Source organism: Mytilus galloprovincialis, chromosome 3 (assembly GCF_965363235.1).
Source record: "Mytilus galloprovincialis chromosome 3, xbMytGall1.hap1.1, whole genome shotgun sequence".
Classification (NCBI taxonomy): Eukaryota; Metazoa; Mollusca; class Bivalvia; order Mytilida; family Mytilidae; genus Mytilus; species Mytilus galloprovincialis.
In genome coordinates, this window is record NC_134840.1 from 63,672,407 (window position 1) to 63,737,814 (window position 65,408).

At 31.8% G+C, this 65,408-nt stretch overlaps 1 protein-coding gene across 1 annotated transcript; it reads left to right on the forward strand.

The window, feature by feature from the left end:
• The first annotated feature begins 1,021 nt into the window (after nucleotides 1–1,021).
• LOC143066754 (uncharacterized) lies at nucleotides 1,022–10,994 on the forward strand. The gene is made up of 11 exons (XM_076239566.1): nucleotides 1,022–1,067; nucleotides 2,588–2,749; nucleotides 3,323–3,451; nucleotides 4,250–4,405; nucleotides 5,489–5,617; nucleotides 6,193–6,309; nucleotides 7,107–7,235; nucleotides 7,838–7,972; nucleotides 8,478–8,606; nucleotides 10,286–10,355; nucleotides 10,955–10,994. The coding sequence occupies exons 1-10, from the start codon at nucleotides 1,022–1,024 to the stop codon at nucleotides 10,345–10,347; spliced, it is 1,194 nt and encodes a 397-aa protein (XP_076095681.1). The 3' UTR covers nucleotides 10,348–10,355; nucleotides 10,955–10,994.
• The last annotated feature ends 54,414 nt before the right edge of the window (nucleotides 10,995–65,408 follow it).

A 65,408-nucleotide genomic window follows, 5' to 3' on the forward strand; every position in this document is an offset into this window, starting at 1 on the left:
GAAAGCACAAACATACAAACAAATAGATAATAATTGTCATATAACTGACTTGGTACAGGCATTTTCTTATGTAAACATGGTGGATTGAACCTGGTTTTATAACTAGCTTTACCTTTCACTTGTTTGACAGTCGCATCAGTAGAGTTTGTTGTAATCTGAATCACTAACAAAAACCCAACAAAGAAGCACAAAATGGCAAAATAGACCGACCATAAGAGAAGCCATTATTTTCTACACATGGAAATGTCTGTGTCGAGTCAATACTATGACATTTGTTTTCCATTCGTTTGATTTGTTTAAGATTTTGATTTTGCCATCAACAGATTTTCTGTTTTGAATTTACCTTGGAGTTTTTTTACTTTTGCTTTTTTACTTTTTTTAATTTTATTTGATAACAAATAAGAGCAAAAACGGGTGCAAGATAATCTGTACCTAAAAGTTTACAATACATAGTTCAAGCCATAAATAGGCTACCCAATAACATCATCAATATGAATCTACTAACAAAACTATCATTTTTAATCAATCATGCGTTTTGTATATACAGAAATGTCTGTAATATGACAGTTGTTTCACATTTTTTTGATGTGTTCGAACAATTTATAAAGTTTAGCAAATAAAAGTGATAAACGAATGTATATAACAGGACAATGAGTGAAATCTTTTTAATGTTTGAATTATTTGGACGAAAATGTCGAGTGCAATGTTTGAATTTGATATCGTGGAAAATCCAATGACGCAACGTACTGAATGTGTGGTCTACCAAAAATTATTAACTGGTAAACACAGTTGTATATAGCGTTAGAAAGCATAAAGTATCCAGCATTCTAATGAAGTGGGAAACAAATCATGTTTCTTTCCATAACATCAAAGTATTAACTGCAGATTAAATACCCTAAATATGTAAGAAAAGGAAACAAAATTGTATAACATTAATTGTACATGCAATATGGCGACATATGGTCGTTTCCATTTACTATATAAAGTACCAACATAGAGTTATAATCACTTATACTTCATCATGAGTCCATTGATATGTGTGCTTTTCCTAGTGGTTGCTGCAGCAGGTAATATATTTGATAAATGCTGATTGTAATTTAAAATAATATTTTAAAATGAATGTAAATTTAACTTTTATTCATACATAGTTTATCACATTTTCTTTGTTTATTATGTCACCCGATCGACAATGTCGGGTGACATATTGCTATTCCTCTGTTTCTTTTTCCCTATTCCTATTATTATTTTTCTTCCACCTACTTTTGTCCGGCAGTTTTCTCAGAGCCAATGGAACCAATCTTAATGATAGTTCACCATAACAAGGACCACTGACTTTAGAGTTGCAGTGCAACTTTGGAACTATAAAATGGCTGCCGTTGCCATGGAAACAGCAAAAATGTGAAAAAAAAAATCAAAATTACAAATCCATTCAATCTTTCATTATAAGACCCAACTTAATGAAACTTTATGGGAATGTTGCCTGGCATGCCAAGATGTGTTGACCATATTTATAAATTCCAAAATGGCTGCCATTACCATGGAAACTGGATACACATTTACCATTAGACCCTATGGGAAATTCTTAAAAGTAGCATTTACTCACTTATAATGGTAGGTCAAATCCATTGAAACTTTTATGGTATGTTCCCTCCCATGTACCAATGTGGCATCTGTGATTAAAATTTTTGGAATAGTCTCTGTTACCATGGAAATCAGCAAAAATGTTGAAAATTTCAAAAATTTCAAAATGCTCCAAAATTGATGAAACTTGATAGGATTGTTGACTGTCAAGTCTGCATGAGACTTTTGAAGTTGGAATTTCCAAAATGGCCACCGTTGCCATGGAAACTGCTGCAAACATGTCAAATATTTTCAAAATGCTCCAAACTTAATGAAACTTGAAATTATTGTTAACTGGCAAGTGAAGATGAGACTTTTTACTTTGAAATTTTTAAAATGGCAGCCGTTGCCATGGAAACAGCAGAAATGTGAAACTTTTTAAAACGCTCTCTATCTAAAAGTTTTTGGAATGGCTGCCGCTTAGTGGCAATGGGGGGAAGGGTGACATCCGCTATTGCTTGCAATAGCAATTCTAGTTATTGTTTATTATTTGTATCTATTTTTCAAATGCTTAACATGCTTAATATTAGAATGATGAATAAAAGTATTATTTTGAAGTGTTTTTCCTTAAGATATAGATTTTATTTCTCGTTAAAGTTACAAGTAACTGAAATTTGAAAACTCATGTCTCAATGTGAGTGATAAAATAGAAACATGATTTATTTTTTTGTTTCCTGTATACCATACTTTGAAAATATTAGATAATTCATAAATATTAAGGTACAATGAAACAATTAAAAATGGAATATGATTAAATCTGTTTTTCGGCAGCCGTAATCCAGTTTTGTATTTCAGTGTCTACTGAGAATGTATTTCAATCGTCAATCAACATGTTATTTTGTAACATATTTTGTGAAATGAATGTATTGATCTGCAAGAAGAGGATTTTACTAATATAATAATGATAATAGGATTGAAAATTGTTTTTTATCAAAAGAAATGTTAACTCTTTTTCTTATATTAACAGCTTACGACTATGTCGGTAGTCCCAAGACAGTAGTTTTGAAGCATTCAGCCCTTGGTGATGTATATGGCATTGGGTCTCCGTCCGTTGTAAGTTACTTGGATTACAGCAACAAATTCCATGGATTTAAAATTAGTAACAGCAGATTTACATTTGGAGGTATAGGTGAGTAAGTTTTATATGATGATAATTATTGATTAGTTACTAAATACATACTTATTAGTAGAATTAAATGTATTTATCAAGTAATAAATTTCAGTATTTAAGTTGAAAAACATATCATGCATCATACGTTTATACATTTCTGATCTTTATATTTAATCATTTGAATTTTAATTCAATTTTCACTTATAGTGTTTACCTAAAACACTGAACCATCTTCAAAATTCAATCTAGAATTCAATAACCTTTATCATTTTAAGATACATTTTCTATAAACAAAAAGTTGTTAAACTGTCTTTCATCTTTGATTACCAACCTGTATCAAATATCTTTGAAGCTAACTGTCATCAGTCATGTTTTCAAATAATGTTTAATTCAAACATAAGAAAATAAAAGTAACCAATGCGTCTTAATTTGATTTACTTGTGAACACAACTAACCCCATATAAGAAGTTGAAATGGTTAATTCAATCTTGAATAAGCGTACCGGACTACGAAAAAAAGCGAGAGATGTTCCTATATTATTAAATTCATATTGCTAATTGTTATAATCAATATTATCAAATATATTTGTAGGATACAAACTGACATGTGACTCACAAAAATTTTACAATTTATGGGGTAATTGCTGGTCCATATATCATAGCAGAAGTGTCTGTTTTGATCGACTCAGAAAGCAACATCTCTTCAATGTTTTCCCCGGAGGTAATACACTTTGTCCTTTGTTCTTCATTTGAACTCGCATTTATTTGAACCGTACAATAAAAGGCTCTCTGCTTTTTTAAAATAGATGTTATATGACAAATGCTATAACAAAAAGTAGTTTAAGACTAGGAAATGAAGTCACCAGAGTCATTTTTTGCTATTTAAACAAAACAAAAACAACATAAGAATAATTTGCATTTGATTGTCAAATGATCATGATAACATATATAAGAAGTGATGTTTGACTATGCCAACATCTCGAACTTCTGGAAAGCAACGACGTAAAACAGGTTCTTTCTGATACAAAATAGATTTACAATGAACTATGATTTATTAGAAGGACGTGAAATGTTCATGTGTGACTTTATGTTTTAACATTTGTTTGTACGAAATCATTTAGAAAAAAATATTGTGTTGATCTGTTTCATAAAAAGAGGGAAAAGATACCAAAGAAATTTTTAAGACTCAGAACTCGAAAGAAAAGTCGCAATGCCATGACACAAACAAATTCGATCGCACAAAAAAAGGAAAAAGTATACATGAAGACTGAAAAACACGAATCCCATCAAAAAGATGAGGTCTAATGTATTTCAGAAAGAGAATCATATACAGCTCGACGTGTTGCACTTGTGGTATTGGTAATGTAAGCTTCGAAAATATCAATATTAATTTAAATCATTGTTTTTGAATACATGTTAGACTGACGAATAACGTATGATAGGAGACATTGATAGTTTTAAAGAGAGTAAAACAGTGTACTCACAAACATTACTGTAAGCTTTTATTCTTATATAAAAGGTAACGACTTTGGCAATGGTGCAGTGGTAGTGAAGAATGGAGTTTACGGTAACGATTACGATATCGGGATAGGGTCTGTAGTAAGTTATGATGATTACTTCAACAAATATCATGGATTTAAAATCAGTGATAGCAGATTTTCATACGGGGGACATGGTGAGTAAATTTTAAAACTTAATGATTATTGACAAGTTATAAACTGTATATTTATCAATAAAATGAATATAGACTTATGTATGTGGATGAGAAATGCCCCAATACTACCATGCAAATACTTCGTAACAACTAGATTCTAGCCAGGCAATACAATTTACAGCACACTCTTTACAGTAATGCATTCATGAATGTATTGAGTAAAGACCCCGTGGCAAATATTTCATGCATATTTCAAACATTGTACTAGTGATATTAATAGGTGATATTAGAAAGTTGTTATCCGAAGTTTCTTTCCTATGTCGAATAAGAAAGGAGGACTTCTACTTGTTTTTGTCCCAAACACTTCATGCAGTTGCTCATTAAAGGGGCAGTCGATTCGGGAAGACATTTTCAAATGAAATTTGTGTTGGGCAATGGTGGTGCTTTGAGTCTTGATAAAGGGTGTTAATAACGCTACCTTCAGTTTGATTTTATAACAAAGCAATATTTCGAGTTTATTCAGTAAAGAACTTTATTAATTGTTGTTATACAAAACGTATATTTAGATTTGCATGGTAAAATTCATGTTCTAAATATCTTGTTTTGTGTACATGTAGCCAACACAAGGCCTGCATTAACTATCGATTGCATGCAGACAAAACATGATTTAAACTACATGCAAACAATGAGTTTTATCATTGGGAACGTAATTGTGTTTAAGTTACATGTGAATTACACTAACGCAACACCAAGTATAGATCAAGATAATCACGGCCGTGAGTGTGATGTCTTCCAAAAAATGAGATTTAAAAGATACAAAAGGGATATTTAGAAAAAATCATCATATACCAGGATTGACATTTTCTATTTGCAATACATACTCATTACAATCATATGTCCATCCCGAATATCCCTAAATTATTTTTTCCATCGCGTTTCGCATGTGAAACAACTCTGTGAGATTATATCTTGCAGATAGTAATTGAAATGCTGTCAATCATCTTGAATCACAGTACCTGACCTGGCATTATATCAAGTGTTATCGATAAATTCTTATTTCACACTGCTGATTGTTTTTAATAATTTCATTGTATTTGTTTGTAGCATATACACTGACATGTGGACTTCAAAGATTTTACAATTTATGGGGTAATTGCTGGTCTAGTTATCATAGCAGAAGTGTCTGTTTTGGTAGACTCAGGAAGCAACATCTCTTTGATATTTACTCAGGAGGTAATTTTATTTGATATGTGTTTCATTTGAACTCATCTTGTTAAGAACCTGACGACAAACTGCTTTAAAGCATTCCGAAAAAATATCTTCATTAATATGAAAATAACTTTACTCTGTGTGCTGCAAGTATTGCTAAGAACTTTCGTAACCGGTGAAAACGTTCATGTTGACGTATAGCGTAAAAAAATTTAAAATGCGTCAAATTCTGATTCAACAAACTACAAAAGCAAGTTATTGAAGACATAAGACTTAATAATAAATTCTATCTTATCTGATCATAAGTATGTCAATGATAATCAAACGAAGAAACAAATCAAGAATTTTAGATGAACGATGAAACAAATATTGACATTGAAGTCTAACTATGATAACAATCACATCGAAGCAAGGGGGTATATTTGTCCTTTGTGACCAGCATTGCTTATTTGTTATCATCTCTATTCATTTAACAAATATGTATATCGATTTGAGTTTGAATTACTTACGCTGGAGGAACTGAAACAAATATGTGTTTCTATACCAATTAGAAGAACATTATTTATTACAAAATGTATACTTGTATACTTTAATAACAGATTACGACGTTGGCGGTTATGATCTTGGTGTAGGTTCTGTTGTAAGTTATGGAGATTACTTCAACAAATACCATGGATTCAAAATTATTGATAACAGGTTTTCATACGGAGGACACGGTGAGAAAATTTTAAAACTAAATAACCAATTATAAACTGTATCTTTATCAATACAATGACATTATCTATCAGGAAAAAGATCTATGTACTAATGATAAAAACATCTGACAAGAAAATAATATATGAAGCCACATTTGATTAAGTGGATTGGTAATTGCTAAATTTAAATTTGTCAAAATACATTGATGAATTCAATTGTCATTTCTTCTAAAACGTGAGAAAAAAAATATCTAAACTCATTACATATGTCCACTCCAAACAATAGGACATAACCGTAAACTGTTCATTGCATCGTACTGTGTCTGTTAAAAATAACAAGAACCCTGTGAGATTATATCTTGCAGATACTAGTTAAAATAGAATGTTTCATCTTGTATCAATGTAACGGACAAAACGTTTATCCCTCTGCATTTGTTTGCACTAATCCTAAGTCAGGACCCTGATGTTCAATAGTTGTCGTCTGTGGATGTGGTTCATAAATGTTTCTCTTTTCTCGTTTCTCGTTTATTAAATAGATAAGAACGTTGGTTTTTCCCTTTGGACGGTTTTACACTAGCCATTTGTTATACCCTTAATAGCTGATTGTTCGGTTTGAGCCAAGGATCCTTGTTGAAGATCGTACTTTGAACAATATTAGTTTTTCTATTATCAAAGTTTGTGACTTGGATGGAAAGTTGTCTTATACCACTCATACCACATCTTCTTATATCTATATAACAATATATCATGTGGTATCGATATATACTTAATTCACACTGCTAATTTGTTTTAACAATATCATGGAATATATTTTGTAGCATACACACTGAAATGTGGATTACAAAGGTTTTACAACTTATGGGGAAATTGCTGGTCTACTTATCATAGCAGAAGTGTCTGTTTTGGACGACTAAGAACGCAACATCTCTTTGATGTTTACTCCGGAGGTAATACACTTTGTTATGTGCTTCATATAAACGAATCTTGTCTAGAAACATACTAGAAATAGTTTATGAACCTTACGAGAATCTGTTTTTAAAGGCAAAAAAAACAATTATTTAAATATAACTTTACTCAGTCGTTTTGCTAACGTTGTTTAGAACTTTCTTAACCGGTGACAATGTTCATGTTTATGTTTAGTAAGAATTGAAAAATGGGTAAAATTCTGAAACAAAAAAATTCAAAGGTAAGCTATTGAAGACATAAGACGTAACAACGTGTTCTGTCCTATTTTATCATATATACGTCAGTATCAAGCAAATTAAGAAACAAAAAATAAACGTTAAAAATGAATGAGGTAACAAATATTGACATTGAAGTAGAACTCCGATAATTTTGACAGCAAATAAAGGATATGAAATTGTCATATATATGTGACATTAAATGGTTATTGGTGACAATATGTATTTTTATGAGTATGTTTATCGACTGTATAGGTAATTGATTAAGCTGGACGTTTCAAACAAAACATGTGTCGGTAGAAATCCATGCATATACAGGAACCTTTTGGGTATCACAAAAAATGTAAACTTTTATACTTTACTAACAGGTTACGATGTTGACGGTGGTGTCTATGGTGACGATTATGATCTCGGCGTAGGTCCTGTTGTAAGTTATGGGGATTATTTCAACAAATACCATGGATTCAAAATCAGTGACAGCAGATTTTCATACGGAGGACATGGTGAGTGAATGTATAACTTGGTGATCATCTATGTTAATAAACAGTATAATATGCATATAAAATTGCAAAACAATGTTATTGCATTTGTATTGAAAGATAAGTTTAATCATGATTCATATAGAGTGATGTTTACTGGTGACTGCATTATACAGTTAAACAAACATTTTTAAAAGCTGTAGGTGAATTCAAGAATCGCCTTTGAAGAAGTAGTGTTTACACTTTCAACTTTCAACATTAATTTGATAACTAAGACCCAATACATATGTGTAACAAGAGGAATACAATATTTACGAATTATTTTTTTCCGAATTACAGAAGTACAGAAGTAGAACCATTACTTATGTTCATCCTTATTTGAGAAGATTCAATCATGCTATAATGGATAGATTGTATTTTGCAGATTAAAAAATGTTATATTTACTTCGACTTTAAAGAATTGTTCTTAACATAAACTTAATTTTACTGCTGATCGTAATAAAAATATCATGTACATTATTTTTTTAAGCTTACACATTGAATTGTGGACTACAACGATTTTACAATTCATGGGGTAATTGCTGGTCTAGTTATCACAGCAGAAAGGTCTGTTTTGGTAGACTCAGGAAGCAACATCTATTTGATATTTACTCAGGCGGTAAGTTGTTGTTTTTTTTTGTGTATATGATACCAGAAACTGCAATTTTTGTTATAAAAAAGTTATTGTTAATTTCTGTAAATAAACAGCAATTTATGTTAATGAATCAGTTTTAAGTTACGACTATGTATGATACGAATAATTTGTGTATGGTAAAACACGAAAATATGAAATCCAAATTGGCAATTCTTGTCAATGAGATAATACGATAGTAATATATCTTATATTTAGATACAGGAATAACGTGAACGATGTTCAAAGATAAAGACAAATTGGAGATCATACGGTCACTTGCAATAATATTAAATTTTATCAGCTTCCTAAATGTTAAAAAAATAAAAAGAAAGAAATAAGTCCATTGATTTGAAAATAAATAATTAAAGTCTCTTTCATCCTGCATTGGTATATTGTCTTCCCTGTACATCGATATTCATCATTCAGAACTAATAGAACTAATAATTGATAGAATTTTGTACCATACCAAAAATTACCAAAATTGATAAAAATATCTTGTTTTTGGAAAGCATCAAACATAATTTGTAAAACCATCAGTCTAAATTCAAACAAAGATTTCTGTGAAACTGCAGTCGCCTTGCCAACTTATTATTTTATTTACATCAGGCAAATTTTAGTTGAAATGTTCTTATTTGAATATACTCTATTTTTCTTGGGAGGACGAGGGGCGGGATCAAATAGATAACATATTTTGGCATAAAAAAAGGTCAAACGTTACCAGAGGGACAGTCAAATTCTAAAATCGAAAATAACCTGACAACACCATGGCTAAAATAAAAAAAAGACTGACAAATAAAAGTACACAAGACACAACACAGAAAACTAAAGACTAAACAACACAAACCCCACCAAAAAATGGGGGTGCTCCAAAAGGATTGCATTAACGACTAAGGAACAAATCCGATATCTTTTTGAAACGGTCTAAACCATGACGATCAACCAACTCGTGATGACATCCATAAAATTAACGAATGGATGACTTTAACTTCACCATGGAACTGATGGTTTAATAGCTTCCTGTTGAGAAGTAACCCTCTATCAAGGAAATCATGATAGGAAATACAAGCGCGGGAATATCGCATCAGTTTGGGGAGATGTTTATACATTGTATGCAGGCGCTGCTGGAATGTTGGTACATAGAAATGGAAAGTTTGCAATTGGGAATTAAAATCATCTCTTTTGTCGTAAAAATTTCTTTTTAAGCGACCCTCATTTCAATTTCTAGGTGTAAATCCAGATATAAGGCAGACTTAACTGTATCTCGTAAATCCTTTTATCTTTTATCGATTAAGGATAGTTGCGTTCAATATAGTCACCAAATTTTGAATAATTTAAGGATAAAACATCCATCTATATATTATAAGGATGGCAATATCTGTGTTGCTTCAAAATTGTAAATTGTCGAGTTCTGCAAGAAATAGTCATTTATTATAAAATTATTTGATTGTTAACAACATCCGAAAACAACAAAATATAAATCATCTAAAGTATATTGTCTTTCTCAGAAAGTTCAAATTATTATTATTTGATTTGAAAGATAAAGCACAATTGACTGTTTATTATTTAATCACACCAAATTTTAGAACTGAACACATGTTAGAAGGAATTTGTAACTGAAAATGTTATACTAACTGAAAAAAATAACCAATGTTTTCTCATTACAGATATTGACTACGATGGCGGTCATGCTGTTGTCAAAAGTGCAGTATATAATGATCTCTACTAAACACGAAGGTAAGTTTATATTCATTATATATTTCTTTTGATTTTATTTGAAAAACTAGAATGACATAATTAATGCACCAATATACATTGAGATACATAACACTTTATGAGAATAAAAAATTCTACTATAACTGATATTGTATGGGGAAAAAAGTTAAAACAGCACTTTCTGAATTTCATGTATCCGGTGGACCTTTCCAGTTGAACCTTTATTAGGAACTGTCAAAGTCGAATATTTGAAATCCAGTCATGTTTAATAACCGAAACAGTTCAAGAGCTATATGAATCGACAGCATCGACAAGGAAAGCGTCATCCACTAAGCATTAAATACCCGCCATTATCGTCACAGTTGGTAATAATACATAATCGGTTAAATCAAAGATCACACAACTTTAATAGTATCTCAAGACCTAAAACCGCGAAAATATGTCACTAGTGAGTTGAGACAACAACGCATCGTATGATTCAACCGTTTCGTCATGGTGATCGTAAAGACTATTGCAGTGTCAATTTCAATCGATCTTTCTGATAATTTAGTCTGGTAACTTTGTTGCACACGTCTTTAAATGAATTAACTTGTTAACTAATCTATTTCATATTTTTGTAGATTGCGGAGGAGCAGGTATATTTAAATGACAATAAAATTTTGAAATATTTACCAGTTGTTAGTGATATCTAGACGTTCGTATGTCGTGTTTAAAGAACACACTCTGCATTTGTTGTTGGCCTGACATGCTGGGTATTTCTGGCGAAAAAATTGTGTTACATTTTTTGGGGTTCAAAAAAATAAAATAAGTGTAAAATGCACTCATTAAACGGTTCCTTACGTGGAGCATGTATATTTTATAGTTGCTGTAAAGTGTAAGGGTTGGACATTTTTGATGCTGTATTTTCCCTGTAAATTGTCTATCATAAAATAATAGTATGGATCCCAAACTATGAACTAATATATTTTATGTGGGACTTGTCAGTAAAAATAGACCTGAAAAATTCTCGTTTGTTGTAAGTTTAGTTAGCATAACCTCATAATAACAATATATACGCCAGGCTATTAATTGAAATTGACAATACGACCGAGTCGAGTTAAAAAAGACAAACAAGCAATGTTTATTCAAATTTTGGTTGAAATGTTTCACACTACAAAGGAAGTGGGGGTTCCAAATCAACCAAAGGCTACGAATGCCGATAGAAAAATGGAGACAGAAAGGCCACACCCAGCAGGCAAATTGCAGTTTGGTCTTGAAAAAAGTATTCAATATATCAGGTCATACGAACAGACATTTCGGTCAGACATGCAAACCCCAGGCCCCAAAAAATACGCCACTTTTTATTCATCATGTTCATTTAAGGCTAAAAAAAATCGTTGGAAATTTTCGTTTTTAATGCAAAAAAGTGGACAAGATTATTGTTTTTGACTGCCTCCTCAAATCAAATGGTTCGTACCTTAGACATTAAATGTATCTAGAGATTATACTGACTGGGGATCAGTGTTCAGCTATTTTATTTTAAAATAGACTGGGGCGTTTGGGGATAAACATGTTTTCGTAGGTAAGTAATATTGCCGTGGAACTTTTTTTTCATGAGAGTGTTATAGAGTATAACTGTGTTTATTGGAATTGTGAAATAGAAGTAAACACGTTCTTGCTCAATCCTGAGTCGCTTTGAAGGTGTCACGTGTGTCATCCTAAGCCTGAGCAATGTGTTACTGTAATTTGAATTTCAAAATGACTGACTTTATTTTTTTCAAGACGTCTAAGCAAAGGGATGCGCCCACTACACTCCTTCTGGATCCGCAACTGTCATGTTTTTACTGGGGTTCTTAACATAATTCAACATGGAAATCTCCAAAAGGTGATTTTTCATGGTCCTAAAATAAGAGAACCTAACACATCAATAGGAAACATAACTTCAAAATAATTATGAATTCCATAGAGGATTACACCAGATCATTGACTGTACAAGAATAAGTTGAACTTGACAATTTGTCAGAATGGGTCAAAACACTCATGTCTCTGATAAAACGTCGCATTCATAAGTTGTTAAACTATGTAAATGATCGACCAAAGTCCATTTTTTAGAGATGAAGAGGCTGTGAAATGTCTTATCATCTCTTCATGATAAGTATGGTGTTGTTCCTGCGGACAAATCTTCATATAATATTGTCTTTGTATGTAAATCGTATTACTACGAGTGTGTAGTAAAAGAATTAGGAATAAATTATCTCTCAGGTAATCTTCCATACAAAACATTTGATTTGACAAGAATGAGATTAAGGTCATATATAAGTTCTTCATGGCTTCAATGAAAATTACATTGATTGAAAAATCGGAGGAGGGTCTTCAAAAATACTATGAAACACTGTTTACTCGCGTCATTACAATTAACAATATGTGGACTCTTAAAAACTGCAAAAAAAATTAAAAAATATCTCTCGATAATGTTAAACCTAGGTATTTTTCTCAAATTAGTTCTATCAAAACTTTTGAAATTTTCAACTCTGTATACCACCATTCCCATGTTAAACTCTAAAACAATCCACATTGCAACATGAAAATGCTATAACTTTACTACTTTGGAATAACATAAGGCATATTTGTTTGGTAAAACATGATACACAGATGAAGAAATGTTCAGTATGCTGGAGGTCACTATAGACAACATAATTGTTGAATTTGGAGGCATTCCTATGGAAACGAACTGTGCACCTCTGTCGACCACGTCTTATTCTATATCATATGGAGTTCCTTCAGACTTCAAGAAGATCAAAGAAGCCAGGTCATTTAATTTCATATTCAGTAATATTGATGATGTTCTTTCCATTAACAATTTGAACATTTATGATTGGGTTCCATTAATTTATTCCTCAGCCCTAGAAATTAAAAGAGCAGACATTGTTTCCTTCGCCTCATGTTTAGACTTTAACTCGTATTTGACATACATAGTCATCTAAGTTCCAGAATCTATTACAAACGAGAAGATTGAAGTTTGAAAAAAAAAAATTTCCCCACCTTAGTAGCAATATACCAACCTATTCGCTATTCAAGAGCTTGTAGCTCCTACTCAGATTTTTAAAACGTTATTGAAAAGAAAGTTGTTGAACCAGGGGTATATCAAAAAATGTCTCGTTCTTTCTATAGAGTAGTTCATCTAAATGTACCAAGACCTTGATGTAACTATTCCGAATCAAGTTCACAGATAATACACGATGTTCTTGAAGTATAGATTATGCTTACTAACGTTGTTAAACATCCTTATAGCGTGCTAAAGTATTCTTTTATTTCTCTTTAGTAATATTATTTTTACCGTTTAATCTGTTTTTGACGATATCCATTTAACGATACTCTGTACTTATGCATCCCGTCATTGTGTATTTGTTCTATAAGTTTGTATTCTTATCTTTCATTTTTGCCAATGTGCCTTGTTTTTACGACGTTTAGTGTTTCTTTGATACATATTGCTTGGCTCTGTACATTCCGTCATTGTGTAATTATTTTATGATACTTTTTGAAATCTTCTCTATTATATTTGCTTATGGATTGTCTTTATGCCCTTTTTGTGTTACTTTGATGCATAATGACGTGGCTCCTTTTTTTTAATGAAATTCACAATAAGCATATGGACAAGGGAAACTTCTTGTTTAGATTCTGCAGACAATATGTATTAAGAACTATAAATAAAATTCTGTTCATACTTTAAACGAAAAAATATATTATTTCTACCTGATCAACTGATCAATCAAATCGGTAAAAATTAACAACTTATTAGTTGAACAAACACTTATTTAACACCAGGCCATAAAAGTAGCAAACAGAAAATATAACACTGAGTAACACGAACCCATTAAGGGTGGTCGCAGGTGATCAAGAAGGATAAGAATATGCTGCCTGTCGTGTGGAATACGTCGGGATACTAATTTCAAATAAAAATCTGGAAATACGTTGCACTCTGATATGACTAACATGTCTAAATTGAAAACACAAGTAATTAACAATGACTTTCGGAACATATCCATGGTCATCTGTAACCACAATATTTAAAAACGGTCAACCAAATCATGATGATGTATGTACTCCTTTCAAAGAGCCGACATCAACTTCATTAATAGGAACATTGGGTCAAAAGGTTCCAAACGTTCCAAATGTACCTTATAAGCAGCAACCCTCTATCACAGAAACCATGATATTATACTCAAGCTCTCAAATAAAGTATCAATTTTAAGACACTTTCATCATTTAAAGCTGCTGTTTAGATACTTCTGCACAAAGTTTTAATCTTGAAATAAACTGGTTAGCTGAGAAGTTAGTTCTAAACAGGCCATTATTGAAATTTATCAGTATACTTATTTCCAGTTTGATGAGATAACTGCGTTATACATTGTAACCAAACTTGAACAAATACCATGAGAGGTCATTATGAACAAAACGGATCACAAGGTTCATATATGATTCTTGCGTATAAAATCCTTGATGATTTTTTTTTATTCAAATAAGAGTTATTTTTAATACAGTATAATCAATTCCGAAAAAAAGATATTCGTATCTGGGCTGGCACTATTAGCTTTCAATTAAACTATACAGCCCGTAACAGAGAAGTGATCGAATTGATGTTTCTTTACCGTCAAAATTAGCTACGTTATCGACAAACTTAATTGAGTAGTGACCGAACTATTGGTACTTTAACGTTAAAAAGATTGACAATGCTGACAAACTTTCATGTGTCGATAATCAAGTTTAATACCGATAATATTGAAAATAATTCTAATAATATGAAACAAAAAAGTTTGGTATTTTCATGCACAGAAATTTTGAAGATATGAATACTTGTTAAATGTTTGAAATAATTCATTGCATTGTATATCGAGTACTACTAATTCATTTTAGACGCTGTATTTCTAAAGAAAAATGTGCTCTATAGCTGACAAAGAAGTGTGAACATTTTGCATTGATACAAAATTGTGTAAATGAAACAACTAATTAGATAGGAACCAAATTTTGATAGAATCTTGTTCGTTTCCAGTGAGTTCTTGAAAACGTTTGGTCGCCACGCTGAAATAACACACATCTGCTAAGGCACGAAACAGTTTGATTTTCAGGAGGGAAAAGTGGGGGGGGAGGATATAGTTATATCTCAAAATATTTTAATAACCGCTTCGCTGATCAGATTTTTATTCCCCCGCCTTTAGGCGACGGGGCATTAAGATTTATCCTTGTCTGTACGTCTGTACGTCCGGTCTATAAAATTTTTGTCAAATATATATCGGCTTGTGTATGTCAGATTGGTTTGATATTTGGTCTGCAGCTTTATCAAGGTGAATTGTACCGTGTCTCCCCTTTTCAGGTCTGTCATTTGTCTACTTCCTGTTTGGCTGGAGCATCTGTGTCTCATAGACACATCTTCTCTGTTTTCTATTACAGTTTATACAGGAAAATTTTGTTGACAATTTTTTTTTTTTCATATGATAAAATATTGAGGCAGCAGATTTTTTAAGTCAAAATCAGGGTAAGAATATTGTTTTCTAAAAACTACCAGGCCCCTTCCTCCATGAAAATTAAATGGTCCGTGGCAAAAATCAAAAATTCCCACATGTTCAACTTCAAAATTTGACCAGATTCTATTCTTAACTGTCGGATAATATACTAGGATAACATAGAAAATGTCCTGTATGGGACGATTCTGTACTCATTCTTCACGCGTAGTTGGGTACAAGTGTCCTCGTAGTGAACGCACCCGACTACGCATGCAGTAAAAAGTGTACTACTCTTACGTCGGATACCGGGCAGTTTCTTTGTTATATCTGTACGTTATCAAATACATGTACATGTTAATATTTTCTTAATATTAAATAGGTAAAAAATATTGCTGAAAGCCTGTTCAGGGTTTCTTTCTTGTGTATGATTATATAATTTTTCACATGCCTGAACTCATTGACGATAATGTAAGGTGCTCTATTAGAAAAAAAATGGAGATAGAAGGGGCTTTCAATTGCTACGGCGGTGTTTTTTTGTCCCTTCAAAAAAGATTGATAATAGTCGAAGTTCGAATGATATCCGGGAGTGGATATTAGTAAGATATACATATTGATGGTTATGTGTCGTATGTGAATGATTTTTAGTCTAAAAAAATGTCACAAATGTCTACTGAAAACCAAAAAGAACAATCCGTTTTAAATAATGAAGACAAGATGGCCGACCAAAAAACTCAAGAGGAAACATACTCATCTGCAGTAAAAAAAAACTTTGTTATTGAGAGCGTGCTTTCTAGTGTTAAACCTGTATTCATATTAGAAAATGATATATTTGGATCAACAAAACCAAACAAAGAGCAGTTCATAACACATATAGAACTCTATAAAACAATTGATGCCAATATATGTCCAGGTAGCCATCTTAAAGCACTCCAAAGAGTTAGAGGTCTTTGGAGAATTTATTTCGATGATGATACTGACAGAGAATACATGATTTCAAAGGGGATGTGGGTTAGAGACAAAATAATCCCAGTGTACACACGCAACCCAAGAATCATGGTAAATGAAAATCCTAATCATCTAAAAGTACGTGTGAAAAATGTACCCTGCTCAGCTGAGGATGGACAAATTGAACGTGCACTAGAATACTATGGATGCACTGTGCACAAATCCTATCGTGAACGCCTTCGGGTAGATGGTGAGTTGACTAATTGTCAAACAGGGGACAGAATAGTTATATGTGACCCTGTTAGTGAACCATTGCCAAGATCTATGTTAATAGGTAAATATGTTGCTACTGTCTTGCATGCTAATCAGAACTCTTCAGAAGGTCACAAAATCGTATGCAGAAAGTGTCTACAGACAGGACACAAGGTAATGCAATGTCCTAATGATTGGATATGCCTACACTGCAAAAAACCTGGCCACAGGCAGGCTGACTGTCCTGAAGAGTTAAACACTTCCAACTCCTCTAGTGAAGAGGAATCAGATGCTAATGATGCCGACACAGAAGACACTGAAGTCCCGCCTGCTCATGCACATGACGCACTTCAACCTTCCAACTCGGGTGACGTCCTTAGTATTATTCATGCCAAAGATAAAGCCCAATCAGTAAATAACCATTTACAAGATAAAATTCAGTGTGATCAAGAAATAGTGAACGGTGGGGAAAATGATGAGAAAAAAAAGCCGAAGCATAAAAAAAGAAGAAAAATACGGAACCCGGTGGCAATATTGAACAATATTTCAAGGGACAGACCGTTAATACCAATACCCCCGCAGCAAAAAAAAAATGGAAAAAGAAATGCCAGCACGCCAACAGAAGATAAACACAAAGAAGCTGTCCCTATTCAAAAGACTAAAACTTAGGGTCAGTTGTAAACGGAAATGTATTCATACCAATAAACCGAACACAAAATAATCAATGAAATCCAAGTGTAAATATTTGTATATATTTGTAATATTTAGCCTGTTTTTATATAACAAAAAAAATAAAAATAAAAATGAGTGTGATGTAATTAAGGATTACATACATTCACATGTGTATGAAAGTAATTCAGACAAATCTGAAACAAACAAAATGATGTATAATAAAAAACAAAAGTATGTCAATTTAAATCACTTTAATTATAATTGTACTAATCAAATACGAAACAGTTGCAGCTTGTACAATATTTTTTTCAATAGAAAAGAAAATATAATATTTATGCAGATATTTGAACATTTTACAAACATTATTCACAAGAAAAAGAGAATAGAAATCTTGGGAAAAGTAAATCTATTAATAGTACCTATTCTGTTTCAAACAGGTAAATTCTTGTTTATGTCCCAGATATTGAACTCAACAATTTATTACACAAAAAAGCTCACATCGTTTTATTCGTACAGTTGTCAATGTCCATTTTCCTTTTGTTCAGTACTATGCTATTACATCCTTCTATTTTTCATGTTCAGTACATTTCAATTCTTTATACGCACTACTCAATTTCCTTTAATAGAACACTAAGTTTTACGAAATCACTATTCCAATATTCACACGATAAGATCCAATTACTCTTGTATCTCCAACCATGCATACACCGACGTTGTCTGGTGTCTAAAAATAGAAAACAACAGGTGTTACAAAATGAAAGAAATCAACTGTTTATTATATTGTCATTGACATGTCACAGCATGATTTTTAGAGACACATATTTCTCTGATGAGGTGTATTTGATTTTGATCAAATGTTCTGTAACAAATTCATTTGTAAATCTCTGGCTTGTATTATTATTTTTAACTTGTGTATTAATGAAAAATGAATATTGTATATTTTTGAAATATGTGTATACTTTTAAAAAAATAATAACTATGAGAATGCAAGAATGTAATTGTTTAGGCTCAATAAACATTCAAGTAAATAAAATTCTAAAAACAAAAGACTTATGACAAAAACAATTCACATATGTTCTTTAAATTGTCAAGGTCTCAGAGTAAAAGATAAAAGACATAGATTATACTTGTGGATGAAATATCAAAAATGTAATATTTTGTTTGTTCAGGAAAGTCATTTCACTGAAGATTTAGAGAAAGACTTAAATTCTGAAATTAAAGGTCAACAATATCATAGCTTTGGAACCTCACAGTCCAGAGGAGTTTCAATTTTTATTAATAATGATTTAGAATGCAAATTTATAAATATATTCAAAGACCAAGAGGGCAGGCTACTCTTAATAAATGTTGAAATTGAAGACAGTATTTACACTTTAGTAAATGTCTATGCACCAAATATACCTAAAAACAGAAATATTTTTTTCAAAAAAGTTAAAGAAGTAATTACAAAAAATAGTTTAGGAATGGTTATAATTGGAGGAGATATGAATGATACTTTAACAAAAATAGATAAAAAAAATAAAGTGTCAACACAAAAATTAAAACAAACAAAACCAGTTTTTAGCCTTAAATCTTTAATCAAAACTCAAAAGCTAAGTGATATTTGGAGAGAGATTCATGGCAAGGAAATACAATTCACTTGGCGACGTAAAAATAATTTAAATGAAGCATCTAGAATAGATTTTTTCTTAACCTGTCCTGAAATAAGAACTAAAATAGAATCTACTGATATTAGGCCAGCTATTATAACTCATACAGACCAACAGGCAATTTCTATAAAAATAAAAGGTCGATCAGACCAAAAAGGTAAAGGATACTTTAAAATTAATAATAGTATTTTAGAAAATGAAGAATATCAAAACCTTATTAAAATTCTGATCAAACAATATGAAAAGAAAATTTTACTCACCAATGATATTGGGGTCAAGTGGGATCTTTTTAACCCTTTCGCCGACGAGTCCCGGTTTACCGGGATTCACGCTTCAGACAGCTGACGATGAGTCCCGTTTTACCGGGATCGGAATACCTCTTTTATGTTTCCCGCTCAAACAGTGCAAACGTGGGTTATCTTTCTTTGATGGATAACCCGGATGAAAGTGTAAACATGCCGGTTCCGTTTGTTGAAAACCGTGTCAAAATCAGAGGAAATTTACGGAATTTACGAGAATTTGAAATGAGGGAACATTTTTTTTGAAAGAATATGGAAGAATTGAAGCCAAACTAGTATACTTTTTTGACATAAAATGTCGTTTTATGTACAAAACAGTTGGAATGGACATCGATCAGTGTGAGGAATTTGTACAGCCTCATAAAATTTTTCAAAATTTTGCCGTTTTGGGTTAAAAAATTACGATTTGGGGTGAAAGAGTCGAATTTTGAGAATTTCACCTTGATAATGACGAAAATTTGAAAATTTTGATATTTTATGAAGAAAAAATTGTCAAAACATGAACAAAACTGTGAACATGGTCTTAGTGAATAAAATAAATACACAAATAACTATAAACAAGTTTTTATTGACATTTATTATGAATATTTCCAACTTGAGTAATAGTAGCCAGGGACGCCATCGTCTCAGAGTAGCTTCTGTCTGGGCAGCAATCGGTGAAAGGGTTAAAACCGAGGTAAGAGACCATACCATAGTATTCTGTAAAAGAAAAGCACAAAATAATGTTAAAGATATACATATCTTAGAAAACAAATTGAAGAAATTAAATGAGGGTATAAACAAAAAATGTAAAATAGATGATATTAACTCTCTTAAAGAGGAAATTAATATTATAGAAGAAAAACTTGGTAAATTATATGATTCAAAAACAAAAGGAGCACAAATAAGATCCAGAATTAAATGGGTAGAAGAAGGCGAAAAAAACACTAAATTCTTCTTGGGACTAGAAAAAGCTAGGCAAACAAGAAAAACCATTACAGCGCTCAGAGACAAAGAAGGGGTGATACATACACATCCTACAGAAATACTTAATATTGAAAAAGAGTTTTATGAAGAAATCTATAAAAGTTCAAATCCCGATAAAAATTCTATTAAAGATTATGTTATGAATACAGAATGTGATCATGTCCTAACAGATAAAGAAAGCGATAGTATGGAAGGTTTATTAAGCACTCAAGAATGCACAGATTCTTTATTTAAAATGAAACTTAATAAAGCCCCTGGAATTGATGGGCTAAGTGTCGAATTTTATAGAACTTTTTGGGAACATCTTAAAGAGTTTGCAGTCAAAACTTTTAATCTTTCATTTGATAAAGGGGAGTTAACAAATTCACAAAAATTAGGAGTTATTTCCCTTTTACATAAAAAAAAATGATCCTCTCAGTTTAGACAATTATAGACCTATAACATTATTGAATGTTGACACAAAATTAGTTGCTTATTCACTTGCTCAAAGGATAATTAAAGTATTACCACAAATTATTCATGGAGACCAAAATGGGTATGTTAAAAACAGATACATAGGATATAATATTAGACAAATTCAAGATGTCATAGATTATGCAGACAAATTTAATATAGAGGGTGCCTTATTATTTTTAGATTTTTCGAAAGCATTTGATTCATTAGAATGGGACTTTATGTTCTTTGCTTTACAAAAATTTGGATTTAAAAATTCTATGATGAGATGGATTAAACTTTTATACACTGACATAAAAAGTTCAGTTTTAAACAATGGGTGGATCTCTAAACCCATGAGTATATATCGTGGTATACGTCAAGGCTGCCCTTGCAGTGCGATAATTTTTGTTATTGCTGTTGAGATTCTAAAGGATTTGAAATCAAGATAGATGGAAAAACCCACACTTTAAAAATAAGTCAATTAGCAGATGACACTACTCTTTTTCTCAAATCAAAACAAGATATTTCAAAAGCTCTTAACATGATTGAAAAATTTGGATCACTTTCAGGATTAAAACTTAACAGATCTAAAACAGAAGGTATTTGGCTAGGGAAGCAAAAACATTGTAAAGAAAAATATGAAAATATTAACTTTACAGAAAAACCAATTAAGAGTCTCGGGATATATGTAGGACTCAAATCTATGGCGTGTTCCAAATCTATGGCAGATTCCTAATCTATGGCAAATGTGACGTTACAAACGCCAAACAACTCAAATCTATGGCAGATTTTTGTTTTCTCCAAATCTATGGCAGATCTTTAAATTGCGTCACAATAGAATAACGCAATATTACATGGTAGCTGCCACAAACGATTGCGAAGCTCATAGATTTGAACACGATTCCAGTTGAAGGTATTATCCTGGACAACAATTTGCGGATGATTTAAAGGAAGATGTGACCTATTATTCGAAAGAGGGTCAAAATGGGCTGTATCAGCCAAAACCCGCGTTGTACAAGCTAGGGCACCACTTTTTTCAGTACCGGATTATTAAAAAGGAGTTCTAGTAAATGTTTAACTATCTGCAGCTTTTATAAAGTGAAAGATAAAATTAACGGATATCTATTTGATTTAAATTGTCAACAAATAAAAAAGTAGTATTAACGATAAAATAAATATTAGTTGAAAATTCAAACTGTTTATTTTTATTATATTTTTTTTAAGGGACTTACTAGTTGGTCTAAGGAATGGGTAAAATATAGGTATCATGATTATATATATTTTTTTTAATTTTTACGGGGCACAACATTTCAAGCCTGAAGTCTGTTTTGAGGAATTCATCATTTACAAAACAAAATCGGTTACCATCACGATTTGGTTGACCATCATTTCACAAATGTTTATAGACATGTCGTACATTTCCACTGGTTTCAGACAAGTCATTGATCATAGTATGTACTGCATTGTTTTCCATTAGGCAGCAACCATTTGATTTTCTGGGGGGGCTATGGTTTTTTTTTCTGGACAAATTTTTTTTTCGCCTGCGGCGAAAAACAATCTATTTTTTTCGCGACAAGTCGAAAGCAATTTTTTTCTTTCAATTTTAGCATTACATATAGTGGCAGCTGAGGGTGAAACAAACAATTTTTTTTTCTCAGAATCAAAAACAAATTATTTTTTTCTCCAAAAACTGGAAACAAACTTTTTTTCCAAAAAAAACCATAGCCCCCCCAGAAAATCAAATGGTTGCTGCCTTAGCTCAAAATTTGCCATAGATTTGGAAACAACAAAAATCCGCCATAGATTAGGAAATTACAAAACTTGCCATAGATTAGGATTGTAAAAATCTGCCATAGATTTGGGATGGCATGACGTCACATTTGCCATAGATTTGGAATCTGCCATAGATTTGGAACCCACCATAGATTTGAATCCTACATATATTTTGGGCATAATAAAAAAGAGTGTCAAAAACTAAATTTTGATAAACAGCTAGAAAAGACTGTAAAAATTATATCAAACTGGAAAAAAAGAAACTTAACCATGATAGGAAGAATAACAGTTATTAAATCTTTAATTATTCCTATAATCACTTATTTGGCTACAGTGTCAACCTTAAGCAAAGAATACTTGGACAAATTTAAAAAAATCATATATGAATTTTTATGGAACAATAAGACAGAAAAAGTTAAACGCACCGTATTAAGCTATAACCAACTAGCTGGTGGATTAAAAATGGTAAATATAGATAAATATATAGAATCTATAAAGATAGGTTGGATAAAAAGATTAACTGCTGATAAATTTCTTAATTGGATGGTTATACCAAAGTTTTATCTTAATAAATTTGGTAGCAATCTACTTATCTTAAGGATGAATACTAATAATATATATTCTATACCGGGTACTAAAGAGCTACCAAAATTTTATCTTGATATGATTAAAGTATGGTTAAAAAATAAAAATAATAAAACTAAAAATCCAAATAATTACAGACTTATCCGTCAAGAAGTTATTTGGGGAAATCAATTAATTAAATTTCAAAAGAAAACACTCCTTTTTCAAAATTGGATAGACAGTAATATCATTCATATAAATGATATCATTGATGAAAATGGAGTTTTTTCAGAAAAAATTATAAGTTTAAAGTTAAAAAATAAATCAAACTGGATAGCTGAATTCTCAAGATTGAGAAAAGCAATTCCAAAAGAATGGTTAAAAATATTAAATGAAGAATGTTCAATAAAAACTAGTGTTTTAATAAATAACTCACTATATATAAGTGAAAAAAATAATTGCCAACATAAACTAGAAAAATTAGATTCAAAGAAAATTTATTCAATTTTAATAGAATATGATAAAGAAGTTCCAATAGGATATCATAAGTGGAATAGAATTTTGAAATGTGAAAACATACAAATTGAAGCTCAATATGTGCAAAAATTTATTCATAATTACTTAAAAGATAATAAACTGAAAATGTGCAGATGGAAATTATTACACTTTATTCTTCCAAACAAAGTCTTATTAAAACAATGGAAAATAAGCCATAACTCTACTTGTAATTTTTGTAACGTTACAGAAGACTATAAACATTTTTTTGTAACATGCCACTTTTTAGATGAGTTTTGGGGAGAAATATATAAGATACTTGAATTAGTTAAGATTGGTAGACACATTCTCACTGAAAAAAATTTAATCTGGGGATATAAAATTAATGATGAACATTATTATGAAATAAACTTTCTACTTACAGTTATTGTATTTACTATTCACAAAATACATTATTTGTCAGAATATAGAACACAAAATATCAACATATATAATGTTTTTAGGTCAGAATTTAAAATAGGATTATTATTACAAAAAAAATATATTAATATTGAAGGTAAAGGGATACTAGAAAAGATATATTCTTATATTTGACAGCATTATTGTCAGTATTGCAATATTTTATGTATTTTACAGAGCTCCTTGTACTTCAATTGTTTGATAGATGGTTTTTTTTTCAATGAGTTTTGAAAGTGAAAGTACAAATGTACTTTTTCCTTAAATCTATATACTGTAACTTTATATTATACATAAGATATGCAAATTATGCTTAATACATTATGAGAACAAGATTCTTATGTAAACCTACCTTCCGTTGCTAATTCATTTAAATTTGGCAAGCACGTGGTGAAAGTAATTATAATCCACACAAAAAATAACAAATGAATTTACCGTTATACCGGACAACAGAGAAATACATTAAACCACAAATCAAATTCGGAACACGCCTAAATAACCCGTGATTCTGTTTTTATCCCCAACATCTATCAGATAGTTACAATATATATATATAAAGTTCATATTCAAAGTTATAATTGTAAAATTATAGAGAATTAATGTATTTAATGATAAACAATGTATAATGACAAATAATATATAAACTAACAAAATTATAAAAATACTACCTGAAGATACCCTGGTCTTAAGGTACTAACAAACAGGGATCTTTACTGAAATAGCTGTACCAGTGAAGAAATCTGTTAACAGCATGTGATATATTGTTGTTGAATAAAAAAAAAAAAAAAAAGAAAAAAAATGGATTTCCAGTTCGGGTTTGAAAAAGAAATTTCGCCTTTTCTTGAGCCTGTTTTGTACATTTAGTTTAACAGATATGATCCAATGAAAATTTTCACATGGAACCTTCGGTAAATAGGAAAATGAAAAGATATGGGGTAATTTACAGAGAGACCACACTCCATCCATGAGAAAAACGGAAGGAATTTAAAAATCTAGAGGTCTATGCAAGGCTTTCAACAAGGGTGGAATCTCACTCCTTCTGAAAAGCTCTAAATCGCCCAAACGTGTTCATACGTTTGGTCATCAAGAGATTCTGGTTTCTCTTTTTGTGTGTCATAAACATTCAATTCGGATTTGAATTTAATTTACCGAAACATTTCCGTACATTAACTCTTAGGACGGTCAGAACATTTTAAGGACGCAACAGATCGATGTACAAGTTTAAGTAGTACATAGATGTGCAATAATTCAGCTTCCTGTACATGTTCATGAAGTTCTAAATTTTGAATGTTGATTTCTTTAAAAAAACACCATTTTTTTACAATAAAAAATCTCAAACTGTCTGTTAACAATGAAAAAGTTTGACCGTGAAAAATCACATATCTAAGAAAAGCAGTCGTTTAATTGATTATAAGAAAGTTTCAGTATATCATGTAAAATTTCTTTAATTTGAGAGTTTTCCTTTAGTTACAAATGTAGCTACATGTCTGATGGTGAAATAAAAATGAATGTCTCAGAAAGTGGTGAATTAGTTTCCATAGATGAATCGGGCCAAGCTCAGTAACTTACAGTAAACAGACTACTGAAACATTGACGCACTCGTCGAACTGTTTAAAAGATTTGTGTTTATGACCAAAAATTTATATACAACTTCATTTATAAATTAATCTGAATTTCATAGCGCGTCGTCACAATAATGAAAGTTATAAAAAAAATCTATAACCAGCAGATCTATACTTCTATAAAGAAAGTATTCTTGTACAAAATGGTATTTATTATATAATGGTCCTAACTATAAAATAGATAGTTTACAACAGAAATCTTAAACGGAAGTTTCGACAATTTTAAACAGAAGAGATTTGAAAATAAATTTAACTTTAAATAAACACTGAAATAATTTTAATACTTCAAAGGTGTGAATAAACCAACAATCGCAATCTTTCCTCGTAACAAATGATAGAAATTTCGGAGATCCCGTATTTGATCCTTTACCGTTAAAATGAAAATGCCAATGACAGAGGTTGTTTATAAAAAATGTTTTACTGTGTTAAAAAAAACTTCGACTTAAACAATGACAACTTACACGTTGGACATGAAATATTTTGTCGATGAAGAAAATTAAATTATGTCACTTCTGAAATAAGTTTGTCGATAACGTAACTTATTCTGACGGTAAAGAAACGCGAATTCAATCACTACTCTGTTACGGGCTGTATTTCAATCTTTCCTTTTGTTAGGAATAAGGAATATTAATGTTATCATTATCAAAGTCACCAGCCTAATAATATGTAACATCAAACGCACATTTGTCTGCATCAGTTCATACATCACTGGTATCAACGTGATGATCGTAACTGCAATTATGATATGGCGGACACAAATTTAGGGAAAATTTAGAAGGCTGATTTCTCCACTTTGACTGCTTATTCTAAGATTTGTTTTATATCAAGAAAAATCTTAATAAGCATAGCCATTTAATATGTATTTCTTAAATCACGCGAGTGAAACATGTGGTTTGTCTACATGAAGAACAACATAGGAATTTAGGACAGCAGTTGAGCAAATATATGTGTCTTTGAAGATACATGTAGCATGTAACATTAGTGTTCATAAACTAATTAAATGTTTAACATTCTATTTTGTATTAATAGCATAAAATCTTAAAACTACACAATTGAAGTATTTTTGTCTTCTTTTTCATGTTTAACCCTTGTTTTGCATAATCCTCGAATGAATCCGTTATTATATAAAAGCTTTGAAGAATTTATGAATGCTCACAGTGTTTTGATCCTTTGGTAAATACGTGTTCCAAAGGGGAGTTGTTGATACTGCTTTGGTCATCAGTAACAAAGTGGCAATCTAAAAAAAACAAAAACCAATAATATTGAAAAATAGAACAGGTGAAATCAGAATGTTTTAGAATTAAAGGCATCAATATTGGGAGTACTTGTTTCATTCAAAATTTACAAAAAGGTGTCTACAGATATGAGAGATAATAGTATTTGACAAAAATTTGATAAAACTGATGCTTTAAAACCTTTTTTGACGAAGAAAAAGTTTTGATGAGATCGTTTCTCTTTGTCCTCTTTTCAAATTGCAGACAGTTTGTAAAATTTATGACGGGCAATATCCAAGATAATAACAGTAAAGTTTTTTATGGTTGAGAAGTAGAACATTAACATCGGTTTCAGCAAAAAATTAAGACAAAAGATTCAAAAGGGGAAGTAAATATAGCTTCCTGTGTCTAAGACAACATGAACAGTAATAAGCAGCATGTGATTTATAATTACGACAAACATGGCCGCGTCTACATCACGTGGCAGAAGTAAATATATGCATGACATATAACGCGGTTGAAGAGTGACTAGATATACATGCAATTTAAAAAAAAACAATCAGTTTTGTTGCTCTCGACATTGGATGTCACAGTGCCCACACTACCCAATTAAAGATTGTTTATTCTGTGGGATTTTTTTTTTTCGATGATTCAAACTCGCATAAAACGGATTTGAGGATGAAACTGAGTAAAATGTTGCATAAAAGTAAAAAAAAAATAATAATAACAAACTCCAATAAAAATTCTTAACGAATAATTAATTCCCAAATGTCTAAATCAAAAGATCAAACACATCAAACAAATGGAAAAACAAATGTCTTATTTCTAACGTGGTAAAATTATTTCCTTACATCAATAATGATAGAGCAAACTTGTTTTTATAGCTAACATAACCTCTCACTTGTATGACTGAATGCCGATAATGTTTTAAAACATCTGCCTACGATTCAACAAAAACGAAACTCTAGCATACTGATAATATACCGTATGGTATATGATTGATGGCAACAGACGTATAAAGGTGTTCGAAAGACAAAACTGATTGAGAAAAAAAAACGAATCTCAGTTCCAAATTAAAACCGAGGGAAACACATCACCTTTCCAAAAACAACAAATGCATTGCGAATTGTATCTTTTAGACAACCATCATTTGACGTGGATAATGGTTATATAAAGGGTTACATTTTTTGTGTTGTTAAAATTTGCTGTATCAAAATGTTAGAAATTATTATAAATTAAGGAATGTATCTCCCTCGTGCAAAGCTCTGATTCTTTTCACGGATTTGGCTATACTTTTTGGACCTTTTGGATTATAGCTCTTCATTTTTTATATAAGCTTTAGATTTCAAATATTTTGGCCACGAGCCTCACTGAAGAGACATGTATTGTTGAAATGCGCATCTGGTGCAGGAAAATTGGTACCGTAAATGTTATTAAACAGATCAAAGGTTTTGATTGATTGATTCCATTGAAAGACCAAGGTGATTTTAAATAAAAGTTTTCGAAACTTCTTCAGATTTAAATAATTCATATATGGGTATTTTCGCTGTGATCAACAAATCAATCACGTACTTTGCGTGAAAATTATTCATATTAACAATTTTCCCTTTAGTTATATCAGTATAACGGATGCACTTTCTTTCCTTCTCCGTTCATCCCATTTATCTTCCGTATGGCAGTATGACTTAACGCCCCTCTTTTCGTCCAGTTCATCACAATTTTGTCTCAGTAGTTGTCTTGCAAAAGACGTTATTTTTACACCTGAGTATTCCGTCTGTTTTCTGGGTTTTTTCCCTGCAATATCGTGTCGGTATTTTTTTTCTCTCGATTAACATTTACAAAAATATCGCTTCTTATTTTCGTTAATACCAAAGTATTGCAGGTGTACATATTTTTGTATGATGTTTATCTGTATTATTTGCCCTTATTCCAGTTAACCCCTGATATCTACACTAAATTGAAATGTTTGAAAGTGTTCAAATTGATATAACACAATCCTCACCTGTCTAAAACGTACTTAAACTCTATAGGTGTCACACCACAAATTACTCCTCCAAATTTAGAACGTATGTGAAAGTAGGCCTACTCGGACAAAAAATAGTGCATTTGATGGCATTGTTTACTTAAACTACCCAACAAATTTGCAGAAATGAAACTTTTGGTGAAAGAGAAATATATTAAGACCATTTTGAGCCCAAATTTACTTGTCTATGAGATGACAAAATGGAGGTCAAATTTGATATTGACGATTTTCACTTTCACCGGTCAGGAGTTATGGTTCTTGTGAAATTTAGATATGCCAGGACACAAATAAATTTTAATAAATCCGGTTTGCTGACGCTGAATATGATAGTTCTTGTCCATTCGTTTTTGATGCGTTTTGTTTTGATTTTGCCATGTGATTATGACTTTCCGAATTGCTTTTCCTCTGAATTCAGTATTTTTGTGATTTTACTTTTTTCTGGCAGCTTCTTGTTATATATTAACATATGATTAAATCTAGCACCTACGTTCATTTAGTTTCAACAGTTCAAGATATCACTACGAACGAAGTGCATAAAGACAATAAAAATCAAAACCAAGGAGTAAACAAAGACTCACAAAACCAAAGGATATTTACATCAACAGTTATAAATAGTAAATAAGAAACAACACAAACTCCACTAGAAATCGAGAGTGAAATCAGGTGCTCCGGAAGGGTAAGCATTTCCTGCACCGTACATCAAAGCCGACATCTTAAAATTATAGAAACTGTTGTAGTCCCCTCGTTCATTGAGCAAGTTCACGATTTGCACTTTGTACGCAGGGTGAGATAAAGATTGTAAATCAAATTCGTGGTTATTTATTTTATTTTGTTCAAGGAACAATGTGCCAGCTGCTTGCACATCAACCATTAAAAAAATATTTACTTCAGATGAACAATTTTATCTTCATTATTATTAAACAAATATTTTACTTATGGTTTTTATATTGTGACATGACCTATCAAACATCTGACAGAACCATTACTTTGTTTAATTTTAGTTTTTATTTGTTACTGGAAATAATATTAGATAGAATAAGTGCAAGACCAGAGGTTGCTTTTGGTATCCAAAGAACATCGAGGTGAGAATAAATCATTTGAAAAAAGTAATATCTGAAAACAATAAAAAAAAAAAAGACTAGCAACGAGCATTATCACCAAATTAATGCTAAAGGTTACCCTTCTGTAAATATTGACAAGGTATTTTCCATAGGAACTCCCTTTACGGCTAAAACTGTACCACTTTTGCTGTGAAGTTTTGAAAAAATCATATCCTAGAATGGAAAGTTCATATGCATTACTATTTGTTTAAAAGGTCACAATATAGGGATGTGCGGCATATTTTCAACATTTATATGCCCCAAACTTCTAAGAGTCTAAATTAACACTAAATTTCTTAACTACCGCTACCTCGACTGTAGGGTTACCATAGATTTCAATATAAACAACTGGTAACATTCAGAAGTTATGTCTCTATGAGTTGCAACCTACAGATTAGAACTAGGAAGCAGTATGTAAACAAAATTAATTATCTATGAACATTCTAAATCTCCCCAAAAGAGGCGTGATTTTAGAAACAGCTGTATAAACAAAGTGCAACCTATATAAACATTTATTCAAAAGAAAACTAAAAAAAAGAAACACTATTTCTCACATAAATACTCACTTATCAGAATAATAGCCTCAAGGAAATCACTGCATACACTCTGATTATTTTTTACTATTAATGTTTTACCCTCTCCCCTAAAACAAGACTTTAATTATTGCTAGCTGACCCTATTTGCATGTTTTCTAACATAAAATGCCTAGAACTGGTTTAAAACTGTTTTAATAACATATTGAAAGCATTTGAGAATACTGTAAATGTAATGTTTAGCAGTCAAGCATTCCAACATTCAAAATAACTAGTATATGAATTATCCAATCATGGCCCTGTCTCCAGTCCACGTCTTACTGTATGCCTATTTGTCATTAAAATCTCACATTTTCTGCCTCACATGGTCAGTTTAGAATTCTTTTTACAACAGCATCATCTGTAACCATATATCTAACACAATTTAGCTAATATATGAACTAGAAGTGTTAAAACAAAGCCATATTTACAATAGTTGTATGTATGCTGATACCAGTCTGATATAAAAATTCAATTAAAATGTAATAGACATGACTTCTAACATCTATTTTTTTTTATATAAATTCCATGCACAATTATTGGTTTCTATATAAAAACTTTTAAAATCATAAAACTATAGCGTTTGCAAGTTAAAATTTTTGATCTATGACCCAGGGGTTAGGCAATTTTCTCTTTTTTTTTTATCCCTAGGGCCTCACATTTTCTAAATTGTTCTGCTGTTTCTAGCAATATGAAATATTTAGTACATTTTCAGGATAGAACACACTATTGGAAGCTTTGTTGAGATATTTTCATATATCAAGCTCGTATTGTTTATGCCGCGATGACAAAAAGGTAGATTTAGGTATAACGGCTTACTTTTTTTGGTTATCGACAGGAAAAAACACCACACTAATAATATTCAAGAATCATCTATGAATTTCAATGACTGCGAAGAGTAATTATAAGCACTTCTAAATAATTTTACTTACAAATATGCATATATTATTATTTTATTTTGCTCTCAGGCATTTAAGTAAACTATACATACTGTAAACTGTAAATTTATGCTGTGTCAACATATTTAAGGCCCAGGATTTTATCAATCTTCATGAAATATTTATAAAACTTCATATTTGAGTTAATTTAACTTAAATCTGTATGTTCTCTTATTTCACCCAATATAGGTTGCATTTCTGTAGATATTGACAATGCATTTTTCCATAGGAACTCCCCTTACGGCTAAAACTGTACAGCTTTTACAATGAAGTTTTGAAAAAAATCTTATCCTAGAATGGTAAGTTCATATGGACTTCTATTTGTTTCAAAGGTCAAAATATTGGGATGTGCGGCATATTTTCAACGTATATATTCCCCGAACTCTTAAGAGTTTAAACTTCCACTAAATTTCTTAATTACCGCTACCTCGACTGTAGGGTTACCACAAATTTCAATATAAACAATATTCACATGTATATTTACTGGTTACATTCACAACTTATGTCTCTATGAAATGAAACCTACAAATCAGAACCGGGAACCAGTATGTAAAACAAAATGATTTATCTATGAATATACTAAATCTCCCCCAAAAAAGCGTGGTTTGAGAAAAGCTGTATTTACAAAGTACAACCTAAAGGAGACAACCCGAAAAAATGAGAAATACGGAATTTATTGAAGAAATGGTTGTGTTTAATTCGAAAGTGATTTTTTTTTTTCTCAAGAAACCGTCTTGATGTCTTGATTACTGACAACATAATTGTATTGGAATTAAGGTGCCTTTAATAAAATGTTATTGTTTTTGGTGTACATTTCATTTGTGTGTTGGTTGTATTTGTTTTATTCACATGAAGAAGCATGGTGAAGGAGGATTTCTTGTCAGTTCTTGAAGAGGGACGAAAGTTACCAAAGGAACAGTCAAACTCATATATCGAAAATAAACTGACAACGTCATGGCTTGAAATGAAAAAGACAAACAATAGTACATATAGTTCACATGACACAACATAGAAAACTAAAGAATAAACAACACGAACCACGCCAAAACCTAGGGGTGATCTCAGGTGATCCTGAACTACCTGAACTATCATTTATTTGTACGAATCAGTTATTCTACCTTCTGCTGTCCAATATTTAATTTTTTTTTTAAGTTAAGGGCTTTTCTTTAAAATATTGGACAGTTAAAGATAACATAATGATTTCTAACAGGCAAATGATAGTACAATTACTGAAATAAAGAACAGGTTAAACAATAGAATGACGTCACAACAATGACTTTTATGCGTTTACTTTTCTACATTGGCTAGAGGTATAGGGGGAGGGTTGAGAACTCATAAACATGTTTAATCCCGCCGCATGTTTGCGACTGTCCCAAGTCAGGAGCCTCTGGCCTTTGTTAGTCTTGTATTATTTTAATTTAGTTTCTTATGTACAATTTGGAAATTAGTATGGCGTTCATTATCACTGAAGTAGTATATATTTGTTTAGGGGCCAGCTGAAAGACGCCTTTGGGTGCGGGAATTTCTCGCTACATTGAAGACCTGTTGGTGACCTCCTGCTGTTGTTTTTTCTATGATTGGTTTGTTGTCTCTTTGACACATTCCCCATTTCCATTCTTAATTTTATTAATTTACACAGATAAATAAAAGAATACTATAACAAATTTTAAAATGATAAACTACGTCGGTACATAGAAGCTAAACTACAAGACCATCATGTTTTATTTTTGAAGTTGATAGGGTATTTATCGGTCATCCCACTGTCTATATCACTCTGCCCAGTTCAATAAAATTGCATATCGCGGCTTTGTATTATCAAACTACACGTTGACCCAGCAATAATAACTCTGACCCGGACATATCATTGACGTCATAATGTTGGAACTGACGATAATGAGTTTTGACCCGAACGTATCAAGTCATCTTCTGATTCCTGATGAAACAACGAAAACATTTTCAAAAGACGCAAAACAGCCCCATAAATTGAGTATCAGGTCATCCAAATGTTGAAGCTGAAATCATCCTTTCGCAAATTTTACGGACGCCATCAAAAATTGGTTGGCCATTTCACAAATGATATCGGATATGTTCCTTACGTCGTAATAACAATCCCTTCCCTTTCATGAATATGACTTACCAAATTAGACTATATACCGGATTTGTTATCACTTCAGCAACACGACGGGTGCTACATGTGGAGCAGGATCTGCTTACACTTCCGAAGCACCTGAGATCACCCCTAGTTTTTGGTGGGGTTCGTGTTGCTTATTCTTTAGTTTTCTATGTTGTGTCATGTGTACTATTGTTTGTCTGTTTGGTTTTTTTTTTTTTCATTTTTAGCCATAGTCGTCAGTTTATTTTCGATTTATGAGTTTGACTGTCCCTCTGTTATCTTTTGTCCCTCTTTTATCTGCATATTAATAATATATTCTTCGTCCAATTAGTATCGTCCGAAAAACATTTCAGAGGAAAGAGGATAAGACGTTCTTAAACATAAAACAGGTTATTAAACTTTCTGTTCTGACAATTTTGTAAAGGAAAAAATCGAGTTCAATGTCTTGAATGAAAGTGATGAAAATCCCAATGTGTGGCCTATAAAAACTTATCAAACTGGTGAAAACTGGTGTATATAGAGTTAGACAGCATACAGTATCCAGCATTCTAATGAAGTGGGAAACAAATCATGTTTCTTTCCATAACATCAAAGTAATAACTGTAGATTAGAAATCCTAAATATGTAAGAAAGGAAAACAAAACTGTACAACATTAATTTTACATGCAACATGGCAACATGTGGTTGTTTGCATTTACTATATAAAGTGCAAACATAGGATAATAATCACTTATACTTCATCATGAGTCCATTGGTATGTGTGTTTTTCCTCGTGGTTGCTGCGTCAGGTAGTATTTTTTATATATGATTGTTATTTTAAAATGGGTGAAAACTTGACCGTGTTGTTTTTGTCTAACGTCCACATCAAACATTCTTATTTGAAATTATTTTTCAAATTTTTTGTATTGAAAAATTCAAACAATATTTGGAAGTGAGTCATCTGGAAATATCGATTTCATTTCTTGTATTAGTTTTCTATATTCCACTTTACCATACTTTGAATTATTGACAGCATGATTTAAATTTTATAATGAATGTGCATTGTATTATTTAAAAACTTGTTTTGGGGAACCGTACTCCAGTATTTCTGTATCAGTGTCTTTCGTTAAATTGAGTTTAGTTATCAAACAAGCATGTATTTTTGTTATTATTTTGTTTCGTGAGTTTTTATTCAAGACGATGATTTCACTCATAGTTTTAACTATCTTTTTTTCTTTAACAATAAAAGCATACGACTATACCGGTAATCCTAAGACAGTAGTTGTGAAGCATTCAGCCTTGGGTGACGTGTATGGTATTGGGTCCCCGTCCGTTGTAAGTTACTTGGATTACTGCAACAAATTCCATGGATTCAAAATCAGCAACAGTAGATTTACATTTGGAGGTATAGGTGAGTAAGTTTTTAAATCTTGTTAAAACTGTTACGTTACTAACAATGTCCTTATGAATAGAATTAAAAGTACTTATCAGGTAATTGATTTCAGTATTTTATGAGAAAAAAATAAATTGCGTCTTTAGAATATGCTTATTACTGATTGTACCATTTGCATTTTTATAATTGATTATTAGAGGTGAATAGCATGTCTGCTAAACAAAAACATGTCATTGCTATTTAAATGAGAAACTAATGACTTTTAGTTGTGAAGATACATATGTTATAAACAAAGATTTGTCATACTGTCATCTAACTTAGATTATCAAAAAGTATAATAAATTGTGAAGCTAACTGTTATGTATCTTCCAACAATGTTAAACACAAGGGAATAAAATAAAACATTGCATTGAAATTTGCTTTTTAAAACAAATAACCTTTATAGAGATTATAAATTTGAAATATTTGATTTTTTCTTGAATCAGCGTGCCGGACATAAAAAAAACGTGTTCTCCATATTTTATGTCTTCTCATTGCTGAATGTGTTAAAACATTATCATAAAATATATTTGTAGGATACAAATTGAGCTGTGACTCACAAAGATTTTACAATTTATGGAGTAATTGCTGGACCATATATCATAGCAGAAGTGTCTGTTTTGATCGACTCAGGAAGCAAAGTCTCTTTGTAGTTTACCCCGGAGGTAATAAATGTGTGATGTTTTTTTTTTTCATTTAAACTCGCTTTGAATTCCACTTTAAGAAAACAGATTTTCTGGCTCTTTTCATTTGTCATCACTTTTCAAAAACTATGATAATAAGCAGTTTGAAGCAAGGAAGGGGTTTGATTGAAATTACATTGTAGTTGCTCTGGGAAAAATGCAAAAAAAAACAAAAAACACGAAATTCTTTTTAAATGAGATAACATCAGAAATGTATTTAAAAACACACCGAAATTAAATAAAACTTACCTGTTCAAACGCTTGACTATATCATTTTTTTTAAAAGAAAGGAAAAAAAGATCTGAACAATATTCAACAGAATTAGTCGAAAAAATAAATGCACAATGTCATGGCAAAATTGAATAAAAATATGGTCAAACAACAAACAACAATATGCAAAACTGAAAATAGAAAAATTAAAACTGATAAACACAAATTCTATCACAAAAGTGAAGAGAACTCGTGTATTTCGGAAAGGCATGCAGACACAGCTTGTTATAAAGCACTTGGTCAGGTGAGTTTCGAAAATATCAATATCAATAAAAAGCATTGTTTTCGAATTGCTCCATGCCAGTAGACATTTCTATTTATGTAGAAAATATAAAGGGCATTCACCAATAAACACACATACTTTTATATTTTATAACAAAAAAGGTACCGACTAAAAAGAGAGTAAAACAGTGTACTCACAAACATTACTGTAAGCTTTTATTATTTTTCAAAAGGTAACGACTTTGACGATGGGGCAGTGGTAGTAAAGAATGGAGTTTACGGTAGCGATTACGATATTGGGATAGGGTCCGTAGTAAGTTATGGGGATTACTTCAACAAATACCATGGATTCAAAATCAGTGATAACAGATTTTCATACGGAGGACATTGTGAGTAAATTTTAAAAGCCGAATGATTATTAACCAGTTATAAACTGTATCTTATCAAGAAAAAGGGGACGAAAGATAACAAAGGGACAGTCAAACTCATAAATCTAAAACAATTTGACAACGCCATGACTAAAAATGAAAAAGACAAACAAACAACAGCACACATGACACAATATAGAAAACTAAAGAATAAACAACACGAACCCCATCAAAAACTAAAGGGTGATCGCAGGTGCTCCGGAATGGGAATAAAATCAAAAAGTAAGTTCGTGGGGATAAATTTTCGTGTTTTTTAAGTTTAGGAACCAATAATATAAATGTCACTTTATATTTGACAATACTCAATACAACTGATCTGAACTTTCGCTGTTGGGAAAAATCAATAATTGCATTTCATAGAAACAGTGAGCACTAGTCAAGTGTTGTAACCTGCACACACTAATTAGCTTTGACACACCTTTGATGTTTTATCCAAGGACAATGATTGTGTAATAAATTTATTACAACTTGAGGGCATTACAGATGCATTAGACTGTTAAATGACATGGGTTGACAGTTCTTGATCATAAGTAATTACTGTACAAACAAAAGATGAGGATTATCATCTGACTTAAAGAAAACCTTTGAATGTCTAATCTATTAACCTATTTATTTCATTGTCTGCATTTATGTTCATCAATTATATAATGTCAATAAGATTTAGTCAGATCATAACATGATGTAAACTTACAGACAAATTTTCGTAGGGGTTTTAATTTCGTTAACAATTCTTATCATTGAAATAAACGAAATTAAATCCCCCACGAAAATTTCTGATTTTACAGTATGAAAGGTGTTTATAATAATAACATGGTATATATTTGTAGCTTACGCTCTGAAATGTGGACTACAAAGATTTTATAACTTATGGGGTAACTGCTGGTCTAGTTATCATAGCAGAAGTGTCTGTTTTGGACGACTCAGGAAGCAACATCTATTTGATATATACTCTGGAGGTAATAAACTTTGTTTTGTGCTTCATTTGAAAACATCGTATTTAGAAACTTACGTGAGTGACTTATGGACCTTACGTGAAACAGTTTAAAATCTTTCCAAAAAATAAATGTAAAAAATATAACTTTACTTAGTCGGTTTGCTTACATTGCTTAAAACCTTATCGATCTGTGACAACGTTCATGTGAAGTAAGAATTTAAAAATGGGGGTTAATTCTGAAACAACATTTGACAAAGAAAACATATTGAGGACATAAGACTTGATAAAATGTTCTGTCTTATTGTATCATATATACGACAATAATAAGCAAACGAAGAGACAAGAAAACGTTTTAAATGAATGAGATCACAAATATTGTAATTAAGTAGAACTATGATAAATATGACATCGAACCAATTATTTTAAATTGTCCTGTGTCACATTAAATGGTTGTTTGTGACCATATGTATTTTCAAAAATATGTATATCGATTTATTTTTAATTGCTGATGATGGACGAATTACAACAAATTAAGTAACAGTATAAATCTATGCCGATAAAGAGAACCTAGTTTGTGGTCCTCAAAAAATCTAATCTTTCATATTTAAATTACAGATGTTGTCTATGGTGACGATTACAATGTGGGTGTAGGTTCCGTAGTAAGTTATGGGGATTACTTCAACAAATACCATGGATTCAAAATCAGTGATAGCAGATTTTCATACGGAGGACATGGTAAGTACATTTTAAAACTTTGTGGTTATTGACAAGTTATACACTATCTATATCGATAAAATGAAAGAATCTATCAAGAAATAGATATCTGTAAAATGTTAAAAAAACAAAATGGATTGATAATTGATTAACTTAAATTTGTCCAAACACATTTGTGAAGCTAAATGTCATGTTTTCCAAATAGTAAGAAGAAAAAGATTCAAACGGGATAGTTTAATAAAATCATCCTAGATACCAGGATTGAAAGTTTGTAATTGCGCCAGACACGCGTGACATACTCATTACACATATTACCATAGTAAATAACCGTACAATATTCATTTCAGTGTGCTTTTACTGTAAAAAATACGATTACCCTGTGAGATTATATCTTGCAGATAATAGTTAAAATGTAATCCGTCATCGTGTTTCCCTGTACTGGACAAAACGATAAATATATATTGTGATATCGATTTATGCTTAGTTCAAACTGGTGTTTGTTTATAATAATATCATGGTATATATTTTGTAGCATACACTCTGAAATGTGGACTACAACGCTTTTACAACTTATGGGGTAATTGCTGGTCTAGTTATCATAGCAGAAGTGTCTGTTTTGGACGACTCAGGAAGCAACATCTCTTTGATATTTACTCTGGAGGTAATAAACTTTGTTTTGTGCTTCATTTTAATTCATAGTATTTAGAAACTTATGTGAGTGACTTATGGATTTACGTGTAACAGTTTAAAATCATTCCGAAAAATAAATGTAAAAATATAACGTTACTTAGTCGGTTTGCTTACATTGCTTAAACCCTTATCGACCTGTGACAACGTCCATGTGTAGTAAGAATTTAAAAATGGGGGTTAATTCTGGAACAACATATGACAAAGAAAAAATATTGAGGACATAAGACTTGATAAAATATTCTGTCTTATTGTATCATATATACGACAATGATAAACAAACAAAGAGACAAGAAAACGTTTAAAATGAATGATATCACAAATATTGTGATTAAGTAGAACTATGATAAATATGACATCGAGCCAATGATTTTAAATTGTCCTATGTCACATTAAATGGTTGTTTGTGACCATATGTATTTTCAAAAATATGTATACCAATTTATATTTGATTGCTTAAGATGGATGAGTTACAACAAAATAAGTAGCAGTATAAATCAATGCCTAAAATGAGATCCTAGTTTGTAGTCCTCAAACAAATCTAATCTTTTATATTTAAATTACAGATGGAGTCTATGGTGACGATTACGATCTTGGTGTAGGTTCCGTAGTAAGTTATGGGGATTACTTCAACAAATACCATGGATTCAAAATCAGTGATAGCAGATTTTCATACGGAGGTTCAAGTGAGCAAATGTACAACTTATTGATCATCATTGTTTAGGATCAGTTACATATGCATATGAAATTAAATGTATTTAAGAATTGAATGCTTCTTTTTGTAACTTCATTGGGGTGTTAAAGCGTTGACCGAAGTATATTTTGTATGAAGTGCAGAAGCTTTATAATTACATTTTTCAGCTAGGATCATGAAAACACGACTTTTATCACCTGCGCATTTTATTGTGGGAGTTCGTGTTATCATTAATGAAAAGTTTTATTGAGTAATGCAATTGCTTAAGGAATAACACGTGACGTTCAATTAGCCAATCAGAATAACGCATTAATGTGAAACATACATCTAATGTAATTATTTATCCATGTTATTGCATCTATATTGAAACGTTAGCTTGGTTGTGAGTCGTTAAAGGGCACAGTTAGCTGGTGACTACATTATACTGAAAAAACAAACATTTTGAGCTGACAGGCAGGTTCAATTATCGCATTTTAAGAAGTTGTGTAAAATGTGTATAAACCAATATAATTTTCATCGTAGCTTGGGAATCTTAAATCATAATATAATTGATAAAGTGTATCTTGCAGATTAATGAGTGTCATACTAACTACGACTTTAGAGAAAAATGCTTAACATATGCTTAATTTTACTTATGATTGAAATAGAATTATCATGGTTTTTTTTAAGCTTACACATTAACATGTGAACTACAACGATTTTACAACTTATGGGGTAATTGCTGGTCTAGTTATCATAGCAGAAAGGTCTGTTTTGGACGACTCAGGAAGCAACATCTCTTTGATGTTTACTCCGGAGGTAAGTAACCTTTTGTGTTCTTGATACCAGAAGTTACCATATTTTTTTTTTTTATCTTAAAAGAGTTATTGGTAATTTTACTCAATCAACAGCAATGGAGTCAAATTGATGATACATTTTGACATGCGAATGGCAAAACTTGTATTTCATTGAAATTAAAAGTATCAAAATGTGAAACAATTGGTCATTTGTAATAAATCAAATTGATTGTTAACAACGTCTGAAAACAAACATATAAAAAGAATATAACAAAGATAACGAACTCTGAGTGAAAATTCTACACGAAAAGTTTCTTAACAAATGGCGAAGTCAAGAGCTCAAATATATCAAACGAATGGATAACGACTTTCATATTCCTGATTGGGTACAGTCATTTTCTTATGTAAAGTTTAATGGATTAAATTGCTTGTAAAGCTAGCTTAATTAACCTATCACTTGTAGTACAGTTCCATAAATCATATATATCATCTTGACTTTCTCTCACAAAATTCAAATTATTATGAGTTAAGGTAAACACATGATGGTGTAGATTATTAAATTGTAATATTTAGGACTGAAATCATTTACGTACGAAGAAATCTGTAGCTGAAATATTACCAAATTTTTGCTTACAAAAAATTCAGACAATGCTTTCTCTTAAAAACAGATTACGACTACGATGGCAGTGCTGTGAAAACTGTTTTGAAAAATGGTCTCTACTAAAACGAAGGTAATTTTATATATTTATTCTGAAAGCCTTTCGTATTCATTTTAAAAACTATAAGATATTATACAGTGAAATACCAAACACTTAAAAAGAATGAACAATTCGCTTGCACTTTTGTTGATTCATGTAAAAAAAGGGAAACAACACCTTCTAAATGTCATAAGTTCGAAGCGCTTTTCAAGATTTAACGACATCATAGATATAACAAAAACGTTTGTCAAACAATGAAGGCAAATATGCCCGTTGGGAACTTCAACTTATCTGATACATTAAAATTAGTTAGTCATTAAGGCGACAATTAATACATTACTTATATTCACTACTCATAATTGAAACGAGAATACAATTACATGGACGGACACAAATTTAGGACATCGCATGAATTAAAAATTAACGAAACTGGCAGCGTACATAAGAAAATCGTCATATGTTATGCATTAATTACCCGCCACGATAGTCACAATCGGTAAAAGGACATAATCGGTTAAATCGTAAATCATACCACGACTTTAATGGTACTTCATATAAGAAAACATGTTACTAGTGGGTTGAGACACATCGTATGAGTCAACTGGGTCAACATTTACAATTAATTCTCCATAGGCGGTATTGGTAAACGTTTTCCTCCATTGCTCAGTCCATATCGTTTACTTGAACATGTATGATGGCTCATATCGAAGCTGATACATTTATACATGTATGGTTAAATTTTCGGGGTGGCAAGTGAGATTACTTTTTTCGCAAATTGCTGGACCCCGGATGATGGTGAAAAATGTCACTCTCCTCATGAAATAATCCCAAAATTCTGACCATAAAATTCAATAAGTAAAATGGCCTTTCTAATCATTTATTTCAGATCAAATCTGCATATTTCTTTTCTCATCACATCAGCTCTATAACAGTTCTTATTGTTCATTTATGTCCATTTTTAAAATCACAGACTCCACAATTGTATGGCGGACTAATATTTTTTTTAATTAAGTCATCTGAGTTCCTCATCTCAAGGTCTATTAGGTATCCTGACCCAACTACTGCGTCATATTCTACATTTAACTTATATAGTGTCACTTTCAATCGTTCTTCTTCATAAATCGCTCTCAGTATTTTATTATATTATTTTGTAAAAGGGCTGCAAATTTTTTTAATCATGCATTTATACTTTATATTGGGAGTGTACTTGATGATTAAAGTCAAGAGTAGTGTACCGCTGTTCAAATATCAAAAATCAATTGAAAAAAAAAATCCGGGTTACAAACTAAAACGTGAGAAACACATCAACTATAAGAGGAAAACACAGGAATAACATGACCACTGAAGTGCAACAAAACAAACGACAATATACATAGAAACGAGCTATTCGATAAGAACTGTTATATTCCTGACTTGTTTCAAAGTTATAGAAAATGTTGCGTTGAACCTTGTCTTATGTCTAGCCAAACCTCCCACTTTAAATGACAATGTTACAAAATATCACTCAAATGATAACAGCTTATATAACAAAAACTTCCTCCAGTACTCTCACGTTCAAACAAGAAAAACATGGTCATTTTAAATTAAACAAGTTTACTAATACTTTTCATATTTTTTTAGGGTGCAGAATATCAAGAAAATATAGATGACAATAAAATTATTTAAATGTTGAAGAGTTTTTGTTGTAATATTTAGATTGTAAAATGTTATATCAGTTGGATTTCATGGTTAGATACAAGACTATTATATAATATTGTAAAGACAACATGCTACAAGCAATTTTTTTATTTTCCAATTTTGAACTTGCTATTTCTAACTATTACCATAACAACAACGCCTATTTAAACAAGTCATAAGTTATTCGAAGTCCGCTCGCTAATTGACGTCTTTTTCTCAAGTCTACTGCCAAATGTAAGGTAGTATCCTCAAATCAATATATTGTAAAATTTCTAAATATTTTACGGTCTAATTGATGTCTTATGTGACGTCATGTATTAGTTATGACTCAAACGATCAATGAGATTTTGTTCTTATTGATATCCAATGTTATTAAATCATTTATATGTCATATAATCTTATTTTTTCTCCAGGAGTTATAATTTCATTTGTATCTTATCGGTAGATATAAATTTTCTACTGTTCAACTCTTTAGCTAAATTCTATACATTTATCGCTTATTTTCGAAATTGTCTATTACTCTTACTGACTGATCGTTCAAGGTCGGGTAAGTGGGTTTTTTTTCGGGTGAATTGGTCCAATATTTTCGAGCAGAGAGCGGGTTTTGCAGAGTAAAGTTACCCATGATCAAAATATTTTACTCTTATACCGCAGGTTTGTCATTTTTATTCAATACGGCTCAACTTTTTTTGATAAAATTCTAATTTTTGAGATAAGCTACTCATGATAGTTTTCTTTCTCATTTAGAATAACGCTTTTTATATTTTCTTGCGTTTTTGTTCCAGGACAATACTCAAATTGTCTGGCATTCTTCCAAAAAGTCCGAGTGTATGATAAAAACATAATCATGAAATACGGCAGTTTTATTATTATATTTTAGTGAAGGACAATTACGCATATACACTTACAGACATATATAAGTACTTAGAAAAAGCAATACATAACATGCGAATCTATTTGAATGTGTATTAATCAGTACAAAGAATAATACAATTACATAAATAAAATTATAAACCGCCTAACAGTGTGATTATATTGTAATTCATTTATCTAGACGTTATATTGAAATCGGATGACTCGAGCTAAATTTACGGTCCCAAGGTTAATAAAAACATTCAAAATTCATTATTTATCTCAAACTAATAAACATATGTCAAAACATGACCTTCGGGATCTGCAAAATGTATATACGACATGTAATTAATTGTCCCTGGCCACTGTATTGATTTGTGACATTTTGTCTTCGCAATTGTTTACCTAAGATTTTCTTTTACATCCTAGCTCCTTTGTTCTAACAGGGGTGATCTGACCTGGATCATCCCTACCAGATCACCCCAGTTTGAGTTTCCTTGTTATGCATGCTTTCCTTTGTTCTGTAACATTTTGGCGGGAATGTCAAATAAAATTTATAATTAATCATACAGTAAAGACTATCTATCAAAATTGACGTAGAAAAAATCCAGTGTATATGCTGGGATTCGAACTCAAGACCTTTAGCATATGAAGCTACGACATATACCACTACACCAGGATGACTGGATACGAACTAATAGTAATTTAACATACTTAAAGGAAGCAATATGTTTTTTAGAAGTGGGGCGAGTTAGCAGAGCTTTATGCAGTGGGGTTTAAACCTTTTTCGTTAATAAGTGAGTTGTCAGACTGATTGTTCAATTTCATTTTACACTTTTTCAAAAGTGGGGCGAGTCGGTAAACAAGAGTGGGGCTATTTTTTATAAGGTGGCGATGTAGTATGGGCCGGTTGGCAATTGGGGTGAGATGACATTGTTTGATATCTACTCATCGTGTTCGGGGGTCATAAAGGTTATACATCATATAGTAGTATATAAAGTATATTATAATGGTTGTGTGGCGTTCTAAACTAGATTTTATGAATTAAATATGGTTTTTCGTTTAATCTAAAACAGCTGGTATGTTAAATAGTTATCCAACTCGGACTAGGTGCGTCAATGTTAGATCACCCTCTGGCCTCCGGCCATCGGGGTGATCTTACACTGACACACCGCGTCCTTGTGGGATAACTATTAATGATCACTATGATAACAAATAAGTGATAAATTGTTAAAGAATAACCGTTTCACAAATGATATCGAATATGTTCCTTACGTCGTAACTACAATCCCCTTCCCTTTCATGAATGTGACTTACCGAATTAGACTATTTACCGAATTTGTTAACACATAAGCAACACGACGGGTTCCACATGAGGAGCAGGATCTGCTTACCCTTCCGGAGCACCTGAGATCACCCCTAGTTTTTGGTGGGGTTCGTGTTATTTAGTGTGGATTTCTTTCTAACCAAAATTTTTTAAACGTTGTGTGACGTTTGTTATCGTTTGTTAAACGCTAAAAAGGTAGAAACAAATACATCGTTTAATAAGTGTGTTTTAAACCTGTTTTGAACTTTCAATTATGCATACACATGGTGTTGATAAACATACTTGTTACGCGGAAAATGGCTACTGCAGAAGATGTTTTAGACAAAGAGGATATCGCCCTTTTATCTCTTCTATGCGTAGATAACTTCATTGACAGTTCATCATCTTCATCTGATGAAACATCTGAAACAGCTACTACAATGATAGAGAGGAGGGCAATACCTAAAATTGGATCCTTTGTTGACATTATTTTAAGTTACGACAATCATGAATTTCGAAGAAATTTCAGGCTATCAAGAGGTACGTACTCATTTCAACATAGTAGATTGAATAACGATTTCATAACATTTGATATTTCGAAATTGTTTGTTCAAATTATTCAGTTTTTTACGTGATACATGTAGCAGTGGGTACATTTTTTGGTATCTCAGGCTAACTTTTCACAGTATCTACAATTGACCACAGTAAAAAATTTCCATATGTTATGATAACTCTACTGGATATAAAATTTTATAAATGGCATATATTGCTTTCACAGAATTGTAGACCACCTTGCTGGAAAGGTAGAACGACGAGAATATAAAGGAGGCAGACCGCAACTAACATTAGAGAAACAAATATTAATTGCATTGTGGTATTTTGCAAATACAGAGTGCTATAGGTCAATTGCAAGTCGTTTTGATTTTAGTGATTCTACAGTGATGAAATCGGTAGACGGCATTGTGTCAGCGATGGTGAAGGATAAAAACAAACTCATACGTTGGCCAAAAGGAGAGCAGATACGCAGAAATGAAAATGGCTTCAGAGCATTTCAAGGTATATTTGTCGCAAATAACAATAGTATATATACTTAATATGTAAATGAAACAAAAATTATTTATGCGAAATTATGCATAAACATTCAATGGTTCTGTACAAACACATCCTTCTTATTCTTAGTGGTCTATATATATATTTAGTAGGGTCGTTGGAGACTTATGTAACCCATCAGTTTTGCGAACTTTTGAATGGACCACATATTCAAACAACTGAATACTTGTTTCAATCCATAGGTCCGATAAATACCAAGGTAAGATTCCCTTTTCAACCAGTCTTTTTTATCTTAAATTCGAAAATATACTTAAAAGCAAGACTGCTTATTATACACAATGATTGATTTTGTGTTCTCAGGTATGCCAGGTGTGGTTGGTGCAATAGACGGAACCCATATTGCAATACCTGGTCCAAATCAACATCATGAAAATTACATTAACAGAAAAGGATTCCATAGTATTGTTGCCCAATTAGTATGCGACCATGAGATGAAGTTTATGTCTGTTAATACTGGGTGGCCGGGATCCGTTCATGATGCCCGTGTTTTCCGAAATTCTAAAATAGGGAAAAGGATTATAGATAAAACAATCTTGCCCGATGAGTTTCATTTGGTTGGGGAAGCAGGTCAAATAAAGGCAAGATTTAGGAAATTGAAAATGTTGGATTGTCCATTACCAAAATTAACAGATTATGTTACTTTCTGTTGCATTTTACAAAACAGAGGGAGACATATTAAATGATGAAGAAATAATAATGGACGATCATGTATAAAACGGACCTAGACTACAGGGAATTGTAGAAAGTGGAAACCAGAAAAGAAACAATCTTTAAGGATGTATTCTTCTGACTTTTCAGTCTCGTTCAGTCTCGTTGAAATCTCGTTCTTGAATTATTTCCAAAACATGTGATACAAGTGGAAAATATCAATGAATTTTGAAAATATTATAATCAAACATAACTCTGTGAAAAAATTGTGTATTTACAATGAATGGTTTTTGAGTAATCCAGTTTTCAAATTTTACCACCAATCAAGTCTGTATTAATAGCCAAAATTTTGAGAAAATGGGTGAGGGGTACAAAAAATGATTTTACAAGAACCATGTACATCCCATATCATTTTTGTCTTTTCAAATTTCTTAGATATGTATTTTTCAATCATTAGTAACAAAAAAAAACTTAAATAATATGCATTTTGTTCTTAAAATTGAGAAAAATCACAAAAATACAAAATTGACAGCATAGTAAATTTTACACAAAAAAGCCTCAAAATATGATAAATCTTTCTTATATTAACACCTACCTATATTTTTTTTAAGTAAAATTTATTCAGATTGGTCCACTTCATCATTATAGAAAGTATGAAAAAAAGTTTAATTGTGGAACTGTGATTTTTTTCACGATAATAGCCCAAAAATAGGTAAAAATCGATGAAAAATGGAAAAATCATCAAAATTGGGCATTTTCAAAGGGCCGTAGCAAAAAAAGAAGTGCACCACCACATGATTTTTTCTTCGCCAATTATTTTGTTACAGTCTTATAAACCCAAAAATCAGGTTAAGAAAAAAAGTTTAATTCTAGAAATTTTTGGCTCCTCAGAGGTGTACATCCTTAATTATAAGTATCATATTAAAATTCATGTTTTGCTTTGTAAAGCTTTTCATGTTTTGTTATGTAAAGCTTCTACAATTGCTCTTAGCAGGTCGGCCTTTTCTTTATGTCTTTTATCTTTCATTTCTTCTTTTTTTGTTCTCTTTCTTCCCGTGCTTTTGTTTTTGCTTCTTCTGCTGTTTGTTTTCTTCCCCAATAATCGTCAAACAGACTTGCCAATTTATCAGAAGCTGTTGCGTACTTCCGTTTTTTTCTCTCAGGTTCCTTGTCTGGTTCTGGTCCATCATCTTCTAGTTCAAGTGTGTCATCTGCTGTCGAATATTATTCTTCTTTATCATCAGAAATGGCTGTCTCTGACACATTCAGAGGACGGACATGCGGTTTGTCACCCATGAGGTCATTCATCTCCTCAAAGAATTCCCATTTCTTTCTACTGCCTCCTGAGGTTTTGTTGTCATCTACCATTTTTTTTTTATTTTGAAGATAATGAAACTTGTTTTTAACCTGCTTTTCGCTAAAAGTGAAGCCCATTTCTTTAAGTTGGTCTGTTATGACAATCCACACTTTGTTCCTTTTTTTACTTCGTGCAAAACATGATAATTTATTGTTTTATTACGTTTAAGGTGGTACCCAACACCTTCCCTAAAATAAATTTGGCTCGTTTAATTTTTATAAAATTTTGACAAAGTATTTACTTTGACCCATCGACAAGAATATAGAACCAATATTGAACAACCATTTTATCAGAAAAATTACACTGGTTATATAGCAGTTTGACAAACACTAATTTTGATCATTGAGAAGCTTCATATTCCCTTACCAACACAACGTAATTAAAACGTTTAGCTGATTTTACAAAGTTATCTCCCTGTAGTGTTAGGTACCACCTTAATAGAAATTTGGAATTTTTTTTGTGGCAAATAAAACCAAGATTTTGGTAGAAAATTCACACACTTGAATACAGAGGTTTCCGTTATAAAATTGTAAACAAGGATTACTGGCTTGTTTTTCTACGATGTTCCAGTGTTTATCTTTTTTTAATTGTCACAATAATCTTTACAATACCCAAAACTTTATGAGGAATCATTTCAGTCGTGTGCGCAAAAAAGGTGTACTTGAATTGCTCCATATTTATATTTGTTTTAACCAATATCTTACATTATAAACTTGTTTTAAGGAAATAATTGCTAGCACTGCATGGAAAAATACTCTATCTATCAAGCACCAAATTGCCAATATTAAAGAACAAGCGGAAAGGCTGTGTATTTTCAACACAAGAGTACACTATCATTAAAACTTACGATAAAGACAGAAGTACATTTGCAACTTCATTTCCTTCTTGACTTTCTGAAGACTGATGCTCTGTAAATACAGAATTTGTATATTGTTATTTTGCAAAAAATGGCAGTAATCTTCTTTTAATCACTTTGGTTTGTTGTTTATATGTTCACAGGAACCACATGTTAATGAAAAACCAATAATAATATACATACCTCCTTTTCTGTTGACACGATCCATCTTTGTAATAACCGCGGGGAAAAACACGTGCAGATCAAGGTTGAGTTAGAAAGAAATGTACCGTATGTACTAACAAACGACGAACGACAAACTGTAGACGCATCTTTAGCGTTTGCATAGTTTGTCAAAGTTTGTGTAAACTTTGCAAACGTATGTTAGAAACAAATAATCAAAACATGTACGCGCTTAGCCGTTTGCATCGTTTGTGTTAGAAAAAAATGCACCCTATTCTTTGGTTTTCTGTTGTGTCATGTGTACTATTATAATATAAAAAAGAAGATGTGGTATGATTGCCAATGAGACAACTATCCACAAAAGACCTAAATGACACAAACATTAACAACTATAGGTCATCGTACGGCCTTCAACAATGAGCAAAGCCCATACCGCATAGTCAGCTATAAAAGGCCCCGATAATACAATGTAAAACAATTCAAACGAGAAAACTAACGGCCTTATTTATGTAAAATAATGAACGAAAAACAAATATGTAACACATAAACAAACGACAACCACTGAATTACAGGCTCCGGACTTGGGACAGGCACATACATAAATAATGGGGTGGGGTTAAACATGTTAGCGGGATCCCAACCCTCCCCTAACCTGGAACAGTGTTATCACAGTACAACATAATGACGAAATATAAAAATCAGTTGAAAAAGGCTTAACTCATCAGATGGACAAAAATACTTACACAATTGTAACTGCCTATCATTAGGAATATGTTATAAAATGTATAATAATAATAAATCATTACAAACCAGCCAATATTTTAGTGACAGTGTGACGCATATACTACACGGAAGTTCTCCTAAACGACATTTTATTACATTTTCAATTCATAACATTTAGGTCCGTACGCTCCACAGAGAATCCAATTGTAAACAAGCACATCTTCCAAACATTTAGAAGTCACGATTATGTTCCTTTTATCTAAATTACATTAACAACCATTCAAATTTCGTTTCATCTCTGTTTTTGAAAATAATGGTATTAATTATTTTTGGAGTGTTAAAAGTTCTGTAGAGGTTTTAGATAGATTTTATATAACACACGTGCTTTTGATGGTCCTTTTAACTCTGTTGACGGTTATGTTTTTTTCTAATCTCTACAGTACACTTTCACATAATACTATCAAGAAAAAGTTTTCATATTTAATTAAATGGTCTTTTGAAAAGTCGCATTGCAAATTTACTTACTGTAACTCGTGTAAAGCTTTTTCTGTAACTGGACAGGAAAGTATGCTAGATGCACCTATTGGAAATGTGAGGATATAATTGAAGCTAGAGAATTTCTCGTGGACAACATATATAATACGTTGTGGCGATAAAATGTATCGTCAAGTAATAGGTATTCATATTTGCACTTATTATGAACCTTTTATAGGAGATTTGATCCTGTATTGCTATGAATCTCAGTATAAAAGACCCGTCATTGTTACATTTGGTTGATACATTCAACAATACCTACCTTTATCCTGATGATATGGTTTCGTTCAATAATCACGGGTTTCTAAATCTACTACCGGAATTTACCTAAAAGAACTTATTTAAAATAAATCTAACATAAACAGCAGTAGTTGTCCTTTTGTAGATTTATACATATAAATTTCTTTAGGGAAACTCCATACTAAAATTAACGACAAGAGAGATTATTTTAAATTCCCTTTTGTAAATTTCCTTTTTCTAGACGGCGATATTCCTTTGGTGTTTATATATCCCACACCGTTTGTTATGCTCGTGTATGTAGTGATGTCATATATTTTTAACTAACGTAAAAAATGAATCACTTGAAAATTATTAAGTCAGGAATTTCGTTACCATGAATTATACTTAAAACCTTAACTAAATTCTTTTATAGATACGAAGATTTTATTAGTTAATTTGGCTGTACCTGAAAACACTTATTTAAAAGAATATTTTTCATCTTACATTTTACGCTGATATTGCGCTTAAAGCGCAGAAATCACTATGTGATCCGTGTAAACACATCAAACTATTAAATAAACTTGTTAGTAAAGGTTTCTTATCAATATTGTTATTAGTTTTTGACTATTGTTTAAATTGGCACAAGTATCGATTTTGTCATCAACAAACTAAAACATAACTAAATATGAATACTTTTCAAACGGTTTTGGGATATATAAGTACACATCCACGTTCTTTTTCTATACTGAGCTTATTCTATCTATATATAAGATTGTACATATATATTAAAAAGTAAATTCCTAACTTTTCTTCTGCCTGATGATAGTTTTACTTTGGCATTTCACAAGTCATGTTTTCTTTGACTGTCCATGATGTTAATTTACCAAATCCCTGGAATTTTTGTTATTTGACGCATGACTTTTTATTACTTATTGTTTTTGGCTTTTTACTAGATTTCAGTAACTGTGAGTACTCTCAAATCGTACTTTCGTGTTAATTTGACCGGTTGATACATTTTATGATGCATTTTTTTTATTATTTATTGTTCACTTATTTTGTGTTATATCTCGTCTAACTTTTTTTTAATATATACCACCTTTGATGAGAATTTAGTATGAAGATAAATTTTCATTTTTGTTCTCGTATTATAAACCTTCAGCTTTACCTATCATGTATTTGCAACCTCTGTCTGATGCAGTGGCGGATCCAGCCATTTTAAAAAGGGGTAACCCGGGATAAAGGGGGAGTTCCAGGTATAAGTCCCCTTTCAAATGCATTGATCGGCAAAAAAAAGGGGGTTCCAACCCTCGGAACCCTCCCCTCCCTGAATCCGCCAATGGTCTGATGAACCACTGGTACTTTTGTCTTTTGTCACTGTTAATTAAACTTGATATTTTGAATCAATATACATATATACGGTAACAATAACAATGGTGCACTAATAAAAGCAGTTAGATAAAAATCTTGAACCAATACTCTGTACACTGTAAATATCCCACCAATAATATATCTACACAGACACAGTTATCAATTCTAACGAGAATGCAACTAAAATGTCATCACATATATTTCCATATCATAGCCGTGTCAATTCAGTATCATAACATTGATGTACGCTTTTGATGCAATCTAAAAGTAAAATCACAAAAATACTGAACTCAGAGGAAAATCAAATCAGAAAGTCCCTAATCACATGGCAAAATCATATGACAAAACTCATCAAAAACGAATGGACAACAACTGTCATATTCCTGACTTGGTACAGGCATTTTCAAATGTAGAAAATGGTGGATTAAACCTGTTTTTATAGCGCTAAAACCTCTTACTTTGTATGATAGTCTCATCAAATTCTGTTATATTTACAAAGATGCGTGATTTAAACAGACATAATAAATAAAATAGTCAAAATATGGGTACAGCAGTCATCATCGTGTTACAATTTTAAAAGAAACAATTTCGCGTGTGTGACACCAGAAAATATAAAAGCATTGTCCAGAACTAGTTTTCTCGGTGAGCATATGTTGTTCGGGTTGACAAGAAAGGAAGCTTTGAGCAGTCAATAGTTAATTGTTGCAAGTAGTTACTCTCATGAAAAAGTTCATTAAACAGAGTTCCACTAATAATGTCTTGAAGAGAACATTCAATTTCTCAATACTTTTCACTTGATTATAAAGTGTTGAAGATTTTCAGGTTCATGCTTTTCATCACGAATGTCCTACTGAATTTATCTCTATCTTGTTGAAGTGTGTAGGTTCTACAAGCAAATTTGATTGTATGGTACAATGTTTGACAGCAAACGACGCAGCTCCTCTACTAAAACAAATATTATGAGTTTTGCCAATAACTGTGTCCTCAATATTAAGAAGTTTTAGAGTAGATTTTTCTTCGGCGTCAGTTTTTAGTTTGTCCAGCCAGAAAAAAAATACATCCTTCAAGACCTGTTTTTTTTTCACTTATTTTTACACGGAGTATTTACTAATTACTAGTGAGGAGATGGTAGTTCATACTTGTCAGCAGGTTCCACAATTCTTTTAAACCAGCTTTTAGAGTCCTTCTTTAATATAGCTAATTGTCTTTTTGCAATATTATGTTCGACAGAGTTTTGTTCGCTATAATTTTTTAAAAAGTACACATCATTCGCTTATTAATATATAATTAACAAGAGCTTTAATCGAAATTGACCTAGTAACAAAAGAGTACCAGTGTTAGCAGTTCTTTCTGGTAAATGCTGAATTTGTTTCATAAGTTTAATGAAATAATTTCAAAGATTTTAAATATCTTTTGCTGACAAACAAATCACATCCAATCCATACAACAATCTTGGGATAACATAACAGTTATTAAGATGGAGAGACACTTTTGAATTTATACCACTTAGGCTATGGAGGCCTACACTCATTAGGGCATAGACAGTTTTGAGTGCAATTTGAATTCTGTCGGGTACAACTTCTTATGTGCCAGATTTTGATTCATTATCTCACATAATCACCAGATGAGTTGACGTATAAGAAGTTTTCAGAGCTCGACCGTTAATGTTCCAGCTGTGAGTTCCATTTGGAGAACACTTTATATTTGACTACTGATAATGTATCTTTGTTTATTTGCATGAAACATCTGAATATCGAGCACAAATTTCAATTCGAACTGGTCATTAAAGATTAGGGTCACATCATTATTTACCGTTGGGACTTCATAATGAACTGAGCCTATACGTGCACCTAGCTGTTCCATTTCATAAATTTTTAATAAAGAGTTGTTAATAGATATTTTGTATGCAGCAGGGAACCATACACCTCCTTGTCTCACACCCTGCAGTTCTTGGAAAGTACGGGAAAATCATCCTAGCCACTTTTTGTTTGAACGTTGTAGTACCTTTCTTTAAATAGTAGCCAGTTATCTCCCACTATATTGCATTTATACATCTCTCTAAACAATCCGTCATTCCAAACTATATCGAATGCTTATTGTGTGTCTGTTAAGTCTGTTTCTATAGCCTCAATAAATTGTTCTGCCAAAATCAATCCAGCTATCAATGGACACTATCCTTCGGTAAATACTTTTTGTAAAATGCTTTGGATTTTACTAAATAAAAGCAACAGTAGTATACCGCTGTTCAAAATTAATAAATCGATTGAGAAAAAAACAAATACGGGGGAAACACATCAAATATAAGAGGAGAACTACTAATATGTTTGCTGTTTCTATCATGTTCCCTATATTGTATTGGTTACAGTGATTTTCTGTAAGAGATAGGATTGTATATTGATTTACCACCACTTTTAAACATGCTATGTCATTCTTGAGAACACTTGGAATATGTTTTTTTTTTATGAAATATAAATTTTGCAAGGATTGTAAGCATGAATATAATATGTTGACCTCCATATTTAAGGTGATCGCTAGTAAGTCTTGTCTCATCGAGAGGCTCTCTATTTTTCAATGAAGATATGCCTTCTGTTACTTCATCTTCATTTACATCTGAAGTGGATCTCTATTTCAAGAACACATCTCATGCAATAAACTTTTGACATTTTCAACACAGGGTCTTATATTCCCTATCAAAACATGGGTTGTTAACTTGGGTGTATAAAAGTTTACATCCCAGCTCCATTGTTCTAACAGGGGTGATCTGAGCCGGATCACCCCTGTCAGATCACCCCAGTTTGAGTTGCTTTGTTGTGCATGCTTTCCTTTGTTCTGTAACATTTTGGCCGGAATGAGAAATCCACTATAAAACTTATAATTAATTATACGGAAAAGACTATCTATCAAAATGCACGTAGAAAAAATCCAGTGTATATGCTGGGATTCGAACTCAAGACCTCTAGCATGACAAGCCTCGACACATACCACTACACCAGTACTACTGGATACGAACTATCAGTAATTCAACATACTTAATGGAAGCAAGATATGTTTTACAATTGGGGCGAGTTGGCAGAGCTTTATGCAGTGGGGTTTAAACCCTTTTCGTTAAAAAGTGAGTTGCCAGACTGATTGTGCAATTTGATTTTACACTTTTCAAAAGTGGAACGAGTCGGTAAACAAGAGGGGACGATTTTTTTTCATAAAGTGGCGATATAGTGTGGGCCGATTGGCCAGTGGGGCGAGTTGACATTGTTTGATATGTATTCATCGTGTTCGGGGTTTCATAAAGTGTATACAGCATATAATAATATATAAAGTATATTATAATGGTTGTGTGGCGTTCTTAACTAGATTTTATGAATTGTAAATGGGTTTTCTTCTAATCTAACAGCTGGGTTGTAAAATAGTTATCCCATTTGGACTTGTTGTGTCAGTGTTAGATCACCCTCTGGCCTCCGGCCATCGGGGTGATCCTACACTGACACACCGTGTCCTCGTAGGATAACTATTAATAATCATGTGTTTCACTTAGTTTCAATATTTCTGACATTTTATTTTGTGGCTTATTTGCTTCATGCTTTCTGTGGACAGAACGTAGATTTTTCTTTATTGCTCTCATTTTTCTGTAATTTTCACTATTCCTATTTTTATCATCCTTTATTTTACATTTCCAATGAAATGAATTTGCTTATTTAGCAAGAATTGGCATTTGAGGAGTCCACTCACGTTTCCTTTTAAAAATGTACTTTTGTTCCTTTAATAACTGCAGTTTTTATTTTGTTACATATAGATGACATACATATGCTTACATTACCTATTGTTAAAGTCTGAGATTCATTGATTGTCTTTTTATCTCAATGTCAACCAATTGTTCGTACTCAGAAGTAGCAATCTTGTTCAATTTAATTCTATGAACATGTACTTTTTCATTAAAAGTCTTAATAGCCTGCATATCTCTAAGAGTTAGTACCATTGCAGGTTCGTCGCAGGATGTATTAAGAGGTTCTCTCTGAATGTTATACATTGTTCCACAATCTCCTTGTTTTCAATAAAATAGTCATTTGGAATTCATCCCTATTGTGAAAATGATAAAAAGTATAAGAACAGGACACATAGTTTGCATTTTCAAGAAGAAAATTATTAAAGTCATGATCTCTTTCATTCTTAGAACTACGATGTAAGAGCTTTTAAATCTCCTCCAATCAATATATTGGATGCTTGTCTGTATTTTTAAAAATTATTTCAATTAGCTTATCAAGTACAGCTATGGTTATCGGATTTCCACAGGTTGGTAAATATACACAAATGAGAATACCAGGCTTTGCGGAGATAATTCGAATAGCTATTACTCCATTTCCACCATCAGTTAATTTTTCAACATCTTACGCAATGTCTTTTTTTCGCAGCAAATGGCTACCCTAGTGTGTCCGCTTTTACGTTCAAGTGGCTCCAAAATAATGTCATCATCATGAATAGAATTTTATGTGACTTATAAATTTTAAATTATCCATAAAGTCTTCAATTTCATTCTTTTTCTAGCTATGTATCCAGTGCTCTCACATTAAATTAATATCAGCTCTTTCGTGACTATTACAAGTAAGTTCCGTCGAGTTTGATTGATTTGACTGTTCATTCATATCATTGGAGGCAGATGTTGGTTTGGCTGGAGTGGACATACATGTTGGATCGGTGCTATCATTTGAGGAATTCTTGGTGGTATATTGAGGAGAGTGTGATGGTTTGGGTGATGGCCCTGGAAAGATGTTTTAAAGATTGGAGGCGGTTGAATAATCGATGATTCGGATACATCTGTTGTATTACAAGTGGTTTCTTGATTGGAGTATGGACATTTGGGTTCATTGAACAGGCCTAGTTCTCATTTAAAACAATGTTTATAACTTAAAAAGCCAGTTTTGAAGTTGACCTGAATGTTTTTGTACGGCTAAATATACATGTAAAATTGAGAAAGGAAATGGTGAATATGTCAAAGCGACAACCACCCGACCATAGAGCAAACAACAGCCGAAGGCAACCAATGGGTCTTCAATGTAGCGAGAATTCCCGCACCCGTAGGTGTCCTTCAGCTGGCCCCTAAAATATGCATAATAGTACAGTGATAATGGACGTCATACTAAACTCCGAATTATACACAAGAAACTAAAATTTAAAATCATACAAGACTAACAAAGGCCAGAGGCTCCTGACTTGGGACAGGCGCAAAATTGCGGCGGGGTTAAACATGTTTATGAGATCTCAACCCTCCCCCTATACCTCTAGCCAATATAGAAAAGTAAAAGAATAACAATACGCACATTAAAATTCAGTTCAAGAGAAGTCCGAGTCTGATGTCAAAAGATGTAACAAAAGAAAATAAATAAAATGACAATAATACATAAATAACAACAGACTACTAGCAGTTAACTGACATGCCAGCTCCAGACCTCAATTAAACTGATTGAAAGATTATGTCTTCATCATATGAATATCAGGTACAATCCCTCCCGTTAGGGGTTTAGTATCATACTATCATAAAATATATGAGAAGAACATAACCCGTGTCATGCCAACAACTGTTTTTTAGAAATAAATGTGTTTAGTTCCGATGCAAAGACCCTATCAGTGAATCAATGTTAAAGCCAAAATATGCAATCTTTAATGACCTGACAACAGTATCGTAACTATATCCCCTTTTAATAAGTCTATTTAAAGGTTTTGTTAGTTTCTGAGGAGAATACTGACATTTTTGTGCTTTATAAAGAATATTTCCATAAAATTTTGGATGTGAAATACCTGAACGTATAAGATGTCTGCATGTTGAGTTATATTTACGAATTATTTCCTTATACCGGTGATAAAATTTAGTAAATGTTTTGACCAGTTTGTGATATCGAAAACCCTGGTGTAATAATTTTTCAGTAATACATAAATTTCTCTCGCTAAAATCTAATACATTGTTACATACACGAGCGAATCGTACAAGTTGAGATATATAAACACCATTAGATGGTGACAAGGGAACGTCACCATCTAAAAATGGATAATTAACAATAGGAAATGAAAAATCATCTCTTTTATCATAAATTTTTGTATTAAGCTTCCCGTTTATGATATAGATATCAAGATCGAGGAAAGGGCAGTGGTCATTGTTATCATTAGCTTTATTTAAAGTAAGTTCTACAGGATAAATTTCTTTAGTATACATACTGAAGTCGTCATTATTTAGAGCCAATATATCATCCAAATATCTAAAAGTATTGTTAAATTTTTGTATCAAATGTTGTTTTGATGGGTCTTTGCTAATTTTAGTCATAAATTGTAACTCATAACAATACAAAAACAGGTCCGCAATAAGTGGTGCACAGTTAGTCCCCATTGGAATTCCAATAACTTGACGATATACGGAATCTCCAAAGCGAACAAAAATGTTATCAAGTAAAAATTCAAGTGCATAAATAGTATCAAAGCATGTCCAATTGACATAGTTAATTGTTTATTGCTACTAAAAAATGATCTAAAAGAGTTTGAACATATGTACTCGCATTCCGACTTTTTAAATGCCCAGTTAATTAGGGATGTGAATTTTTTCTTAATAAGAATATGAGGCAAAGTGGTATATAGGGTAGAAAAATCAAAACTTTGAACAGATTCAAAATCACCAATATATGCATGCAATTTATCAAGTACTTCCAACGAGTTTTTGACACTCCAAAAGTAATTAATTCCACTATTTTCAAAGGCCTTATTTGAACAATTTATTATCAGGTTTTTTATTGTACCAAGTGTACTAGTAAGTAAAACAGACAATTTAGTAGTTGAACAATGGCTGGAAGATGAAATAAATCTATATTTGTAAGGTTTTTTGTGCAGCTTCGGAAGCCAGTACATAGTTGGGACTTTCATTGTGTTTGGTTCTGCTTGTAAAGAAGTAGCTAAAAGTTTATGTTTGTTACAGATGTCGTTTAAACAAATCGTTTAAAAAGTGCTTGAGAATCAAAATATATCAGGAACTAAAAAGTGTGTCAGTCATCTTTTCCTTCACATCCGGGTTTATCCAACAATTTGAACAAATTTATTTATTTTCTGAAACCATACCTCCGTATTGCATGTACGCCTTACAACACAATTATCTTTATCAACCTGTGTACGTTATTGTATTTAACGGCATTTAATTGAAGTTTATATATGTCTTTCTGATATTCTTTTACATCTTGCTCCCGTTTTTTATTTATTTATTTTGTGTTTTTCATTGTGTCATCATCATATTTATTCGTTCAGTGTATGTAATTTTGATTGTTACACTATAGTTTCAGGTGAAGATGAAGGTTACCGCCTGTTTAAAAATATAAAACCACTGCATATGTTTGCACCTGACTTAAGTCAGGAACCTGTTGTTCGGTGGTTGTATTTTGTTGATGTGGTTAACAGTGTTTCTCTTTTCTCGTTTTTCAAACGTCAAAATTATTCAATCGCGTAGATCTAGTGGAATTCTTATAAATTCTATATAACTTTTGGACTATTTTAAATCTTGGTCTATTTCTGAAATTTATTCTTACATACTTTTGATTTTTTAACCCTGTATGCTAACATTGCCTATGTGAAATTTTTAAATTGTTTGTATGTACATTGAACGACAAATATATGTGACGTATAAAATTTTCTGACGTCAGACACGCAAATCAATGAATGTGTTTGTAGATAGATGTTTTTGTGTTCTGTTAAATTGTTCCTTTTAGAATTGTTCCACGATGATGACTGCTGTACCCATATTTTGACTATTTTATTTATTGTGTTTGTTTAGTTAACGCATCATTGTAAATATAACGGAATTTGATGAGACTGTCATCAAAGTGAGAGTGTTAGCGCTATAAAATCAGGTTAAATCCACGATTGTCTACATTTGAAAATGCCTGTACTAAGTCAGGAATATGACAGTTCTTGTCAATTCGTTTTTGATGCGTTTTGTTATTTATTTTGCCATGTGATTATGGACTTTCCGAATTGATTTTATTCTAAGTTCAGTATTTTTGTGATTTTACTTTTTAGACCGTTGGTTTTTAGATTTGAATGGTTTTTCACTAGTCGTGTTGGGGCTTTTTAAAGCTTGCTATTCGATGTGACCAAAGGCACCGTGTTGAAGGCAGTTTATTGGCCTATAACCGTTTACTTATACAAATTGTGACTTGAATGGAGTCTCATTGGCACACTTAACACATCTTCTTATATCTCTCTAAATGATTTGTTTTATTTAAAATAGATGTTAACTGTTTATTTTAACTATTGGGATTTCTTGAAATATGTTTTTTCAATCTATCTTGAGATAGATTATACTGAATATTATAAGTTGTCACTTATGTTTGTGCTATAGAAAAAAAAACAATTTCTATTGTTTTGAATAACAATGGATTGTGCTTTCGAGAAAACCCGCTCATCACGCCTTGCCGTCAAAATACATTCTTATCCGTGTGTTAACAATGGATATTTTTAATTCACACTTGTTTCAGAAACTATGACAATAGAACTAGGGTGTAACACATAAGGAATTATTTATTTAAAATACAGAAAAGACTCTATGAGAAAAAATATTGAATAGATTGTAGGTGGTTCGCTGTTCAGACAAGGAAGAATTAAAATGTGTTTTATTACATAAGCCTAATAGTATTTAGTTTTCGTCAAATGAATCGTTGCTGCAATCTCAATCAGATATAACACCCAAAAAAAAAACACAACAAAATGAACCGTTCAGCAGAGGAGATTTTAAATGCATGGAACTTAGCAGAAGCCTATAAATACATTGTACATGACGTTTTCCTGATTATTTATTTCATTGTTGGAGTATTTGGGAATGCGGTGGTTCTGATTGTGTATCAAATAAAGCTTAAGAAGGAAAGTGGCAGTCGATATTTCATCCCCATATTAGCATTGGTGGATCTTTTGGCAACCATTTTGAGAGTGCCATTCCAGCTTTGGAGAACTATACTTCCGGTCAATTTTCGAGACATCAACGCGTGTCGTTATTTCTGGTGTGTTGTAAATATATTTACCTTCGCATCAATATACGTACTTGGCATTATAACTTTACAGAGATATTTGAAAGTATGCCGACCATTTGGACCGCAGCTAACTCTTAGATGGCGACGAGCATCTCTTGTGATTATGTTTCTTCTAGCCGCATGCACTGTCGCTCCATTCATCATTTGGGATGAAATCTTAGAAGTTCCTAATCCTGTATTGAATGTCACAGGATATATATGTGGAGCAGACGTGTTTGATGTTAATGAAAACAGTGATTATATCATAGGTTTTATATTTTTCATATCTTTCGTTTTAGTGTCTGTCATGCTGGAACTTATAATTTTGAATTCCCTTATTGCTAGGAAAATTTTCCTTGTCATTCGGAATACAAATGCAAGAAGAAACTTGAAGAGTCAGGCGAAATCAAACACATCGAAGGAACAATCTAAAACAACATTTTGCGTTGCCAAGAAAGGAGCAAACATAAACGAATCAAATTCAACTGATTTTTTACATACTAACAATGAGCAAGAAACCTGTCAAGAAAAAGTAGCCGTTCCTCTTACAAATTATTCAATAGCAAACAAGGCAGCATCCGAGAATCAAGAGCCAGCATCATCAAGAAAATTTTCGTATATGTTTATGATTATAGGCTTGGCATTTATTCTGTCATACTTCCCACAAATATTTTTGCTTTTCTCGATGATCAATTATCGTTATTTTTGGATTAAAATAAGCCAGACAGAGACCATTGTGTTTAAATTTATGAGGCATATGACTATAATTAACCATATAGTCAATCCGTATATTTACGGATTCTTTGATCAAAAATTCAGAGCGTCAGCAAAAACGTTGTGTCTTAATTGAGGTGTGCAGAACACATAAAAAACCTCGCCAATAAATAGCCTTCCATTGGGGTAAATGCTTTTTACAGTTTAGTTAGTATTTAACGGATACATAGTTTTGGTATATGCTTAACTACGAATGATTAACTTTTGGTGCTGCCTTTTAGAAAGCACAAAATGGGGATAATTTAGCATGTATACTTTATAAATAAACTCATCATTGATACCGGGATTCAATTTTGTATATACGCCAGACGCGCGTTTCGTCTTACAAAGACTAATCAGTGACGCTCGAATCCAAAAGTCTTAGAGTTGTAGAGTATTGAGGACCAAAATTCCTAAAAGTTTTGCCAACTTCATAAATTATCACATATCAATTATAACAATAATTGCATTAAAGAAAATAAATGGACGTTATTTATAAAAAAAATAGTAGATTTATGAGGCATGTCAAAGTATAATAATAACACTATCATTATGATGGGATGGCCATTTTATATTCGGGGCCGGGGAAGAGGCCAGGATGATTTTGAAAATAAATTAATCAGCCTTGATAATCACAAACATCAATCGTTTGTTCTGTGGTAGTATGCAGATAAATTACCTGACTTGCAATGTATTGAAAACAAATAACTCAGCAGTTGGTTTCATTTAACTTGAGGTAAATTGTTTCAGAAACACTTACCTCACTTTTATTAAATCAGGGCTGTAACTACATTGAGGCAATTGCCTCATGTAGGAAATTTCAAAACCAAACACTTGTCTCCATATCAAATTGTGTGGACCGTGAGTGCCTCGAAAGAAGCAAGTTCTGTTCTCCCTCAGACGTAGCCCTTAATTTTTCGGAATCAATGTTTCTTATTTATTTGTCTTTTGTTACTATATTCATTTTGTAATTTACATGTATATGTAGTTGGGAATAAAGAAGATTCATTTCTGAAGAAGATGATGATTAATTCTGATTAAATGGTACATAATGACTTGACTATACATGTATTATTCATAATAAACAAATAATAAAAAAAATGTATATTTCGAATATTATAAATATAGTTGTGAAAATAAATAATCAGTCCCTTGCTTTAATGAAAATGAATCATCTAGCTTCAAAAGTGCAGAAAATAGATAATATATCCTCTTAGTTTACAAAAATAAATAACCGATCCAAAACAAATCCTCGGAAACCGTTATTGTGCTTCAAAAAATGCATAGAAAGTAAAAGCCTGTCCTCCTGGTGAGGAACAATGCTTTATTTTGTTATTTAATTTCAAACATTCAAAACAAAATATGTAGTTGTCGTTTGTTGATTTGTTTCATAACAGTTTCTTGTCTCGTTTTTTTTTCTATAGGTAAGACTGTTGATTTCCCGTTTGAATGGTTTTATACTAGTAATTTTCGGTGTGAGGCATATCTTGTTACTTTTGTTTTTATTGAAAGAATATATATGTAATTCATGTTGTTATGCTTTCTAGACAGTGTAATTTTCGATGTGAGCCAAGGCTACGTTTTGATGACAATACTTTGACCTAAAATGGATTACTTTTTTAAAGTGTGACTTGGATGGAGAGTTGTCTCATTGATTCTTATACCACATCTCCTTATATCTTGTTACTTTTGTTTTTATTGAATGAATATATATGTAATACATGTTCTTATGCTTCCTAGTGTATTCTCTAAGAAGAATAAATTTGTTTTCCCGTTTATCAATATTGGTTTTATACTAGTAATACATGTATCATGGTTCAGTTACTGTATTTCAAGTCTACGTATGCTGACCTATATTTGTTAATTGTTGTGTCTTTTGGTCTCTTGTGGAAAGTTCTCTCCTTGTCTCCTTGTCACTAAATAATTCAAAATTTGGTGACTATGTGGAACGCATCTATCCAATCGAGCTAGAGATGAAGGATACTACAGATACAGTAAAGTCGGCCTCATATCTTGACTTACATCTAGAAATTGACAATGAGGGTCGGTTGAAAACAAAACTTTACGACATATCATTTCCGCTTTCCAATTGTGAACTTTCCATTTCTAAGTAGCAACATTCCAGCAGCACCTGCATACGGGTATATATCTCCCAATTGATACGATATTCCCGTGCTTGCATTTTCTATCATGATTTTCTTGATAGAGGGTTGCTGCTCACAAGGAAGCTATTAAACCAAGAGTTCCAAATGGTGAAGTTGAAATCATCCCTTCGTAAATTTTACGGACGACATCACGAGTTAGTGGACCGTTATGGAATAACCGTTTCACAAATGATATCGGATATGTTCCTTACGTCGTAACTACAATCCCCTTCCCTTTCAGGAATGTGACCTACCAAATTAGACTATTTACCGGATTTTTTATCACATAAGCAACACGACGGGTGCCGCATGTGGAGCAGGATCTGCTTACCCTTCCGGAGCACCTGAGATCACCCCTAGTTTTTTGGTGGGGTTCGTGTTGTTTATTCTTTAGTGTTGTGTCGTGTGTGCTGTTGTTTGTTTGTCTTTTTCATTTTTAGCCATGGCGTTGTCAGTTTGTTTAAGATTTATGAGTTTGAGTGTCCCTTTGGTATCTTTCGTCCCTCTTTTGTCTCCTTGGTAATCATACCACTGTTTATATTTAAAAAAAAACACAAGCTTAAGTCATACCAATAAATAGGTGATGGAAAGCTGTTACTTCTTACCATTTAACCTCGGGGAATCAGACAAGGTATCGACTTGTGTTAGTAAGTAAAATAGAACCTTTCACTGGCTTAGATGTAAGATATAGCGAAAATATATCGCAGTAAACATTTGATTATACTTCATTTCTTGGACAATTTAAAAGACCAAAACAAGTAACAAATTACTTTCTTTTTCAAAATTGATAGAATAAAACGGGAAGTGGGGGTATGTTCATATATGAAGTCAAAACGCATTTACCATGAAAGAGCAAAATAAATTTAACAACCAACTTCAAATTGTACATTGTTTTCTTTATTTTTTGTAATTTGTAAAAGGATCATTAACATCAATTTTATTCATTTCAGTTGTGTGACTTCAATATAAGTGACAATTTTAATGTTTATGTAGTAACTTATAATTAGCGACTTCAAATTCATATTAACGTGGTGTCCTAACATGTAAGCTATTTAACCAAGAGTTTTCAGTTTTGAAGTTGAAATTATCCCTTCGAACATTTTACGTAAAACATCAAGAGTTGGTTGACAGTTACTCTATGTCTGTTTCACAGATGACGATGTTTGTTTTTTTTTTTTCTATTGTAGTAACCAGAGTTCCGTCTTATTTTTTAAAAATGTGTTACACAGATTTAATTATTCATCGAGTTGG

Excerpts from the sequence above, each read along its gene's own strand:
- LOC143066754 (XM_076239566.1), top strand. The coding sequence starts at position 1,022 with ATGAGTCCATTGATATGTGTGCTTTTCCTAGTGGTTGCTGCAGCAG. Across the intron at positions 5,618-6,192 it reads CTTTGATATTTACTCAGGAG|ATTACGACGTTGGCGGTTAT; the intron begins GTAATTTTATTT and ends CTTTAATAACAG. Across the intron at positions 7,973-8,477 it reads ATTTTCATACGGAGGACATG|CTTACACATTGAATTGTGGA; the intron begins GTGAGTGAATGT and ends TATTTTTTTAAG.